Source organism: Saccostrea cucullata, unplaced genomic scaffold (assembly GCF_032062105.1).
Source record: "Saccostrea cucullata isolate Sc308-1 unplaced genomic scaffold, CSIRO_AGI_Scuc_v1 ctg2792, whole genome shotgun sequence".
Classification (NCBI taxonomy): domain Eukaryota; kingdom Metazoa; phylum Mollusca; class Bivalvia; order Ostreida; family Ostreidae; genus Saccostrea; species Saccostrea cuccullata.
Window position 1 is genome coordinate 1 of NW_026935186.1, and position 63,528 is coordinate 63,528.

The window sequence follows — 63,528 nt, forward strand, 5'->3', positions numbered from 1 at the left end:
TGTCTTTTACAGATTATGGTAAAATTAATAAAGAATGAAAATCGCAATCAAAATCTTATCTCATCCTCATCAAGAAATTGGACGGAAGACCTACTCGTTGCTCGCAACGAGATCTCATCTAGTTATTATTGTTTTTTTTTCTTACCGATTTTGTGCACGCGATTTCTCGGAAACGGCTGGCTTGATTTTCATGAAACTTTCAGGACTGATAGAACATCAAACAAACCTGATATGTAATTTTTTGTTTTGATGACGTCACTTCCGGTTTTGAGATTTTCGCGATTTAGTGATTTTCAGAGGGTCAGTTTGTCCGCGAGTTTTCTCAAAAACGGCTTAGGATAGAAACTTGAGTTTTTCAGCAAAGATAAAGCAGTATATGTAGATGTGACATACGTATTTCATTTTCACCGGAAGTGCTGCACGCCGACGCTCGCTATGGTCCGAAAAAGGGCATGTCGAGAATTTTAAAATTTCTAACACTTTTTCTTCGATATCTTTTCACATACAAATATTTCGTTAAGATATATAGAACAAAAGAAGTGTAGAATGATTTGATCTTTCTATCAATATTTTTGAAAAAGGGCTGGCCCCTATAATTAAGGGCCAGAGGGGCCAAAGTTTTTTCTTTATATATCAAAAAGTATGAAGAATTTGTAATACGTCAAAGAAGCAAAGTTGTTCAAAATCACTTGATCTTTCATACGATATTTTCGAAAAAGGGCTGGCCCCTATAATTAAGGGCCAGAGGGGCCAAAAGTTTTTCCTTTATATCTCAAAAATTATTAAGAATTTGTAATACGTCAAAGAAGCAAAGTTGTTCAAAATGATAAGTTTAATCTATCTGGGTCGTCAAAATACATCCGGCGACGTAACTTCCGGTCAAACCGGAAGTAGTACGAAAATGCATTTTTTTTGCTGTTCTTGACATATTTTTGGGTAACACATGTCACTGGAAGCATAAAAACTTAATTTTCCGTCCGTCGACACCACTTCCGGTCAAACCGGAAGTACCCAAAAAATAGCTTATTTTTTTAGTTTTTGACGCAAAATTGAAATTATAAAGTCAACGGAGACAACTTAGCTCATTGCTTTTTTTTGTTGACGTCACTTCTGGTCAAAACAGGACGGAAGACCTACTCGTTGCTTTGCAACGAGCTTTGCTCTAGTTGATTTAATAGATATTTGTTACAATATTACAACAATGTTAAATTTCGCAAAAAAAAAAAAACAACAACATATATTGGCAATATTTATTATAAAATCAAATTTCACATTTCAAATACGTATTTTATCTCCCAACAAAATGATGTTAAGGCTATAGACTTTTTGCTTTTATGGAATATAATCCACTGTATTTATATTTTGCAGGACCCTTCTCTTACCCTCCATTGGATCATTTTATATTATCCCCTTTAGGGTTAGGGCCTAAGTCTGAATCCAGTCAACTTAGGATTATTCACTGACTTATCTTATCCTCGAGACAATTCAATAAATTTGAATATTCCAAAAGAAAATTCAGTTTGTACAATATGACTCCATTGACTGGGTTATACATCTTGTCCAACAAACGGAAGCTACACTGGGTGAAAAAAAGTGGTTTCCCATTGATGGGAAACTTTATGGAAACCACATGGAAACCTCAAGTTTACATCATGTTTCCCAGTGGTTTCCGTAGCGGATGCTAGGTTATTCCTCGCTGAAGTTTCCGTGACACGGAAACCCCCTACGCTCCGATTCCGATAGTATTTGAACCACGGAAACCTCTGTAAACCTGAAGTTTCCACAATATCTCATGTAGTTTCCGAATGGAAACCTGAAGATTCCACTGGTTTCCAGAATCAGGAAACTTGATGGAATCGGAGCGTAGGGGGTTTCCGTGGAACTGAAACTTGGTGGAATCTTTAGGTTTCCTTTTACGGGAAACTACATGGAAGCTCGGGGAAACCTCACAAATCCTAAAGTTTCCTTGACTCAGGAAACCATATGGAATCGGAGCGTAGTGGTTTCTGTGGAATGGAAACTTGATGGAATCTTAAGGTTTCCTTATACAGGAAACTACATGGAAGCTCGGGAAACCTCATGATTCCTAAAGTTTCCTCAACTCAGGAAACCATATGGAATATAAGCGTAGTGGTTTCCGTGGAATGGAAACTTGATGGAATCTTAAGGTTTTCTTTTATGGGAAACTACATAGAAGCTCGTGAAACCTTATGATTCCTGAAGTTTCCTTGACTCAGGAAACTATAAGGAACTTGTGTAGCACTTTCTGTGTGGCGGAAACTTGGTGGAATTATCTGGAATCCCATTCCTGGTGGAAATTACTGGGAAACTTCAAGATTCCCTAACTTTTCTAAAGGAAACAATGTGAAATAATGCGTATTCTTTTAAAAATCTATCAAAAAAATGTATTACATGTAAAAGAAAAAAGCATTACCATTTCATATGTTTAATAATTCATTTGATGTACAAAAACTATAACTGAATTTTTCAATGATATCAAAATATGAAATAAATTCATATATCTTAGATAAACAATGGAACAGTCTTTCACATTTAAGTCCATTCATAAGGGTCATTAAGTACTTCTTTCAACATCAGTTTCCTGGTTTTCTTCACATCACCTATGATCTGCAATATTCATACAAAATTATTATATGATGTCAGAATTATAATGCTTGAATATAACTTAGAAATCTGAAAGATCAGTCAATGTCCTTTAATAAAGCAATATCAATAATTACTTTCCATGACCATGATACATATGATTTCAGCATTTCATGTATCTCTTTAATATTTAATGCTTTATGATAAGTGAAAAAAAAATAACATAATATAAATAAAGTTTTCAGCCTTATTATGTCATTGAGAATATATTACTACATGTATCTCATACTAAGAACCCTGCTTTAAGTTTGATTAGTTTGAGAGAAAACATACTCCTTATAATAACAAAAATATTAGGGAGAGATTTTTTTTTTTTAATTTTGATATTCGACCTAGAAATTGGTTGAAGATCATTGCAGACCCTCCACCCCATTGCACAAAAGCTAGATTACACCAGGGGAGAAATATACTCTAGCTGGACTACAATTTTAGATAAAGATATACAGTAGATTTTGATACTGACCTTTGACCTAGAAAATTAGTCCAAGGTCACTCTTCATCCTCTATCCACAGGCTCTCTAAGTTTGAGAGAGAGAAACAAGCTCAGAACAAGTGATATCAGATGGCGTGATGGGTAGACACTGTCTTAGGGCATCCACAGAACAGGACCTAAAAATAATGCAATATATATATGTATTACAGTATAGATACACATGTACTTGTATGTTAATGATTTATCATATGCTGCATTGGACACATGTGATTTTATCATGGTTTAAATATACATGTATCTTATGAGTAATTTTATACCGGTATTGCATGTACGCTCAGTTTATTTAAGAAATAAATAACAAGTTTATAAACTGCAATGGGAGACTCAGAGATACCATAAATGTACAGGGTGTCCCAAAACATATGTTACACTTTTGAACCATTATAAAAATTTTATTTCATCATGTTCATGAATTGGCTGATCAAAATTCAGTCAGTTTTAGATCTATATGATATACCATAAGGGAATTTCACATTTACAAAAGTTATTCCCCTTCGCAGGGTCGATCTGGGGTCAACCGGCTTAAGATGCTGTTTTCCCTCTTTAACCGTATCAACTTTGAGGGACAATATCTTAGAAATAAAATCTGTATGAACATATGGCCGAACATATTCATTATGATTTTCATGTTGCCCCCATACTCTGGCAATACAGATACAGAGAGACAGTAATTGTCCAATATTTTTGAAGATTGAAAATATTAACAACTTAAAAACATAAAAAGGACAAAGTGGGAAAAATGAGCGATACGCCGACAATTGAAGAAAACTCTTAGGAATGTGAAATTTGTGTATTGGTGATGAAATTCCTGTTTTAATGTCACTGAAAAATTAAGAGACATTAAAAATTTAAGCCCTATTGTCATACACGCATGCTGTTTTTCATTCATATAACCTTTTAGTATCATAAAATTTACCAAAATTTAATACTTCAAATAATTTCATTGAATATCTATGAAATAAAGGAAAGCTTCCTTTAAGTAATCAAAATACTGACCAGCAAGAAATCAGTAAATAAGCATTTCCTTTTTTTCATTCAAATTTTGGGAGAGATCTCAGAGTTTCTTCCTGTTCAATTCAGGTTCGAGACGACAAAGTTTTATTGAAGTGTATGTATTAGAGAACTGATTGTATGTGACGTCAATCATAGCAATACACACATAACATGGAGGGGCAAATTGTTTCAGCCCTAGTTTTTACATAAAACTTCTTGCAGCTCACAGCTGATATACCACAGTTCAGTATTTAAATAAAATTTAGAATCTTTTTCTTTTTCAGGCAATTGTCATATACATACGAATCATGAATGAATTACCACTTACCAAATGACCACATCCTGAATCATCATACATTTTCTATGATTTTATCTCACTGGTTTTCTTTTAAAGTCACACAGTTTTCTTCTCTCTGAAATGATAAATTATGTCCAGGTACTATTGCATTCTAATTTAAACTAATTATGTAATAGCATTAGCAATAGTGATGGGTCTAAATAATCGGCTGGGCATAATCAATTAATAATCGATTATAATCGAAATTTTGAACTTCAATGAAATTAATAAAGAAAAGTTAAAACTTATTCAGATTTCTGTCAGACAAAAAAATCATTTACTTACATAAAAAATTCAAAAATTGAATTTTCTTTTTTAAAAAGTGGAAAATAATATTTTATTTTCTTTAAACAGTATACATGGTAAATGGTATAGGACTATTAAAACAGAATTGGAATTTATTTTTCATAAAGTCCATGCAATGGGTATTTTACTGATATTAGTCCCACCTTTCATTTAATACATGTATTTATTTCTTAAAATTAGTTTTAATTAGTTTAAATTGCAAGTTTTAATAGTAGTTATCCAGACGTAAGACTTGTATTTCTGATTATAAATTACATTTAAAGATTGACTCTATTATGTTTTCCTTTGTATAGTAAAACCTTACAATTTCAACGTTTCCTGGTTTTAGTTTGACCCCATATTTAATCATGGCGGTAAAGGTATCAACAAGACACGGAATCCTTCCATGTTTTCAACATTCATTACTACTTTTATGCTCTTTCCACTTGGATTTGGTAATAAAATTAAAGTATGACAATTTATTTTTTGTTAGCGATTTCGGCGACATTTATTTTATAATCGATTAATAGCATCGACGAGCTTCTAACGACTGACAATCGATTGTCGGCGACAATCGTTCCATCACTAATTAGCAACAACCGGGATGGAAGAAAAAAATAACCAGAAGTCTCTGTTGAGACTGTAGCTCTACTGGTTTGTACTTATCAAAAACTGATGCACAGAATTATGTATCTTAGTATAGTCTACTTGTGTGCCGTTATATTGAAATCAGACTAAAATTTAAGTAGGAGTAGTGTTTGCAGACAAATGGACAGACAGGCAGATGGACGGACGCCGGATGCATTACTATCGCATAAGCTATTCTGGTCTCTGACCAGTAGAGCTAAAAACAAGATGCGCTTGTGAAACACAGCAACAAAGTTCGAAAAAGCAATTTTTTTAGCATACAGGTCACAGTCAAGATCACATAATCATTGTTCTAAAGACCTTGTTGCCATTTGAAAGCACTTCATTAGTGGAATATGCATACTAAATATGAAGCAACTATCTCGTATAGTTCTTAAGTTATGGTGAAGGTTTAAGTTGACAACAGACACTCAGACAGACACACAGATATACAGTTATGGCAAAAGTTTGAACATTATAACTTGGTATACACACAGCCACTTCGAGGTATCAAGGGTAAAATTCACAGCACAAAGGGACTGCATTTTGACCTCGAGGGATCAAGGGTTTCGAGAGATCAGGAGTTCAAGAAATCAAGAGCAAATCTGCTTAGTTATATAGTGGAAAAAATGGGGACTGGAGACTCACTTCAAGCGATCAAGAACTTCCGAGAAATCGAAGTTCAAGCCATCAAGAGTTACCTGTATATACAGATATAAGAAGCATGTTATTATTTGCAATTTTGACCTAATGACAGCTAAATCTGTTTAGTAAGACAATACCGTGTACATGTATGTAAGTAGTTTTATTGTGCATGATTATTTACTTATTTTCTTGATCTTCTCAGCTTGAAGTGTTCTATATTTTATTACGAAGTTTGTAATAAACATAATGAAACATACCCTTTTCCACGTCACATCCTGTATCAGACCTTCGACCAATATCAGCCCTAGGGCCTGTGTCCCTCTGGCTAATATTGGTGTCTCGGGCTAGGATGTGATATGGAAAAGAGTATGTATTATTCGCTATACATTGACCTCCTCAGGTCAATAATTGTGAAAAAACTGATAATTCATTTGCATTTCTTGACATACTATCAATATTAATTCACTATTAGGCTTTTCTTTTTTTTTTCATCTTCATTTCAACAGGTTAGACATTACAAAAAAAATCTTTTGAGCAGTAAACTACTTCAATAAACAATAAAACAAACCTAATCTCTTCAGAAAAGTGGACAGGCTTTCACCTACATTCACTTTTTTTATGTACGAGTATTTTCCCTCCATATCATCGTCATGCATATGATTAAGGGTTATGCTATTCGCTACAATCTATTCCGACTGTTCTGATGAGGATATCCTTCATGAATAATCGGATATGCTGAGATTGAAGACACTTTTTGTAAATATCGATGCTTTATCAAAGTTTTGAACCAAAACTATTTAATTTATACCTGTCCATAAGTCGTAAGTTCCAAAAAAACAAGAGTTGGCTATCCGAAAAGTCAGAAAACACTGTATTCAAACCGGATGTTCTACAGTCTGAATTTAACTACGAAACCATGCTCGGTGTAACTATTATCATCCGGATTATTTGAGCGGGGTTAAAATATTTTTTTTTTTAATTCCGAAAAGTATTCATTTATATATAGAGAGAGAACATACATATGGAGCATACATTTTAATAAACATGATAAAAGGCGAAAAGTTGCCATTTTACAACATACAGCATGCACATGCACGGTGCCTTTGGGGCCTCCATAATCTAAGTTATGCTATATCACTGTCTCAAATTTCTCTCTCTCTCTCTCTCTCTCTTTCTCTCTGCAATATATACACTTAACAATTTAAAACTTAGGTATCCAACTTTTGAAAATGGCGTCAGAACAAAAGTTGCCTCCGATAGTGAAGAATTGTTGTTGCCAAATATTACAACTATTTACCGTAAAAAATTAACAAAAATATACGTACACTAATCCTTCATCGTTGGCCATTGCATTTATCACAGTCTTAAAGACACTGGGTGGTGAAACCATCTTAACTTTTCACATTTACCAGCTGCTTACACCTTCTTCTTCGTCCTTCTCGATCCTCCAAAAATGGGACATACTAAAACAAGTCCCACGGGGAAAATAAGTCCCACATGAGTCCCACAGAAAAATAATGAGTCCCACAAGTAAATATGATATTTTATTAACATTTAACAACATATCTTTATAAATTATCATTGTTTAGATATATTTTGAATAAAATTTTGTCATAAAAAATGTTTTAGAAGCCGGTTACAACGATTAGTTGCAAAACTCCTATATCCACATATAACTCTATAGTGTTTCCTAATCCCAACAACAACGATAACATTTCAGTATCTTTTGAAAACAAAAATTAAAAGATATAATAATTTTATTATTGAATTAATTATATTTTAAAAATGCAAGAAGTTCTAGGATGTTTTCTAATGATCGTGTATAAACAAAGAGCAATAACTCTTACATCTGCCTCAAGTATTGAAGTAACAAGCCATCCAAATTTTAATTCTAAAGATTTTATGAAACTTTAACAATGTTCCTTGGTTTTTATGCCTTCTGTAGCAGTTCTAATGACTAAAAAAACTACTACCAAAAACAGACATTTACAATCAATTTTTATATAAATTTAACAATTTTACAACATCAAACCTTGGGAAATTCAATGATTTTTTTCAATGCTAGTCTTGTATTTATCAAGCATATGAGAAAGAGATTTTTAGTTAATATGTGCAATGCACTAGCTCAATAATCTATAGCCATTCTTTCTTTTGAAAATTACGACTATATATACAGTCCTAGGAAATTATATAGACTGACAAGTATTGTTTTAATGATATAGAAAGTGAACTAGTTTACTAATTCATAACATGGTATGAAATTGGAAGTAATTTATATCTGACAACAGTGATAAACTAGTATTTTAATGATATCGTAATTTTTTTTTTAATTACAATACATTAAACTTTTATAATACTTTGTATTTTATAACAATTAAGTGAAATATGAGGAATAAAGCTGCAAAAATCAGAATTCCAGCTAAGACAGCGACTTTTGTTGTGAAAAACTTTTAGTTAATTAGAGAATTAGTACTCAGATGCATGGGCTTGTATTCAGGTATCCTGGAAATATATTTGATGAATATGATAAACTTGTGGAAAATGTTTTTATTATTAAGTTATAACATGTTTTAATTCTGTTAAAGTCCTTCTGTCGAAGATGAAAAGCACGTCTTATAATTATAGGATAATTTTTTTTATTTGTTTATGCAAATTACAATTCTTATAATGCACAATAAATAGTTACTTCACTTCACTGACATTCAATAACGCAATTGCAGGATTTCAGAACCTAAGTTATGGACTATTAAAGTTTGGCTACTGAAGTCCATATATAAAATAAAAATAAAATTCATTCATTAAAAAAAAATTCTTTGAGATCAAAATTAAATTCAACATCTAATTTCGTTGACTTTTTTTGGTGTACATATAATTCATGGTGTAAATCAAATCAATATAAAATTCCAAGTTTATTTTTAAAAATACTCTTTTTTGACAAGTTCCATATCCAGGAGTAAACTGGCTTTAACATTTGTATAGTAATCTAAATTTTTATCTTTATTTACATGATGAATAATAAACACATTTTTAAATAGAGAAAATGGACAGATAACAGTTACTTCTCTGCATGGTATTTGTTCTACAAATTAATACAAAACTTCAATGGTTGTGCCTTTAATACTATTATTTGGAATCTTTTCATACAAGTCAAGAATTTACAATAGTGAATACAGTTTATGCTGACTTAGTCTATTCTAAATCAGAATTCTTTATTAATTTAATTTTCAAGGAATGTTTTTATTTATGAAATCAAATACGAAAATTTTTGATTAATGACCTTATTTGTCATACATAATAGTAGCTGAAATTTCAATAATTCTACATTTAATTTACTATTTTATTTGAATTCCAAATGGTGTAACCTAGCCCAAGCCTTGTTCAAACGTTATTGTAATATAGGTGTACAAACAACAGGGAGATTGAAAGGTGTGAATAACATCCCCCAGGTGTTGTATACAGGTATACCAGGGACATATCTCTTCTCAATGTACAGTCTGTGTCTGTGTATATACACAATAAACATTGGGTGTCAGGAAAACTTACCAAGTTGTTGTTAAATTACATAAAACCACAGTAAAACTATTTTAGTTTGTAAGAAACAAAGTAATAATATAAAATCATTATAATAAAATAAAACTTACTTTGAGTTGTATTTGATATAATTGGAAGAATATTTTCAAACGAAACTTAAAAATTCAAGTAAAACAGAAGAACAAATTAAATTCAGAAATAGCACCATATTAAATTAACTTACTTATTAAAATATATTTTTACAAATATCTATTTTTTTTTTTTTAGAAAAAAAAGTTAGCTATCAGCAGTACTTAAACATTGTCAATATAGTTCTTGGCTATTGTTTACATTTGAACAGAGTTATCGCTCTTGACTGTGGTCTGAATTTACAATCGTCTATTTAACACACTTAAAACATTTTATCAAAACTTTTTTTGATATATGATCATATAAATGTAATATTCTTTCAAAATGACCCTTTATTATATGTATTTATTGGCTCTTTTGCTGTGGGACTCACGTAGGACTCATGTGGGACTTATTTTCTCCGTGGGACTTGTTTTAGTATCAGCGCCAAAAATGGCGCCTCGGGAAATTGACCAATGAAATAAAGCGCCTACAGAGCGATGCAGGATGGGAAATATAAACTGTTTACATTCACTATTATGATTAAGTGTGATTAAGAGATCTTATATTAGAATTTAATTAAGTTTTCCCCTTTTCCCCTTTATGGTTGTTGGTAGTGGCCGTCCTTGCTGAAAGTACCCCCCCCTCTCCCCGCTTCTTTTAACTGTTACATGTATGATTATGAATTTATAATGTCACACCAAAAGATGTTAAATTTTTAAAAGCACATTTTTTTATTGTGAACTTTCCACAGGAATCCTAAAAGGCATGAAAATGAGCTACAATTATAATATGATTATCAAGAACAGTTTTTTTTATTTCAATAGTGATGATTGAAAAGTTCGGTGTTTAATAATTCATTGCTAATAAATTGTTGTGTTTTTTTTGGGGGGGGGGGGATTAAATTACTAATTGAACTCCCTCCTTTTCGGGGTTTAATTAGATTTTGAGCCTGCTATCAATATTACTGGTGGACCTGCTAGACTTTTCTCTAATTGCTACATGTACATTGTACTTTAAACTCCTTGGCCTTTAGCTAAAAAAATTTCCCACATCATTTTAACACGTAAAATTGTTAAATGAATCAGAATGTTGAAAACCTTTTTCTTAGGAGAGTTATATCTAGGAAAGTTATATCTCTAGGTGGAACAAAACTAACATCTAATCAAAGGCAGGAAAATATAACAGTATTTTGATATAGTATTTTAGTCGTGATTGGTATAAGTGAAGTCATGGGAAAGATTTGTCGAAAGTCATCTATACTCGTTGATGTGCAGGGCTGTACTTATGCATACAGCTTTAGCTGGTCCTGCCCTGTATTTCTTTCAATGTTTTTTTTTTTTTCGTTAAGAAATCTGGTAAGGTATGCTAGTAAAATTAAAATCCCGTTTAGTTTATTACTCTAACTGAAATTACTTAGTTTCCTATACAGGCCTGAAGATCGAGTCTATTAGTCACGCAAGTTTTTTTTTTTTAAAGAGTAGCATGTCGGCGAATAAAAATAAAGTAGTGTACAACATAGATAAAGAAATGTTTGTTGAAGTATTGACAAACTTCATACCTTTATAGAATGAAATCAACAAAAACTGCACAAAAATACTATCGTGACAATTGTACAATGAATTAATTATACAATTAATTCTTTTAATAGATTGCCTTTGCATGCACTATTTTAAAAGCCATTGTTCTTAAGGAAAAAAATCATGCAAAATATTATAGACTTTTCTTTATCTAGAGCAATGGCCTTTGGAGAAAAAAAAATGCCTGAAAATTTTAAAGTTTGTTAAATATAATGCATGTGCATTTAGGACCCTACATTATAATTTCATGCGAAAAGTGCAGGCGTTTACTACACGGGGATCTGCGTACATATTTAAACAAAAAATGGAGGAAAAAAAACGTTTTATGTGATGAATTATATTATAAACATTTATCTAATAAAATTAATGTCTTTGTAGTGCGTTAGATTACAAATTTCACACAAAAACCCATCAACAATATTAAATACAGTTTGATTTCACATTGATCTATTAACGTCATTCTGATTTAATATAATTATACACGACGAGAATTAAGATCTATTCAATACCTATAGAAAATTATTTAATTTCTAAAGAGGATAGTTTTATTTTAAATCAGTAATGAAAATTGAAATAAAAATTCTAAATAGTTTGTTCTTGCATTGAACTTCTTAAATGAAGGTTATTTTATAAATATGTTCTCTTGTATAACTTTTTTTTGTGAAATATACAATTTTTTAAATGATAAAAAAAACACGAATCATCATCTTAATTTAAAAGAATTTTCGGTCTGAGACAGTGTGTGTACATGCTCGACAACAGCCCATTGTTCCCTTTAGGTACAAAACCGTCTCAATTCACATAGAATATACAAAAAATACACAGTGACAGGTGTCTTCGCGGCACGTGTCTCCACCTGAAATGGCACGTGAGGACAGGTGTCCCTAATTACACAGGCCGACCATAGTGACTTTTTCAAAAGCGTTTTTTTTTTTTGGGGGGGGGGGGGGGGGCTTTTCAAGGAAAAAATGAATGCAACCCACCTATCCCCAATAATAAAAATAATAATTTAATGAATTAAAAAAAAAACAATATTCACTATTAATAGTAAAAAACTAGTATGATAATACTCAGCCCCCAGCCAATTCGATGAATGATTCTTATCTGACCAGTTTATATTAAAATATTAATTAATAATATTAAAACAAAATCTTTTTCACTTTCTAAACTTGTATTTAAAAACTTGAAACACTAAAAATGTAATTTTGACAAACCAACTGAAGTAATTTTTTTCCTGACGAATTACCGGTATATAAGAAATGCCAACCTCTGGTATCTATGGTATCTAACACAAATGCCTGGTAAGGTACCTTGATGTCTTGTGAATACATGTAATTATGTAAAATAATTCTTTAATGTCAGTTGCAAAATATTGGAAAAAAAAATTAATTATTTTATTGAGGAACGTCTCACCTGTCCTTAATCAGTAATCGTAACTTGACACATTTCTTTATTTACTTTTTAATCGATCTTTTTAGTAAACCTTTTCTGTAAATAATTTCATTAAATGTACCCTTCCTTAGCTCTTCGAATTCCATTTTTTCAAAGGAACATTCATCATAGACAGCTTCAAGAAAGTGGGATCGGAAATGATTGATTTCTACATAACTGCATGCACTTACTTTTTTCTATTCCACCTCACGCATTCTATACGAATTTACCAAAACTTATGTGATAAATCAAATTCAAAATTAAATTAAATTAAATAAAATTCAGTTAAATAAAATTAGATTAAAATTGAATTGCGTTCACGGTGCTGAAATATTAAATTAATCACACAGAAATACACATTCATCTAGTTATTTTAACTGTTTGAAGTTAATTACAGCATGTAAACACTATTGAAATATTTCTATAATTGGTAAAAATATGGTAACATAATTGAATATTTAACTTTTTGTAAAATAAAAGGTAGGTGGGTTAGTATTAAGATATACTTTCAAAGTTTCCCTGCTTGGGAAACATAGGGAAAACTACACATTGGTGGCTTCCATGTCGGGAATCTGTATGGAAACCACTGAGGCATGTTTACATGGTTTCCTATCTTGGGAAACTTACGGGAAACCACAGGTTGGTTGTTTCCATATCGGGAATCTACATGGAAACCACCGGGGCATGTTTCCATGGTTTCCTATCTTGGGAAACTTACGGGAAACCATAGGTTGATTGTTTCCATGTCGGGAATCTATGAGGAAACCACCGGGGTATGTTTCCATGGTTTCCTATCTTGGGAAACTTGCGGGAAACCACAGGTTGATTGTTTCCATGTCGGGAATCTATGTGGAAACCACTATGTGGTTTCCATAAAATGGAAACTATATGGAAACTACTGATGTCACGATTCCCATATGTTTCCATCGGGTTTCCAAATTTGGGAAACCTGGCTTTTCATCCTGTGCTATTGTCTGATGGTAAAAACCGAAAAAGGCTCCATGAATCTTGATAAATATACTTGGCCTTGATACCATCTTCATGAAGGGGCTGTGCAGGTTGACGATATGATGTCAACAAATTTTAGAAGTAAGGAAATCCACCCTGCGTATGTCTGATGATACTGACAGAAGATGCCAAACAAAAAATACTGGTATCCTAGTGTACTTCTTAGATCTTGGCATCAATTATATGTTGGATTTTAGACAATAATGAAAACAAAAATTGCGTATTATTTGGATTTTTTATTTAAAAAAATTCAAAATACATCGTTTTCATTCAGTTAATTAGGTATAAAATATGTCGATATTGAATTTAAGAAAGTAGACAAAGCATATCAAAGTGGTTTATAAATACAGACAGGAAAGAAAATGAAGTTAAAATGAAAATTTAAGGATTTCAAATACTGTAAACCAACTATTGTTCGCGTGCGAGAGTCTCGACTTTGAGAACATTTCTCGCCGCCAACCAACCCTAAAAGTCTCTTTTTTTTATCAATGACAGATACAAAAGGCTTGATCGTAAAAATGAAATAAATTCGTCGTGAATAATGGTTTACAGTAAACCAAAGCACATGTAGTGTAAATGTACATTCAAGTAAATCATGATCCTCCATCAGTTAAGAAAAAATCATCTGTATTTTCAGTATGTATCTAGGTCAGCAAATTTAAGAATACTGCACCGTATATTATCAATGACAAAAAATTTTAATACAAAAATAAATTCTAGCAGTGCATAGGTCTTTTAGTTATAAAAGCGATTAATTCGGTGTTTCAATAGTGTAAACATATAAATATGGTTTTAAAATTAACAGCAATCTGTTTGTAGATAATGAAAATAGGTAGAAAATTAATGTATTACTGAAGATTTACTTTAAAGTTATTCTCGTGTAAATATTTTACTCAAACGCATGATTTGTACCTTGATAAGATAAAACACAAAATCAGTATATAAAGTCACAATGAAGCTACACGCGACTTGTTGATTTAAATAAGCATACGTCTAATTAAATTTTAAATATCTGATTTCAGCCTGGATAGATATCCTTCACATTCATCGCATCTGGGTTTTTGTCACTTGCACCGGTGTGGAAAAAACCCCGTGTTTGTGAAAGTTCTTTAACGTTACCTTTATTTTTTTATTTATCTACACTTTACCTGCACTAGTGTTTGTATTCTGTAATGACTTTTGCAACTCTTGTAAATTATTTGGGTAAATATTTTTTCCTTCTTTCCACACAATGTGTAAAGTTATTTTGGTCGCTATCGAGTGTTTAACAAAAAGTTATGCACCATTTGTTTATTTACACAGGTAGGATCTGATTTCACAGAAAAGTGAACACCTTGTACAGAAGCGGTCAAATATAACAGATATAAAAAAATATATGGCAGACAAATTCCTCTTGATTATTCACTTAAATACACACTCCGGTTATGAAAGTTTCTTTTTCTGGACGTATCTTATTCTATAGTATGCTTGCCGAAAAACTCTTCAATGACGATTTGAAATCACGATTTGAAGTATAGAGAATCCTATGATGAAAAGTCCAATAACAACGGAAACGCCGACAAGCATTCGTACGCGTCTCGACTGCGCTTGTGCTTCTACTACATCTCCGTTAGCTGCTGCAGTCTTTGCCTGCATAAAAAGCATAGAGAAGACAATTATATAAAAATATATGACGTTATCATACAATGATTTTGTTAAGTTTACAAACGTCTATATATGGAAATATATGACATTTTATACAATTATATAACTTAATAGTGCGACATTTAACTCCGGACACGACATAGTCCGGACTTTTTACTACCATTTCTAATTGTCATGTCTATAAAAATTTTATAGCACATGGTGGGATTTCTTAGCAGTATCACATATTCTCATGTTGAACTCATAGACATCTCTACTTTAAAAGATATGAAGTCCTAAATATCAGAATCCCATGGGATTTTCAGTCCCACCAACTATCCCACCATTCTCCCATGGGAGAAAAAATGTCAGATGGGAGAAAAAATCTCAAATGGGATTTTTTCTCCCATTAGGATTTTTTCTCCCACAGAATTGTTCAAATGGGATAAATCCTACGGATACCTACAAATGGGATTTTTTCTCCCATGAATGGTCAAATATGGGATAAATCCCATAGAACATGATATGTGGGACATTTACTCCCATAAACATTCAGATGTGGGATAAATCCCATAAGGCATAACCAAAACCAAGTTAGCATTCTAAATGTTATCAAATTATAGATGAATGTATGAAGAATTAGAGACCCAAGGGTCTTGAATCACCTGATAAGCCATAAAATTTCAAAAGTAGGCCATGTTGACCTTCTATTCAGTTGACATTCTCTGAGGACCCAAGTTTCAACAAATTACAATGATTGATGATTCTACACTTATTAATACCTAAAATATTTAATTGTATTACCATATAATTTTGTAGCTCACAGTGACCTACTTTTCAATTGACATACTTTGAGGTCCAAGATGCATCAACTGACAGAATTAAATGATTTTAATCCAAATAGCTTATAGAACCTGAGAAAATACTTAATCAGGTCACAGTGATCTACTTTTCTTTCCACATACTTAAAGAACCCAAGATGCATCAACCAAGAATGTTTGATGCCTAGGCAAATTAGTAACTGAAATTATTTAAACACAGCTATAACATTCCAAAGACAGGTCAGAGTCACCTGCATTTAAGTCGACATACTCCGAGGTCCAAAGATGCATCAACTGACATTAAAGATTATGATGCTAAGCCAATTAGTCATGTTAGTACATGAAAAATTTATGAATTATCTATTAGGCCTATCAATGGCTATCATGTTTATATTTATGATGATTTAGTACTTCTAACTGTAACAAGAGTAATTAATGAATCAAGATATTCACTTTTTAATTTTGGCCATGTTTAACTTAATTCTTTTATTAAATTAACTATTAAATTACAGGTGAATAGGATAGTTACCAAAATGTATAAGCATACTTGCCTATTATAATTCATATTATTTTAAATACACTCATCTAGCCTACTTATCATTTTGTTTATTGTGGTAATGTCCGATGTGTAGGCCTATTTGTCAAAGCATCGCATGATATAAAGCATTCCTAACATTCGTTTTTGCACAACACAAGATGATTAATTTACACTTGTTATACTATTTCTACCTCTGTTCCCGTTGATAAATAGGCCTAACTAAACAGTAAACAGTTACTCATGCACTTCCGAGTTCGATTTGCATTGAGGTGAAAATGGACTAATTCAAGCATATTAAACCAATATCTCAATAAAATAGAACGAGGCTAAATTGATTTAAATGTACGTGAATTAATCCTTTCAGCAAAGATCTTAGATCAACATCTCCTTTCCGAGTTCTTGCATCTCTGTTTTTTCGGTGTCCAGTCAACTCGTACACAAACCGACTCGTACACAAAAAGTCCACTCGTACACTAACCAGAAGTCCACTCATACACAACGTTTTATTTACAATTGTTAGGAATTATTTTATATGAAAAATGTATAATCTAGGAAAAAATAAAATAATGACAAAGAGAAGTGTTTTTTTTTTATTTTTTTTTTTTTTTTTTTATAAATTATACTCTAGTGGGCTTAGCATTTTAAATCAACCGTGCTTCTCTTATTAGGAATTTAAACAATGTACTGTTCAATCAACACAATCAAGGCAGTTTCTTTAATCTGCGACACACGCTAAATATGAAATGCTCCTAATTTGGTCCAATTAAATTTTTTTTCATACATATTGTATGAATTTATTATTAAACTTCACCATGGTGGGGGAGTAGTATTTATCCTGCTTTAAAAATCTCCCACCATGGTGAAGTTTAATAATAAATTCATACAAAATGTATGCAGGTACATTGTACCTGACTGATTAAAACCTAATATTTATCAAATATTAATAATAAATGTTTGTATTTATATGGCAGCTAAAACTCCTCCTTTTCTTCTATAATTTATTTAAATTTTTAAACCTTGCCTTGTGTATTAGAAAAAAGTCTCCTATTTCCTTAAATGTTAAAAAAAAATTAACACAAATTCATTTATTATGTTAGATTTACTAAGTGCATGCTATTACAAGAAAGTCTATATTCAAAACTGGTTAATTTCATTGAAAAGTAATATAAAGCAAGTATGATTAATGGAGTAATATATGACATGATGATGGATTCTCCCTTTGAGAATTTCAGTCCTCTTACAATTTATCATTTTACAGTAAAGAAGTACATGCTACTGTGAGCAAAATAATATCAAGTTGGCAAAATTTCATTGAGAAATAAAAAAGTTATGGTCATTCAAGAGAACACACTAGTACGGTTAATGGAGTAATATGACATGATGATGGATTCTCCCTTTGAGAATTTCAGTCCTCTTACAATTTATCATTTTATATTTAAAAAGTACATGCTATTGTGAGCAAAATAATATCAAATTTGCAAAATTTCATTGAGAAGTAAAAAGTTATAATCATTCAAGAGAACACACTAGTACAGTTAATGGAATAATATGACATGATGATGGATTCTCCCTATGACAATTTCAGTCCTCTTACAATTTATCATTTTACAGTAAAGAAGTACATGCTATTGTGAGCAAAATAATATCAAATTGGCAAAAATTCATTGAGAAATGAAAAAGTTATGGTCATTCAAGAGAACACACTAGTACGGTTAATGGAGTAATATGACATGATGATGGATTCTCCCTATGAAAATTTCAGTCCTCTTACAATTTATCATTTTTTATTTAAAAAGTACATGCTATTGTGAGCAAAATAATATTAAATTGCCAAATTTTTATGGAGAAATAAAAAAAGTTATGGTCAATCAAGGGAACACACTAGTACGGTTAATGGAGTAATATGACATGATGATGGATTCTCCCTATGATAATTTCAGTCCTCTTACAATTTATCATTTAATTTACATTTAAAAAGTATATGCTATTGTAAGCAAAATAATATCAAATTGGCAAAATTTCATTAAGAAATAAAAAAGTTATGGTCATTCAAGAGAACACACTAGTATGGTTAATGGAGTAATATGACATGATGATGGATTCTCCCTATGAAAATTTCAGTCCTCTTACAATTTATTATTTTTTATTTAAAAAGTACATGCTATTGTGAGCAAAATAATATCAAATTGGCAAAATTTCATTGAGAGATAAAAAAGTTATAATCATTCAAGGGAACCCACTAGTACGGTTAATGGAGTAATAATATGACATGATGATGGATTTTCTGTATGATAATTTCAGTCCTCTTACAATTCATCATTTTTTATTTAAAAAGTACATGCTATTGTGAGCAAAATAATATCAAATTGGCAAAATTTCATTGAGAAATAAAAAAGTTATGACCATTCAAGAGAACACACTAGTACGATTGACAGAGTATAACATGATGATGGATTCTCCCTATGAATAGTTTTTTTACAGTCATTTTACAATTTTAATATCATTAAAATTTTAGATTTAGAAAGTCCATCCTTTTACAAGATAAAATACACCAAATATGCCAAACAAAAAAAGTAAAAAAAGTTATGGTCGTTTACGAGAACACACCAGTACGAGAGACTGTGTATAACATGATGATGGATTTTGGAAAGTTTATGCTTTTACAAGAAAAACAAAACCATAGTTGCCAAATTCTATTGAAAAGTTATGGCCATTTAAGAGAACACACATTCAAGTACATGCATATACATGTACGACTGGATGTGTTTAACATGGAAGCCCATGAAAATGAAGACTAGTCTTTTTACAATATTAGAATTTCTACTTTTTTTCTTTATCAGTAATACTGAAGATATTTGGTCATTCTGGATTAAATTGTTATTTCATATGATTGTGCACATATCTAAATAATAAAAGTTTTTTAAGGAATGTAACAAAGGGCTCAGATGCATTATACTATTAAGATGCAATATCGATGACACAGCTGGATATTCCTCATTTGATTTTATATGTGTTCTTATAATCATTATATTTCACAAACAATATCAGTTCTCAGTTTGAAAAAGTACCATTTCTAGTGAATGGAGTTAAAACTAAAATTGAGTGGCTGAAAGTACACTGTAATTGAAAATGTCATAATACATGTACGAGTATGTAAAGCATATATAAATTTGTTAAATTAAGATGAAATGTTAGACAAGTATTCCATGAAGACACACATTTTTAATCTGTGATATATAATGAATTTTAGGATGTTAAATAAATGATGGTTCTTAATTATAAAAATAAGTGGCAATAGATCTTTGAATGAGGAAACCATGATGCTTAACATTCAAATAATTTGAAATTTTCATTTAATTATCAAATGTAAACAAATATCAATGACTTTTTTCATTGGTAATATCTCAATAATTAGCCCATTTTGTGACTTAGCTCTTAATTAATTTCTAATTACCTAGGTTAAGTTATAAATTGGTAATTAAATTTAGCTTATCATCTATTTTTTATGCAGTAAAACTACATTTTTGTATATTTATTAATCAACACTTTGAAATGTGCTTTTTACTGGGAAAACTTTAAAATAATTTTTAGAGTAGTTACTCTGAAACCAGCTCTACACAAGTGGATAATAAACAGGAAATGGCTGTGTGGTGATTAGTCTATGTGGATACAATTCTTGAATATATGTGTATATCATCGTTTAGCGGAATTTCTGAGAGGTGTGAGAAAATTCCTTCTGGCTAAATGTTCCAATATACTGTATTTACAAAGGTGTGAAATCGGAATCCATTCAGTCATTTCAATCAAAACAAATTTCAGAATCAATAAATTTCTTTAGATCTATTGAAAATTCACCTGCAAATTATCACTTTCATGACAACACTAATAGAGGACGTTTTTAATTCAGACTGTTTTTAAAAGTTATAACACTCCTGCAATTAAAATAATTTATTAATCAGGTACAGATCTTGTAAGCATTGATCAGGCTATCATTTAAATAATGTATGGCTTGCCCTCACCCGACTTGGGGTAAAATTATCGTTGAGCAATCAATCATTCAATCATTTATTTGAATCTCTTAACAATTTTTACAACAGTTTAGAGATTACAAAACATATAGGCGATTTTATGCATAACAATAGATGTATGATGATCGAGGCATGCGTGAATAAAAAAACTAAACCAAAAAAAAAAAAAAATTACCTTGCTATAAATGTGAATTATGGGAATTAAGGCCGATAAAGCAGTAAGGTTTGAAAATCTTTTTTTCTCCAGAAAATTTTAATTTAGTAATTGACGGGTGACGGGATAAGAGGAGTTAAATATTAAATATCGCCCTCGGGAAGTTAAAAAAGTTAGTCGGTCAGGAGAGAGCAACCAAATTTTTTTTTAATTAAGAAGGCCTGATTATTTTCTTTAATCGTGCGAGAATGATTACATAAATGTTTTGTAAAATTATGTTAGTTGTATATCAACAAGGGTGAGGGGGGGGCTTGTAATGAATTAATTTTCCTTTGAGATCGGGGTGGGGGTACATGTAAGGAGGTGGGTTCAGCTGATGACAACTGATGAAAGTTTTATACAAACACATTAATTTCATAATTTTGTTTCATGATATTCGTATTGTCAAAAAGACGTCTACATGTGGAGGCAGCGGTTTTGTTTCTTTTTTTTTTGGGGGGGGGGGGGGGGGTTATAGAATGTCGATAAAATGTATAGAAATATTTTTTAGCTTTCCGTTCTTACTCCATATATGGTCTTCGTGTACATAGCCAAGTTTGTCAATTCGAAAGATATCAATATATGAAAAAAATGACACTTTGAAAGAGATTTGGATCATAAACATGTTTGACTAGTAGCATCATTGACAGATATTAGCTGCAATATATCCTCGATCGCAATTCCTCGTGCAGAGACATACATTATGTGTAATCTGTACTACCAAGTTGCAGGGTACTTGGTAGCGTTGTATACACATGAAATTGATTCAACTTACAGATTCAATCAACATTTCTATCTTATCGTATTTTCAGAAATTTTCTATACATTTCACAACACTTTTAGAAAGGATTTTTTCTTCAGTCCACTTAAAACAAAGTTGCTTTCATACATTTAGTAAGTCTTATTACCTTCTTTATATACCAACAGTTCTCCGGAGACAGCTTTGATTACTCATGTTAATTTAAATCAAGGATCTATAAATTTTCCTTTTTCTCTATTAAATTTTTATAGAAATCGTTCTCGCCCAATCTATTTTAAAATAAAAAATTACATTGGATATTATTGTTTATATGAAAAAATAGTTTAAAGTAACGAAAAGATCATACATATTTTAAATCTTTATATTAGATGCTAGAAAGGGACAGAACTCTGTAAAGAGAATCGTGTGATGAATATAGTGTCCTCAATAGTAACAAGATTAGATCGGTTATGAAACATTTGAAAGCAAGAATAAGAGCTATTTTTGAATTATATATTTATTTTTTATATAAATTACAACTTTTAATAGGATTTTTATTGTAAGCGTGACACAAGACCTTACTCCGAGATATTGACTATGTTGACCTCTAAACTCTTTAGATTTGGACGATACCATTATTAGGGCGGGTGTCTTATGTTAAGCTCAACGTTAATTTATCGGGTTATTTCATCTGAGTTTGATTTCACAGAAAATATTATAATATCAAACCTTCTTCGTTTTATCTGTTTTCATAATCTTGCATTTTGTTTAAATAACAATTAAGCAACTAAAGGTTGGTGTTAAACCTATCCCCCCTTTTTCCTAACTTCCGAGAAACCAATATATCTACACGTCCCAGATCTAGATATTCCAGTTTGAAAGTGGGGGGCCAGCCAGAGAGATTTTTTTTTTACGTACCTGAAAAAGTTGACAAGCCAAAAAAAAATAATAATAAAAGGAACATTTAATTCCTTCTAAATCTGAAATGTAAATCCTTAAGAACAACAGTATGGAATTAAAAAAAAAATAGAGACCTACAAATTCAATTGTTGATAATTTTAACGAAAAAAAAAAAACACCCATGGAACTTATTGTATTATAATTCCTGGGTTCAGGTAGAAATGTCGAACCGTATATATTTTTTAAAACCTGAAATTATTTTTTTTACATGTATAGCCTGCACTAGTTGTAAAACTGTAGCGTTATATGGTCATTTAAACTGCACGTACAAGGAACTACATGACATTGTATACACCATTATTAATATGTAATATAAACAGGAAATGACAGGTGTCCGTACATAGCCGAATCCTTGAATAAACATGGTGTCTTCTACCTATTCCCACTTTGTAAAAATCTCACTTCAACCTACTTCCACTTGCTAATAACAATGGATGTTTAGATAGTTAATTTGTTTGTTTAAGAAAGTTAATAATGCTGTATTTTGTTAACATTTAAAGTCAGATATTTGTGAGAAATCAGTGGTGTAGCATCGTTTTTGAAAGTGGGGGGGGGGGGGCAGCCAGAGAAATTTTTTTTTTTACTTACCTGAAAAAGTTGACAAGCAAAAAAAAAAAAAAAAAAAAAAAACTTGCCCAAAGTCGAAAATCCTATTTCGTGGGGGGGGGGGGGGGGGGTATGTTTAATTTTTATGTCAACTACTTTCAGTACCAATTCTAATACACCAATTCTAATACTTCATTTTCAGTACATCACTAAAAGTCTAAAAAGGAGGGACCAACCAGGCTTTCAATTAACATTTCCTATAATATAAGTAAAATTGGGAAAAAGGTGGGGGCAGCCCCCCCCCCCCCCTGTTGCTACGCCCGTGGAAATATCATTTCCTTCAAAAATATGGATTTGAGAAAGTAAGAAAAAAGATCTTACAAGAAAATGCATTTTAATATCTTGATTTTAGAACATATAATAGATTTTTGAAGGAAAGGCATTTAAAAAGGAGGATTCTAGAATAAATAAATTTATGGGGAAAATCTTATTTGATTCCCTTAAAAATCCATTTTTTATTTCAAATATCGGTAAAAATTCTGATTTATCATTTTAAAAAAGCAAATATACCAGTCCTGGCCTACATTGGTGTTCATTAATTATTGTTTATATACACTAAGTGTATGTTAATATATAGTTAATTATTTGTTTACACAAAAATTCCACCTATTCTCAATTGAAATCTTGACTTTTCCTACCTGATTTTCAAAAAGTGGGAATAGGTATAGTATGAACCAATATACACATGTACGTGTATGTCTAGGTTACCATGTACCCCTCGGAATATATAGCCCCGAGGGTGAATCTTACAATAGATTGTGTATTAGTGTGGATCGACCATGTCGACACTGGAGTCTAAATAAACAATGGTAGAAGACAGGTGTCTCCTATCATGATTTCCATTGCAATATGGGATTTATAAGTTTATAAAGAATAAAACGATAAAATCTATTGAAAAGCCACGCAGCACGTAATCATCATGGTTATACCTTCCCACAACACAAAACATTTATTGAGAGTGACTGAAATCCTTTTCAAAAATCATGAAAATTAAAAATACATCAACGTATGTTTTATAAAATTATGTTTATGAATAAGTTAAGCATATTAAGTTTCACAGTTAAATTTTCTCAATAAATATAAACTGATAAATGAGTGTAATGTAAAATGAAAATCATGGTATGATATAGTTCATAAATCGATTTATAAGATAAACGGGGGATGGGTAAGAAATTTAACTTTTGTTTAATGGTTTATACTTTGATATTCCTATCATTTACATCCTATCATTATCAAAAACATGTAAGTTTGAAGACTGACTGGCATATCTACTTTCCTTGTCTAAAAATATACAATTTAAAAATTAACCACTACATGCTAACAGACCGATCGGAAGGGGGGGGGGGGGTTATTTGAGATCTTGTTTACCATTTTTACTGCGAAATAAATTGATAAACGGATGTCAACAAAAATACCACGATATGTATTTACGTTACGTGTAACTGTAGCAAGATTGCTGATATGAAAATGTAATTTTTATATACCGGTCCTTATACCCTCTATGCAGACACACACAAATATTAATCATTTATTATTTTAATTTTAGACAAGAATTGGGCAGTTAATATGAAAAGATTAGAAAAGTTCACATAAAGAAAATTGAACAGTTGGATATGCACTCTGCAGATGAATTATCAATCTGCATGATATGTGCGGGTTTTAGTGTGCACTTCGAGTCGAAGTCAGAGAAACGCTTTATAAATATAGACCACCTGCCGAAGACGAAAGTAAGAAGTTAACTTTATTCTAACAAGGGTTAATTCACGCAAGTTTAAAATCATTCGATTGATTTAGCGTGTGTGAATTACTCCACTAACATCACAAAATGTCCATTTGAATTCTGCAGTCAGTGTCTTGTTTACGAGTGTAAGTTGTAACTGCGTTTACATGTGCATGCACAGATATATCAGCACAAAACTGATGAGTGATGTAAGTAAAAAGTATTTACATGTTATGAATTTGATTGAGGGTAATTTCTGGTGGCCTTTATGTTGTAGATGTCAATATTGTCCCCTGTTTTTGCGAAAGCGTGGGAATTATGGAATTTCATTCATCTGTCAGTCCAACATGATAACCTTGCATGTACTCATAACTTTTGAATTAGAAGGGATAGCCTATAGGGATTTCACATGTACAATAGTGATTACCTGTGATAAGACATTTTTCAAGTATACTATAAATTTTGACCCAATGACCTTGAAATTTGACCTACTTTTAATATTAAAATTACTTTAAATTAATGATGAATTTTGCAAGAGAAATTAGATAGGGCTTCCATATTACATATGTCTATTACTTGTGACAAAACTTTCCTAAATATATTATGCTTTTTGAGCGTATGACCTTGGCCGTAACATTTGACCTAATTTTTCAAAAATGTTATCCTAAGTAATTAGCCTATTAGAAGTAAGATGTTTCTGATCATCCTATGGCTTTTAACACCTTGACCTCCATGTTTGACCTAAATTTCAAGAATTTTTACTTTCCACGTGATCACTTTGACATAAATTATGATTGGTTTTTCATATTTCAAACATTATATTATAAAAAATGACATCCCAGTCACTAAGACACAGAGAGCAGGGAACCAGTGCATTATTCTTTGAATTGCTTTAAATTTTTTCTTTCCATTGCATTTTTTTCATCATTTGTTTTCCCACTTTGTTGACTCTGCTGCAATTTTTGAAATTCAGATTGAAATGATATCTCCAAACTTAACCAGTTTGCAAATCCAAAAGAAATCTAAAGAAAAAAAATAAATGTGGTTTTAAAAATTAGCTAGCAGAAACTTTTCTTATTTATAACATTATAGTTCCAAGGGTTCCTGGGTTTCGGGTGGGTTCCGTTGGGGGATCAACATAGGAATATATAATTAGTAAAAAAATCATTTTCTCAAGAACAACAAAGTTTTATTTAGCTATTAATTATGGATTCAGAAAGCATCCTCAGGATGTGTTAGATTTAAGTTTCTTCATTGATAAATCTTAATTGACTCTCGGGGATAAGAAAGGGTCACAATGGGGGAAAAATTTTTACAAATGAAGATGTAGAGATTTTTTTTTAATTTTCTGCTCAAGAGCACCAATTTAGCATTTTCTTATACATGTGTATTCATATGGAAGCATCCTCAGGTAATCCCCTATAAACATGATAAACTTTTCAAGCTTTATGCTGAACTGATTTTCTTAGCTTAAGTTAGTGATGTGGTTCATGTGTTTCTTGTTAGCTCTCCTGAGCCATTAAAGGCTCAAAGAGCTACCAGTAATGCTATGATCATTTTTGCGGTGTGCTGTGTGGGTAAATGATTTAGAATATGGGCCATAACTCAAGAACCCCTTGGCTAATCATTGTCAATCATTATACAAAAACTTATGAGTTGTCATCCTTAAAGAATTGGAGATGATCAGATAGTAAATGAACCAAAAGTACCAGGTTGCTAAAAAACCTGTGACCTACTTTTTAAATTTTGCAGACATTTCATTTGTTTTAATGTTGTTTAAAGGGCATATATATATAATTTTTTTTATACTTTTAGACCTATGATCATGAAACTTTGTCAGTTGATGCATCTTGGGTGTTCGGAAATCGTCCACCAAAAAGTAGGTCACAGTGACCTATTTTTCACAATTTATGGCTCTATTTAAGAATCTTGGGTACTTATTGGCTTAGAGTCCTCAAACATTGTCAGTTGATGCATCTAGGGTTTTCGGAGAATGTCGACCAAAAAGTAGGTCATGGTGACCTACTTTTCACTATATTAGGTATTTATTAACTTACAATCATCAAACTTTTTCAGTTGATGCAACTTAGGTTTTCCAAGAATGTCGACCAAAAACTAGGTCACAGTGACCTACTTTTGAATATCTCAGGTACTTATTGGCTTAGAATCATCAAAACTTTGTCAGTTGATGCATCTTGTGTTTTCGAAGAATGTCATTCAAAAACTAGGTCATTGTGACCTACTTCTGACATTTTATGGTTATAATTAAGTATCTTGGTTACTTAATTGTCTAGAATTGTTAAACTTTGTCAGTTAATGCATTTTTGGTTTTTGAAGAATGTTGACCTAAAAGTAGGTCACAGTGACCTACTTTTTACTATATTAGGTACTTATTGACTTAGAATCATCAAAACTTTGTCAGTTGATGCATCTTGGGTTTTCACAGAATGTCGGCCAAAAACTAGGTCAGAGTGACCTATTTATGATATTTTATGGCAATATCTAAGTATCTCGTATACTTTTTGGCTTAGAATCTTGAAACTTTGTCAGTTGATGCATCTTGGGTTTTCAGAGAATGCCGCTCAAAAACTAGGTCGTAGTGACCTACTTGTGACATTTAATGGCTATATTTAAGTATCTCAAGTACTTTTTTTGCTTAGAATCTTCAAACTTTGTCAGTTGATGCATCTTGGGTTTTCACAGAATGTCGACCAAAAACTAGGTCACAGTGACCTACTTTTGAATATCTAGGGTACTTATTGTCTTAGAATTATCAAACTTTGTCAGTTGATGCATCTTTGGTTTTCAAAGAATGTCGTTCAAAAACTAGGTCATGGTGACCTACTTCTGACATTTTATGGCTACAATTAAGTATCTTTGGTACTTATTTGTTTGGAATCGTTAAACTTTATCAGTTGATCATGCAATTTGGTTTTTCGAAGATTGTTGACCTAAAAGTAGGTCACAGTGACCTACTTTTTACTATATCAGGTACTTATTGGCTTAGAATCATCTAAACTTTGTCAGTTGATGCATCATGAGTTTTCAGAGAATGACATTCAAAAACTAGGTCATAGTGACCTACTTGCGACTTTTTATGTCTATATTTAAGTATCCCAGGTACTTTTTTGCTTAGAATCTCCAAACTTTGTCAGTTGACGCATCTTGGGTTTTCAGAGAATGCCTTTTAAAAACTAGGTCATAGTGACCTACTTGTGACATTTTATGGCTATATTTAAGTATCTTGGGTACTCTTTGGTTTAGAATCTTCAAACTCTGTCAGTTGATGCATCTTGGGTTTTGGGATAATGTCGACCAAAAAGTAGGTCATGATGACTTACTTTTGAATATCTAAGGTACTTATTGGCTTAGAATTATCAAACTTTGGCCATGGTGACCTACTTTTAACATTTTATGTCTATATTTAAGTATCTCGGGTACTTTTTGGCTAAGAATCTTCAAACTCTGTCAGTTGATGCATCTTGGGTCATAGGATACTTAGAGTTAGAGGCTTCAAATAGAAGTGATAGATTGTACAATCTATCAGAAGCAATTCAAGGCCCTTGGGTCTCTTGTTACAGTATTTTTTTTTAAACTAATAAGCAATGTTTTGATGAGATGATTGTTAATGAATTTCAAAAAAAGTATTTACTTCAGATAATATGCATATGAATATTGATTACTTAAAAATATTTGGATGCAACATTGTAGTGTTGTCAAATCGGTTGAAAATCAAAATCGATTAATTGGTAGCATCGGTTGACCCTAACCAACTGATCATCGGCCAATAATTGAATCGGTTACCCTTTGCATAAATAGGCATTAGATTTTATATAACTTAGAATTTTATTGTTAAATAATGTAAGTTAAGGTGCATTGTACAGATCGAAATTCTAAAAACAGTATATATGCAGTTTGATAAACAATTTCAGCAATACAGATTTTTGCATGATTAGGAGTTACTTGACCTGGGGAAAGTAAGCATTGACAGATCAGGCTTTAAATTACATGATCATCTAAAATGTATATGGAATTAATTTTTTAACTGTTATAAGACATTTAATATTGCAAATCCTCATGATTCCAAATAAAATGACAATTAGTGAATTCCCCCAAATACTGAAAACTAATATATTTCATTTATACAAGTACAGATGTACTTTAGTTTCTTCACTTTAGAAATACAAATATCATTATCTTTTGATTTATTTAAACAAATTTTAAGTAAAAAAGACGTGCTGAAATATACCGATTAATCGATTGTTCAAATCTCCAATCGATTGTCTAAAATCGACAGCCTTTCCGACCGATCATCGATTATAAATCGATCATCGTGACAACACTACAACATTGATCAGTTACATATAGGATTTATCCCATTTTTGAATATCTATGGGAGTAAATGTCCCACATATCATGTTCTATGGGATTTATCCCATATTTGACAATTCATGGGAGAAAATATCCCATTTGTTAGAGTCCATGGGATTTATCCCATTTGAACAAGTTTGTGGGAGAAAAAGTCCTAATGGGAGAAAAAATCCCATCTGAGAATTTTTCTCCCATCTGACATTTTTTCTCCCATGGGAGAATGGTGGGATAGTTGGTGGGACTGAAAATCCCACCATTCTCCCATGGGATTCTGATATTTAGGACTTCATATCTTTTAAAGCAGAGATGTCTATGAGTTCAACATGAGAATATGTGATACTGCTAAGAAATCCCACCAGGTACTGTAAATTTTTTTTGGACATGACAATTAGAAATGGTAGTAAAAAGTCCGGACTATGTCGTGTCCGGAGTTAAATGTCGCACTGTTACTTATGTTACTTTTACAAACGTCTAACTGTCCTTATCCAGTGTTACATAAATCCCATTTCTCACCTTACAAGTGAATTACGTTTTTTTATGTACAGTTGTACTAAGGAAGCATAAAGAGCATTCTACATTGATTACATCGGTTATGTAATATGAATTCATAGTAGGCGATGTGTCGTCAATTTTAGAATACGTTTTCGTAATTTTGGTTTTAGAGATGTAATTTATCTCTAGAAAATGAATAGAAACGTGTAAACATTAATAAAAATGATATGTTCTTTTATTTTGTTAATTTGTACGTATCAGATCTTTCATTTTAATTTAAATCTACCACCGATGACGTCATATGTGTACATTAGGTATCTTGGGAATTGATCATGTTGTGTAAAGAGAATTTGGCTAAGACGGCATGTATAAAGATGCGTATTATGGAGTTTAAATGCAAATATCGTGAATATTTTGTGAAATTCATATGAATTTCAGTTAATAAAACAGGTCTGCTAATTTATTTTCATTAATTATATTCTCTTTAAAGACAGTCAGATATATATGTATCCCGGTCGACCTTTCCTCTGTCATTCGTGACAAAAATAATGCAACAGAACAGCAATAAGCTGTATATTGCAAAACATAAGTTTTTTACAGAAGGAGAGATTGCCTTCTGACAAACTTGGAAAGTGCTGCTAGAATCCCGAGTTAAGCCGTGTTTTACGAAAAATCTCGGTTCATAATTAAAACATAAAAAAAAACACGGGTAAGGTTTCGTGCAAATGTGTCGGAAAATTATTTTTATCTTGCAACTTTCCCTTGCATTGCCCTTATAAAGGTAACCTAATAAACCAAAGCTTTATTTGGACACTGCCTCGTGCATGTATTCCGACGTTCTAAAAGCATTGTGGCGTCATATGTATTGCTATGATTACGCCATAGCGTCATAGTTTCAACTGCAGAGATGTGCCTAAATCCGTTGAAAATAGCTTGTTTTGGACGGTCAGATGTAAATATCATTTGCTGGATAAACAAAATGCATTGTTACTCTCTTGAAATATAAGCAATATTTGGGCTCGAGTGAAAATGTAAGAGGGGTTGGCAAGCCTCGCCCTTTATCACGTTTTCTTACCCTTGCCCAAATATCGCTTTTATTTCAAGACAGTAACCATGTACGAGGGTTGTCCTAAAAAGTCGTAGGTAATGCTAATGAAATGCAACTAATACTAACCAAATTTTGCATGGACATAATATATTTAACGTTCATTAAAATTGTAAATTCTTAAGTATATATCTTTCATATTTATAATATTAAGACGATTTATATATAGGCCGATGAAGCCTGTCGTCGCACGAACACAATTTGGAATAATTAACACATATCACTATAACAATTGCTTTTATTTCTTTAGTACAATGTAAAACATTGAACTTAAATTTAAATCAGTGAAATCAGAATCAAAAGTTTAATAATCAAAATTTAATCTAAATAGCATTAAATACAGACGATTGATGTCATGATTTCTAAAGTGGAGTCGGAATTGAAAATGACGTCGTCAAACGCGTAAACGACCCACGGAGATGTAATGAATTGTTTTGGATATGATTAATATACATCAAAGATAGGGAAAATTGGTACAGAAGTGGCATTGCATACTAATTTTTTAAAAGAAGTAATTGTTTAAAGGCATGAAATACATAATACAATCGAGAGTTTTTCCTCTATACCGGTAGTAGAAACAATGTGTAAAGAGAGCAGTCTCTTATGCCGACAATGTAGGACGATTTCAACTGCCTTTAAAAAAATGATAGTCGTGAATTTGAATAAGTTCCTCAGTCAAGAGTGGCCTTTCACTTTGAAGATAATTATTGAATATGTTAACAGACGTGTGTGAAGCAGAAAAAGAGATCACGACGTTATAAGAGACGTTAATTACAGTACGCTTCCTTTCGTGCGCCGATGTACAAAAACATGCATTATTTATTAGTATCCTACCGATGAAACCGGAGGGAACTATAGGTTTCCTCTGCGTCTGTTCGTCAGTCAGTCTGTCTGTCTAGCTGTCTTTTTGTCTAGGCGTCCGTCCGTCCATCTAGCTGTCCCTGTCTGTCTGTCAGTCTGTCCCACTTTGTTTTCCGCATTTTTTTTTCTAAACGCTTGCAGATATTTAGCTGAATTTTAGTATTTGACTGTATCCTGTTGAGATAAAGATCACGTTTGGTGTGAAAATTTTCAATGTTACACTCAAATACATGCAATATGAATACAACAAAAAGCCCATAGGCCTTATACATGTAAGTTATCTGAGCATTACGTAATAATATTCCAGTGTTTGAATTTTTTTTCATGTTTTAAGCCAGATGCTATGGCATTCACAATTTTGAAAGAGGCAACATTGATCATCATTAAATACACTTAGCAGTTGCTTAGTTTAGTTACTTAATACCCACAGGCAGGGTAGGGGAACTCGAAATGCATTTCAACTAGTAATATTCAGAAGTAATCAGTAGTGCCCCTACCACATATGAATCCCTGACCCTTAGGCCTAGATCCACAATTTTTGAAAAGGCGTCCTTGCTTTTCAAAATATTTGATTATTACCAAGAAGCAGATTTAAAACAATTTATTATTTACCAGTACATATGTACAGCCCCCCTCTCTATGGTACCCCTGACCCTTATGCCTTGAAATTCACAATTCTGGAAGACAAGGGTCCTTGCTCATCATAACTACATAGGTAGTTTATCTGCTTAAGGGGGGACCTATGTCCGAAAAGTTTTTGTGTGAAATTTTCAAAACTTTGACATCCCGTTCCAGACCACTTGTTTTTAATTTTTAGGTATGAAAAACAATACCTTTATATGCTTATTCTTACACAGGAGCACGTGCAAAAACAGTGTAAAATGCTAAAAATAGATTATTTTCAGACATTATTGTTCTACTCCAAATATGCGCTAAAAAGAACCAAAAATGTCAAATCACATTCGAAATCAACTTGTATTTAATTTATATGACTTGTATCTTTAAATGAAGGCAAATTCATTGTAATTCATCTCGCATGAAAAATTATAAAGGAGCACAATGTAAGTATCACCCCGTTTTTCCTGTCGTATTTTTTTACAATTCCTACATGCATAACAGGTAATATCTTAAAAAGTCTTTGTGTGAAAATGTTGTTATTCATATTTTTTTTAAATAAATGACCCCTCTTTTTAATTTAACAAAGAAAAAAGTATACCTTTATGATAAAATAAACGAGAAATATGACGTTTTCTTTTATTTGTGTACTCTTCTGTCATAAATATTGACCTTTCTGCACTAAAACAAAGGTAAGTTAGCAGTGACAAACATCTGAATATAAAACTATTTTGCAAAAAACGAGTTTTTTGTTTTGATATGAAATAATTTAAACATAGAACTCTTTTCTTCTTCATTCTAATCATTATGCCCCCCTTTCCCCATCAACAACCAACACCTAATAGAACCTAGGAATGACTTTATACAATACAATCTACATACACAAATAGTAAATATAGGTACAAGTACATTTTTTATCCAGAAATTAAATACAATTAATGGTATTCATAAAATTAAACATATTTCCCGGATGCCGCTGTCTTTGCTGAATTTTATCTTATATTTTTTTGCATTTTTATATCAGCACATCACGAACGTATTTCTTCACAACTAAAATTGCTATAAATTATCAACCAAAGGAAGAAAATTCTAATGTTAACAAACTCCATAAATCAAATAAAACTGTTATAATTGCATGAAAAAATTTTCTTTTTGTAAACTATGTAGTTCGTTATTCTTTAATAAGTCAGCGGGGAAAAAACAAACGTCGCTATTGTGACGTCACATAACGCTGCTTTGATATAGAACGACATAGGTCCCCATTTAATACCAAGGAGCAGAGAAGAAGATTTTCAAAGATTTAATGTATTTCACTATATAATCAATAGAACCCCGACCTAACACTAGAACCCCTTACCTGGGGACATAAAATTCACAAATTTGAAAGAGACACTCTTGCTCATCATAACTATGCACGTACTTAGTTTATGTAATACACAGGAGCAGAGAAGAAGATTTTCAAAGATTTCATGCATTTTCACTGTATAATCAATAGAGGCTCCGTCCTAACACCAGAACCCTGACCCCGGGGATATGAAATTCACAATTTTGGTAGAGGCACCCTTGCTAATCATAACTATGTACTTAGTTGGTTTATTAAATACCAAGGGGCAGAGAAGAAGATTTTCAAAGAAATTATGCATTTTCACAATATACTTATTTAGCCACGCCCTAGCACTGAAACCCTGACCCCAGGGCCATGAATTTCACAATTTTGGTAGAAGACTCAATGCTGATTATAATCATGCAAATAGTTTTACTGCTTGATGTCCAGGAGTAAAGAAGATTTTTAAAGATTGCATTAATTTTAATGGTTTTGGCCCCATCCCTCAGGCCCCAGGGAGGCAGGGATCATGAAATTCATAATTTTTGTTCCCCTTCACACTTAGATGCTTTGTGCAAATTTTGGTTAAAATTGGTTCAGTGGCTGCAGAGGAGAAGCTAAAAATGTTCAAATGTTAACGCACGACACAAGACGACGGACGAAAACGGATTGCAATAGGTCACCTGAGTTTACTCAGGTGACATAATAACACATACAGCTGCTTCTACTTTATTCATGACTGAGAAATTTCCACTCGTCTTAATTTTTTCCCCCTATAAATGCAAACATTACTGAAAAAACGCTTATGTCCTTTTCTTTAAATTACCTTGCGAGCTGCCAAAATGGCAAAAATTCCAAGTGGAAAAAAACAGACACAAGAAAGAATGGCCGGTATCATGTAACCCTCTCTGGCGAGCGGTGTAATCATCATGAAAGCAGTAACAGGCTGAGTGACCTAAAAGGAAATCGAAGATATATGACTTTTTGTATGGTTATCTATTTAACTTTTTGACTACATCCAGATATCTAACTCACCTAATATGTAGAAATGTAGAAAGTTAAGCAAGGTTTCATGCTAAAGGATTTAAGCAGCATTTTGCATGACCGAGTAATGTTTTTTTTTACCAAAAAAAGAATTAATTTTACCCATGGTATTGTTTGAACACTTCAATTATTCATACAAACAATTATACATTTCAAAAATAAAACACCAGTTGATGACGTCGTAGTGGAGATTTGTTTATTATACAGCTCAATTAAATTTATGGCTCAATTAAGTATATGAAAAGGATGCAAGAAGTCAATAAAACGTTTATTCTATGGCTTTTTAAAAAAACTTATCTATCATGTACTTTTTTTAAAATAAAAATCTAACTTTAGCTAAAGACAGATCTGTGTCTACATGTATAATGTTTTCTCTTATTTCCTCAGATTACGTCTTACCGCTGCATTGTGAGTCAATCCTTGTGGAACACCCATGACTTGTTGATCAGGATAAGGACCAGGGGAACTATCCTGGGGAGGATATTGGTAACCCAGATACTGTCCTGTAGCGCCAGCTGGCGGCTGATACTGGTTGTACTGGTTCCCATGTGAAAAGGAAGGTAGGGAACTAGGATTGGTAACATTGTCGTAAGAAGGAGGAACTAATGATGAAAATAAAATGATCAGTGTTTTTATTACAACAGATGGCCTCTAGATTAAAACAGATGCTCCCTTTGAATAACAGAAGAAGATTGATTGATTGTTTATGTTGTTTAACGTCCCTCTCGAGAATTTTTCACGCATATGGAGATGCCACAACTTGCCGCTGGAAGGCTGCAAATTTTGTCCTATACTCGGCACTCAAGGCCATTGAGTGGGCGGAATATTTTTCGTGCCAGCAACTTCTACGACACGGGACATCGGTTTATGCGGTCTCATCCGAAGGATCGGTCTCCACGCTCAAAATTGGGATTTAAACCCGCGACGTAAGAATCAACTACTTACTTTGCGCCTCTAGAGCAGACGTTCTTACCACTTTGCCATGCGGTCGGCTTACAGAAGAAGAAAAAATATGTAGATACATTAATTTCTCAGGATAAGGTGTTTCATGACCTAATGAAAGACAGAAAGGTTCTCTTACATGTACACAATCATTTGAATTGTGGTTCATATTTGAATCATACTGATATAAAATGTATGCTCTGCCTCTGAATTTTGAAATGAAGCAAATGACAATTCTTTAAGCGACTCCAACCCTCAGCCAGGAAGGACAACTCTTTAATTTAGAATTAATTCAAAAAATCTTTAAATTTAGCTTGAAAATTAAATATTTTCATGCAACAATTTTCATCATATGCCTCTCAATGTGCTTCAAGGTTCTTTGCAGAGCACCATAAATCGCTTCTAATTTAATATCATGTTAATAAACATGTTAATAAAAATTTTGTTTCGGGATTAACATTTCTACTTTTAATTAGACATTTCTGAAAAGTTCAAAGAACCTTGGAGCACATTGAGAGGCATATAATGAAAATTGTTGCATGAAAAGATTTAATTTTCAAGCTTCATTATATTCATTATATTTTCAGTTATCTTGCAGGAAGACAATGAAAACATTCATGCGTTTAATTTGTAAACATGTATCATAACATGTTTTGTAAAGTGTTTAAAATCTAAACATGTAAGTGTTTAGCCTCTGAACACTTTCCGTTACACGTGATGAAATTCAACGTGTTTAGAATTTCAATGCATTAAAAAAGTGTGACAAGAATGTGCTTAGGAAAGTGTCTATAATCTAAAAACATTTTTTAATCTTACTTCACAGAGCTTCTATACCAAATCTTCTAATGTGTTCTATGGCATAGAATGTAATCTGTGTGGACTTGTTTATGTCGATGAAACCAAGAAATTACTTAACAAAAGAATATCAGGTCATCGATTTCAAATAAATCATGGTGGTCAGCAGCTTTTATACAAACATTTTAATTTACCTGATCAATCTATTTTATCAAAGAAAGTTAGAATTCTCGAAAAGATTTATCACCACACAAAATTAAATAGTCCGTCACTGAGTACACCTTTCCGTAAACAATGAGAAGAATTTTGATTAGAAAACTAGGGACGGCCTTTCCCTCCGGATGTAATGACAATGTTGATAAACACTGAAAACATTTGTACAGACAGAAGATTATGTACAGAAACATATAAATATAAAGCAAGTACAATATATATATTAATTAATATTTACACATGGTTTATCAAAGATGCGTCTAAAGGAAAATCAGAAGTATAATCTAATTGTTTTGCATTTTAGTTTGTAGACTGGAAGTAATTTCTTATATATGCTGATTTAAAACTTTGCAATGATGGACAATTCTTTAAAAATTCTGGCAATTCATTCCATGGCTGGGAACCGTAAATTGCACAAGATCTATAATATTTTGTTTTAGCCCTCGGAATACATAATGAATTGCTTTGACTTAGTCTCGTAGATCTATTGCTTATTTCATGTACAAATTTAGAAAAATGTAAAAGTTTATCCGTTTAGAACTTTAAAAACAATGATGACATTTCTATACATAAGTTAATAATTAATTGGCAATCATCTCAGTTGTAGAAACATTTCCGATGTAGGTGTTTAAAAAGTTGTGTTTAAAATCATTCTAGCAGCTCGCTTTTGGAGTTTACATGGTTTGTTAAGACCTTCTTTGTTTTCATATTGCCCCATACAGTACAACAATAATGAAAATTGGGAAAAACAATTGTATTAAAAAAATTTAACAATAACCTAGATGACGATCTTAATCTAGACAAAACATCTATTTTGAAAGCAAGTTGTTTTGTTAAATTTCAACGTGATCAGACCATGTAAGGCACCTGTCGATGTAAACACCAAGTAGTTTCGCACAACACTTTCAATCACAATACTATCCACTTTAATACATAAATTCCTACAGTTTCTCAAACTTTGTTCCGTACCAATTAACATGCACTGATTTTTTTTTTTTGATGATTGATTATTAACTTGTTTTTCTCCATCCAATCTAGCGTATTGATAAGAATGCTATGCAATTTTTTTTAATAACATTGATACACTTATCTGAGACATCCTGAGTTGTATCATCAGCATACATGTGAGCTGCTGAGTGTTTTAATTAGACTGGGTAGTCATTGAAATAAAGGATGAAAAACAATGACCCAAGTATTGATCCTTGAGGAACGCCTATAGTTGATATATCTATTTCTCTGACTGAGAACCATTCCATCTAACACACTGTGTTCTATTTAGGTCTTTCCACCTTTCCGTGGAAAGACCTATTGAAATTGTTCTGTTTATTAGGTCTTTCCACCTTTCTGTGGAAAGACCTCTTGAAATGCTTCTGTTTTTTATTATTCTATTTCTCACCTTATGTTTTGACACCTTAAGACTTATCGAAAAACTTTATAGTTCATGATACTGGATATTTAAAATTATTCCGAAAAATGACCCCCCATGTTTTAACTTCGACCCCTTATGCAGTTATTGCCCCTTTCACTGTAAAGCTTGTTATCGCTACTCCTCAGAAACCGTAAACCGTAGAGATATAAAACCTTCACCATTGTCTTCAACTAATTTAGGAGACTTTTCAATCTATTCATTGCGAAAGTTTTCTTTGACCCCTTCAATGAGTAACTGCCCCTGAAAGTTTATAAATTTTACAGAAAATTAAAAATTTTCAAAACGAAAAGTCGTAGAGACATGAAACAACTGCATAACATTCAATGACCTTTTGCCTTCAAATTCATTTCAAGGTCAAAGGTCAAGGTCATTCCAAATATGAGAAATAAATTTCTCTTAATAGCTCTTATGTCCTTAAATATATACGATTTATCTTATGTCTTTAATATGTACTTTTGAAACTCTTTAGAAGATATAAATCTTGGCCCCTAAGATTGACCCTTTTAAAAGTTGTTGCCCCTTGTGCTAAAAACCCTTGTTATCGCTACTCCTTTGAAACCGTAAACCGTAAAGGTATGAAACCTTCACAAATGGCTTTGCCTAATTATGGGGACTCTTCAATCTATTCATTGCAAAAGCATTTGGTGACACCTTCAATGAGTTATTGCCCCTGAAACTTTTTGAATATTACAAATAATTAAAAATTTTGAAAACAACAAGTCGTAGAGACATGGGACCAACTGCATAAGATTCATTGACCTTTGACCTTAAAATTCATGTAAAGGTCAAAGGTCAAGGTCATTCCAAAAATGGAAAATTTATTTCTTTTTATATCTCTTTTGTCTTTTAACATATACTTAATATCTATGCATCATTAATATGTACTCTTAAAACTGTTTCAAAGATATCACTCTTGTCCCCTAATATTAACCCTTTTAAAAGTTATTGCCCCTTGTGCGAAAAACCTTGTTATCGCTACTCCTCCGAAACCGTAGACTGTTAAGACACCAAACCTTCACTTATATCTTAAGGGTCTTTAGGCCTTACTTCACTGTATAAAAGCAAAAGGATCTGATGACCCCTTATATGAGTTATTGCCCTTTAATTTTTTTGTACTTACTATTAAACCTTATAACTTGAAAACTATAAGTCATAGAAACATGGGGGCAACTGCATTGTGACCCTTGACCTTTGACCTTGAATATTTTTTCAAAGTCAAAGGCCAAGGTAATTGATTTTCTGTTTTTAATTTTCATTTTTTCTATGCTTTAAGAGAGTTCTGGTTTCTTTTCATGGAATTTAATTTTTAGGAGTCAGGTATAAAACAAATTTAAAATTCAAAGAAGGTGGAAAGACCTCTTATTGTTCTGTGAACAATAAGTCTCCTAGTTATTATTATTTTTATTATTTTTCCGCCGAATGGTTTTTTGTTTCACAAGTTATTGAAGAGGTTTATAGTTCATAAGAATGTACTCCTTAAATGATTTTTTCGTTTGACCCTGCGTATATGAACTTCGACCCCTTTTGGAGTTCCCGCCCCTTTCGCAAAAATATTTGTTATTGCTACTCCTCCGAAACCGTAAATCGTAGAGGAATGAAACCTTCACCAATGTCTTAGACTAATTAAGAAAACCTTAAATCCTTCATTGCAAAAGTATTCATGACCCCTTCAATGAGTTATTGCCCCTGAAACTTTTTATATTTTACAAATAATTAAACATTTTCAAAACGAGAAGTCGTAGAGACATGGGACCAACTGCATAAGATTCATTGACCTTTGACCTTAAAATTCATGTCAAGGTCAAAGGTCAAGGTCATTCCAAAAATGAGAAATTTAGCTCTTTTTGTTTCTCTTTTGTCTTTCAACATATACTTAATGTATATGCATCATTACTATGTACTTTTAAAACTATTTCAAAGATATCATTCTTGTCCCCTAACATTAACCCTTTTAAAAGTTATTGCCCCTTTTGTGAAAAGCCTATTTTCGCTACTCCTCCGAAGCTATAGACTGAAGAGTCACCAAATCTTCACAAATGTCTTAAGGGTCTTTACGCCTAACTTCACTGTATAAGTGCGAAAGGATCACATGACCCTTATATGAGTTATTGCCCTTTAACTTCTTTGTACTTATTATTAAACCTTATAACTTGAAAACTATAAGTCATAGAAGCATGGAGTCAATTGCATTATGACCCTTGACCTTGAATATTTTTCAAGGTCAAAGGTCAAGGTCATTCAAATTTTTTTTAATTTTATTTTTTTCTATGCTTTAAGACAATTCTGGTGTCTTTTTCATGGAATATAATTTTAAGGAGTCAGATATAAAACAAATTTGAAATTCAAAGAAGGTGGAAAGACCTCTTATTGTTCTGTGAACAATAAGTCTCCTAGTTGACAAGTACGATTTGAACCAATTATATTCCAAAAGAAAGTAATTTGTTGAGAAGTACATTATGATTCACCGTATCAAATGCTTTGCTAAGATCAGCTAATAAAATATTTTATATAAAATATTTGATGTAAATATGTTGTTTATTTTCTTTTATTGTTTTGTTTCTAATTGTATACACTAAATGATGGTCACAAATGCCGGAAGGAATTATTCGAGAATCTTAGTAGAGGAATTTGTCGCTAACATACATGTGATCGTTGAGGGTTTCGGAGTGTGCTGTAACTCGCGTTAGTGTGTTAGCCGTTTATTTCCATCTGAGATTTGAAGTTGGTGTTTTAAAGTTCATCGACGTAAAAATAACCAAGAATTACCACCTCACTACTGTCTGTCATTATTTCGTCAACTTCGTTTTCGTTAGTAAAAACACATTCAGCTTTTGCGTCCGGTGGTCTATAAACGACAGCAATCGTGGTTTTCGGTGAGTTATATTGCTTAATATCCAAAGAAAGCATTTCCATGTAATCGCGTATGTGCACATTAGATATGGTCCATTTTTCTCTCGCTTAAACAAGGACAACCCCTCCATGCCGATTTCTTTCTCGCCGAACTAAATTATATCCCTTTATCTGAATTTCAGCGTCGATTATATTTCTATCTAATTGCTTTCAGTGAGAACAAATATGACAAATTTACTATTTCGTAATAATATTTTTATTTGATCTAATTTTTTTTCGGAGTCCAAAGACGTTTAGATGACTGAATGATTCGACATTAGTGAAAATTTCTTGAGAGGGATATTAAACAACAATCAATCAATCATTTTTAATTTTCTTTCCATTGAAATATATGGCCCTTTCTTATAAACATGTAAATAAATTCTAGTATCATGATTATCTAAATATTGTCGTTGTCAAAAAATTCCAAAGGTATAATGATATAAGGTTTTTAATCTAACCATAAAATGTTAAAGAAAACAATACGAATTCATGTATCTGGTCATTTAAAAGAGGCAAAAATTAAATTCAACGAACAGATTTGTTTGTTTGCTTTTTTATCTACCCCTTTGGGAACTTTTTATTTAAAATACAATGTTCGAATTCTGAAGTGAGATTTGAACCCGCGAATTTAGTATCTCTATACTCTGCGACTCATGAACAAATGATCTAACTAATGCGCCACGCAGGCGCCTCAATAAAAAGACCCAATGAAATATTAGAATCTTGATTTGATATCATAGAGGGGAAATCATTAAAATATAGTGAGTAATGAAAAACTTTCTCGTTCGATAAAAAATAAATCTAATATCAACCTAGTACTTTTTTGAGATGTTTCCGACAATCAGTGCATTTACAAGTTACAACCTTGACTGTGTTACGAAGGTATCACTGACACACACCACGTTTCCTACACTCGACAAAATGTATTGAGACTTATCTGTAGAGTCCGGAAAAGAAATCATCATCATCACCATCATCATCATCATCATCATCATCATCTCTCTCTCTCTCTCTCTCTCTCTCTCTCTCTCTCTCTCTCTCTCTCTCTCTCTCTCTCTCTTATTCTTTCATAACCAAATTATGCCAATCTATCAACCAATAATTAAAAGAAAGGAAATAATAATTCTAATATTTTTTTTTAAATTTCTATGGATGAAGTAAAAATAAATCGATGTTCTGTTCAGTACGTGCTTCTGCAGTAAACAGTAAAAAAATGTATTTACAGAAAAGGGATACGTTCTTCGTGTATAAAGGGTACTTCTTGATACAATTTAGTGTGTGGTTCAATAATTTACACTATGGAAATTTTTATAATAACAAATTAATCCTAAAAAAAGTAAGAAATTAAATTTCATGTAATGAATAATTAGAATTAAAAATGTGATGCATTGTTACAACGCGAAATGTAATAACAACGCGAAATGTAATAAACCTGGATTATTACATTTTGCGTTATTACATTTTGCGTTGAAATCAACGCAGAATTTAATAACGAAAAATGTAACAACACATTTTGGAGAATTATTACATTTCGCGTTATTACATTTTGCGTCGAGATCAACGCAAAATGTAATAACACGATTTTTGGATTATAACATTTTGCGTTGTTACATTTTGCGTCAAGATTAAGCAAAAGGCAGAAACGCAAAATGTAATACATGTGTAAATTGAGTACAATTTTCAATAGTGTAGCCGCCGATAAAAAGAAAATAAAACAATAGAAAAAATAGATCAATTTCTTACAGTTAACATTTTTTAATATATTGATTTAATTAGTTACATGTATTCTAAATCAGCTTAATAAATGCATTCATATAAAATGTGTTGTAAATTAGAAGCGTGCATCTGTGGGCAAGGTTGTTTGGGGTATTGACCTGTGTGTTTTTGCTTTTTTATAGACAATTGCAATGAATTTAAAAAGAAATATTTATTTGTACTAGCAGGTGTAAATGTATAGCGGGGAGTGGTTTATTGACAATAATGATACCAAACTGTTCCATGCAAATCTCAAGCATTGCAGACAAGCAAAATCAAAATCCTCTCTCTCTCTCTCTCTCTCTCTCTCTCTCTCTCTTCCTTTCCATCCTATAATAAAACGGTTTGTTTCTGCATGTCCACAGTAAACAATAGTAAACATACAAAGTAAACACCACGCCCTGTCCCTGCCCCTCCGATCATCGCTTGACACACACACACACTTCTATTCATTTGTTAACCAATGTATACGTGCCAAAAATGCATATCAAGAGCTTTTAATGAACCTATGGTCACTCTTTGTTAATTAAATATGTTTTATTGGTTAGAAATTTGATAAGACTATCAAAATATGCCAATCAAAGTCAATTCATTCTTTTTGATTAAGTACAGTATATTCAATATAACTAAAATCAGAGTCAGAAAAACGATACATTTTGATGTATTTATGTCCGGAAAAAGCCGTAACGTTTATCTCATTGTCTTAGTTCAAAATATTTTTACAGCGCGTTTCCCATGTTGATTAAATATATATATTTGAATCAATTCTATGATATTTTTTGTTCAACGTAATCAAAAATATCAATTATATTTTGTTTCATTACGTATTGTTTTATTACATTTTACGTTGTCTTCAGTGCAAAAATAAAATAACGCAAAATGTAACAACGAAAAAGCACTTGATTACATTTTGCCTTGATCTCGACGCAAAATGTAATAACGCAAAATGTAAAAATCTAAACATTGTATTATTAAATTTTGCGTTATTACATTTTGCGTCGAGATCAACGCAAAATGTAATAACGCAAAATGTAATAATTCAGGTTTAATATATTTCGCGTTGTTAGTACATTTCGCGTTGTAACAATGCATTTTATTGTTTTGTAGCACCATGACAATATAAATAAAATGTTGATTTAAAGCTTTCTGATTATCACATTTAGTTATTTCATTTGTCTTTTTTTTTGTTTGGTAAATATAAATAAGTTAATTATGCATTTAAATTAAATTATAGAAGTATCTATCATTTTTGTTGTCAATATTTGTACTCAAGATTAAAAGAAAAATATTTTAGCTGGTTTTATTTTTTATTAATGCCCCGAACTTCCGAGAATAATGTTTAACTTTTCGATATAAAAGAGAACATTTTAAACGTCTGGTTGGCCTTGATCGATTATACTTGCTTTTATTTCTTAAGTACTAAGTAAAACATTAAACTTAAATTTAAACCAGTGAAATCAGAATCAAAATCTTAATAATGTGTCAAAATTTACACAGTACAGTTAATGTTACAGTGAAGAAACGGGACCTAATTTGTACGGGAAATATGACGTCACACATAGTAAAGGGACTTCAAAATACCACAAAATGAAATTATTTGCAATTTCAAACGGCTGGATAGCTGTATACTACATACAAACTTACTTTTACATTCAGTTTTGTCGTTTGTTAAATCCCACACAATAGTATATAAACGATGCATCGATCACAATATTAATGCAATTTTCAATGTGACATCATCTTGCAAAAATGACGCAGTTTGTACACAGTGAGAGTCAGATCAAGTCACATTTTGAACAATAAAAATGTCTTTTGTTCTCAAATAAAATATTATTTGCTGTTAAGTAAAACGCCGATAACTTGGATACGATGTCTATTTTAATATTTTATTGATCAACTGTCCGTGCATTCTCCAGACAAGTGATACTGTCGTGTGTTTGTATGCTGATTCATTGAAAAAGTAGGCGAGTCTCATGAAATCTTGCAAATAAATTAATTATACTATATTTATTGCAGTTGACCAGCAACATATTCAACCTGTCGCCCAGCAAAAAAATTTTGCAATTAAAAAAGGAATATACATAGGTTAGCGGCACTTTTCACAAACTACAAATAGTGTTGAAAAGAATAATTATAGATTAAACTAAGCTTTTTAACTTCGTTATGCCCTTGCATTATTATACATTTATTGACTAAGTTTGCGGGCAACATGCGTTTTGTCGTACCCAAGAACCAAACTGTCTGCCTGAGGCCGTTAGGCCGAAGGAAGACAGTTTGGTTCGAGGATCCAACAAAACGCATTTTGCCCGAGAACTATGTCAATAAATGTTTTGTTATACCTTTCATTTCATTTCATTTTTTTACATACGATTTATTTTGTACTGTATTCTGTGATGTAACATCAGGTCTGTCAATGCTCAACACCAACGAATGAAAATGAAATTAAGCTTCACCCATTCTGTGACGTAAGCGGTCCAACATTTCTTCGAGCGGTCCAACATCCCACTTAGAGGTCCAACATCGTTTTTTTTTATACCCGCTCATCAAAACATTAAAAATGTTAGACTTTTTTGGTATACATTTGTAAAGGAACATTTTTTTTATAGGCATAACAATGGAATTCATAGATGACTATTAAACCGCAGGCGTAATTGCTAAAATCATGTGACGTCGACATCACGTGACAAGTCCAATTAAAAAATCTAAATGTCCCCAACATGTAGACCACATTACATTTTTTTTATATTAATAAAGTCCTAAAAAGAATCGCCCATCCTAGTATGTACTTTTCGTTTTTAAAAAATCGCCGATATTCCCATTTGTAACCTTAACTGTGCTGCATAATGTAAATAGCATTAACTCTTTACAACTTACTGTACTGTTATGCAACATACACTAAATGTTCACGTTATTTAAATAGAAATTAACCGTTTCCCCGCAAGCTCCTTTAAGCGTGGTACACGTTTCTCTAAAGTTAAGCGTAAATAATATTATGAGATTATATTTCAATACAAAAATTACTTTTCTTATTTGATGAAATTTTTGCAAGTATAAAAGAAAAGGAAATAGGCATTAAAGTAAAGATTAAATGAATTTTTTAAAGTGTGTGAAAATGCGTGATTGCGGGGAAAAGGTATATGCTTGATTTTGCGTTGGAAATAGGAAATGGTATATGCGTTAAAATGCGTGACTGCGGGGAAGGGGGTTAAATACAGACGATTGAATTGGTGTCATGATTTCTAAAGTGTTGTCCGAATTGAGTTTGATGAAAATGACGTCGTCAAATGCGTAACCGGCGCACGGAGATGTGATAAATTGTTTTGGATATGGTTTATATACATCAAAGACAGGAAAATGGGTTCAGATTACAGAAGTGGCATTGCACACTAAATTTTTATAAAGTTATTGTTTAATAGCATTAGATACAATGAGAGTTTTTCCTCTATACCGGAAGTAGTTACAGCATGTAAGAAGTGAAGTACTTTTTCTTAACCGCAGACGATGGAGAACAATCTGGGTCACGAACGACGTCAAACAATGTGTATAGCGAGCAGTCTTTACTGTCTACAAAGTAGGACGATTTCGACTGAAATTTGAATCTGCTTTTTAAAAACTGACTGTGATTTAAATAAGTTCCCCAGTCAAGAGTGGCCTTTTACTTCGAAGAAAATTATTGAATATGTTAACAGGCGCGTGTAAAGCAGAAAAAGAGATCATGACGTTATAAGAGACGTCAATAACGGTTGTTTTCGTGCGCCGATGTACACTTACAAGCATTCTTTATTTTTCATAATTTTCATATTAAATGTGATATCATCATGAAACTTGAAATGCATGATCCTAAAATGTCACTTTTTGCTATGACAAGGGAAAAAAAATATAATACAGCAAAGAGAAACTAAACTGTTTTCCCTGTCTACGACTTTTTTGGACAACCTTCGTACAGTTGAGTTGCAAAATTCATTCACTTGAAAGTTTGTGTTTTAAGTACAAGGCTCTTAATAAACCATGCAGAAAAATGATATAACTGATAACACAAACAGATTTAAAATACAACAATACGTTTGTGCAATACTGAAAATTAAATATGCAGACAGTAATACTCACGTGCTCTTTTATCCTCGGATGACATACTGGAACTGTTCAATGCGCAATAACATCCACGCACGGAAGTACATGTACTGACAGATCAACCAAAACTGCGCACGCAATGATGAATTTCCACTAAAGGAGATGCAATCGAATAAAGGCAGAATTCTTAGATCTGCACCGTGCACACTGGTGGATTGTGATTGAAGATATGAAGACCAAAATGTCGTCTGAATAAAGTTATAAAAAGATATTTCATTTCATGTTCTTCTTTCGTGGTAGCTGCAATCGCAACTTCTCGGGCTTTTCCGACTAGTGGAAAAACGACCTCGAATGTACTAGGAAAACGCCATTACAAATCCCCCTTTTCACAATCTTTGAAATAAATGCATGGAGAACTTTCATCTGTGGAATATGGAGTTCAACTTTATTCAATGTAATGATATTACCTAAAATATACCACAGAAGGAATTTCTATATCCGTCTACATTATATTTAAGTAAACAGGAAGATGTATATAGAGAATAATACATACCCTTTTCCATATCACATCCTGTATCAGCCCGAGACACCAATATCAGCCAGAGGGCCGAAGGCCCGAGGGCTGATATTGGTCGAGGGCTGATACAGGATGTGATGTGGAAAAGGGTATGTTTTATTATATTTATTACATACTTAGTAATAAAATACAGAACACATTCAGTTGAGAAGAAAATAAGTAAATAATCATGCATGGACTTCTTACATACATGTACATAGTCTAATGTCTCATACGATTTGGGTTTGTTTCTACTTCTATTTCAATGCACTTGATCCGTAATTTGAAAATATTCTATAGTATTACATGTATTTGTAAATTAAGATTAACCTTATTTTCAAAAAGTTAAAATTAAGAGAATACGAACCCACCAAAAATTTTGTATGATCACAAGTACTGTTATTGTGGTTTAATTTACTAAGGGTGTGATATTGACGTCACAATAGCCGTATCAGCCCTGCAGGGCTGATATGGATTTGAAGGGCTGATACGGATATCAGCCCCGCAAATCCATATCAGCCCTGCAGGGTTGATACGGCTACTGTGACGTCAGCCATATCGCATATGCAAAAAACCTGTATTTATTACTAAGTGTGTAATAAAAATTTTTAACATCCGGTGATGTTAATACATTCAAGGTTGTTTTTCCGACCTCTGACGGAAAGACTCGAGATGATGCGATTGGTGGTAGCTGTACACCACCGTTACGCTTTTATGGATTGTTATGATCAGTTGTGGTGTTTCCTTTTTTATATTACATTTTTAATCTAATATTCAAGGGAAGCACAGATAAAAGAATAGCTGCAATATATCATGTTATTTCATATTCTCACATGCATATTGATGTTGTACAAAATCAAATATTACATATATATGAAATTGTTTAGTGCAAATATATTTTTATTCAATATTTAGATGTTTCACCATGCTCTCTCTCTCTCTCTCTCTCTCTCTCTCTCTCTCTCTCTCTCTCTGTGTGTGTGTGTGTGTGAGGGTGTGTGTGTGTGTTAGGGTGTGCGTGTGACAGTTTTACAATAAAAAATCATAACTGTCCAAATTATACGGCAAAAAATATTTATTAAATTAAATTAAAAAGTGTATAAAAATTAAAAAAAAATCATTTAGGTAATATCTAATTTACAAAAATTAAGTACTTTACCAAAAGAGAGATTTACTAATACTTTTCATACTGTAGCTCTCATAATTATTTTACTGACTTGAATTAGTATTTGCACATCCTTAATGGTCATAAGAGAATTTAACTTATTATCACTGTTCAAGTTGCGAAAATTTTTACAGGAATTGTTAATGAATTCATGCAAGACTTTTCTTCCATCCTTGATATGATCACGTGAAAGGAGAAAATGTTTCTCGTCATCAATCGTTTTGTTATTGCATCTTTTGCAGTATCTTTCTAGGAATGCATATATATCGACCCCTTTCAATATTAAATCTGTGAGGTGATATGCGAAAACGAAAGCTTCTCCTTTGCTCAAAATTCTTCAGTAAATTAAGATACTTTTCTTGGCCACAATTTTGTTTAAAAGTGCTATAGCAACTTAGCTTTTTATCTGAGTGCGATTTAAATTAGGAATTCCATTCTTGTATACATATAATACATGTATCTTAATAAGCAATCTTTAAGTTCACGTTTTAATTGATGCATTTTGATTGAAGTTTAATCACAAATACCACTAAAGCTGACGAGTGACATATCCTGAGGACTTTTTTCCTCTCATTATATGCTAGAAAAATAAAACATTCTTTTAAGTGATATTTCTATCAAAAAAAAAAAACAATTTACATATTCAATCAAAAGATCATGTCCGCACGTAGCCTGCAAACTTACATTTTCAAAGGTTATGAAAATCGTGTTATTTGGTTATCATGAGTCTTAAAATCAGAGACTTTAACTTTTAAACTACGTGCAATGTAAAACATAAGGCCGACCAGGAAGGAGTATTCCAAATCAAATTTAGTATAACAATTGGAATGAAAAAAGTAAGTCAAATTATGGTCCAATTATATGTTACATTTTCTAACAAAATCATTTAAAATTCATGCATAACACTGAATGAAAAGTTCATTTTCCGCAAAACTGAAACTGTATGGAAACCGTGCTGAAACTTGACGTTAAAGTTTTAAGTATGGTTTCTGCAATACGAAAACAATATTTAACTGACTTTTTTTAAATAGTCGGTCGTAATTGGAGTGTGTTCATGGCAATTGAAAACACTGAGAGATATAAACACCATACGCAGGTAATATCGGGATATATTCACAAAACCTGGAAAAGTTCACGATAGATAAATTGACATCTAGACTTGCTGAAGTCTGTTCTTTTTAATTTATTTAATTCTGCGTTCATTTTGAATTGCTGGCTTCCGCTCTCTGTCGCAGTTAAATGTTATAAAAAATAGAGACTTATAAAATCTGCACAAGGCAAATGAGTCTCACTAATAAATCTGTAATCATACGTAGCTCTACGACACATTTTTATGATCTTTCCCAGATTTAAATGGTTAACTTTATGCTCAGCAAGCAATTACACTCCTGTTATCAGCGCGAATTCAAAATCGTATTGCTGTTTAAGTTTTTTTTTAGTTTTATGAGGTCACCTGACAATTGGTATCCGTTTTCGTTCGTCGTGCGCTGTGCGTTAACATTTGAGCATTTTGTCTTTAAAAATCTTCTTCTTTCCTTCCCCTAGACATCGAGCAGTCAAACTGTTAACATGATTGTAATCAGCATTGAGTCCTCACCAAAAATGTAGAAATTCATGTCCCCAGCGCCAGGGGTTTTAGTGCTAGGGTGGGGCTTCATGTACTCTGTTAATAGATTATGTATCAAAAATTCATTATTTCTTTGAAATTCTTCTTTTCTGCTGCTGGGCATTAAATACCTAGGCAAGTGCATAGTTAAGTTGAAAAGACTGTCTCTTTCAAAATTGTGAATTTCGTGGCCCACGGATACAAATTCCAGTTTCCACATAATATATGGAAACCTTCCTGAAACTTGACAGAAATTTCAAGTATGGTTTCCACAATGCAAAAACAATTAAGCGATAAATCATTAATGTTTGAGTGATATAGTTTCATAACTGCAACAGTGTGAATTGAAAATTGAATAACGCGCGTTATAAAACTATATCACTCAAATAACGCGCGTTATTCAATTTGTTTGCACACACCGTTGCAGTTATGAAACTAAAACTATTATCACTCAATGCTTCATTGCTTTTATTTACATTTTCAAACTGTCTACCTTAACTGCAGATGTGATTTCTATTTAAAAACCTATGTATTATCCTTCATGAAAGCTACATTTAATGGATCAGCCAACGTAACAGCTTCTGGTCAATTTGAACGTGATTTTTTTTTCGCTTGTGACGTTGCACTTCCTCGATTATGACGTCAAACTTAAACGCATGTTTTAACCTCTTGGCACCCTGTCTGTGTTATGGTGTTTTGAATGCAATAGATATCAATTCATAGTTACAATGTAAATGTTATAAAATATAAGCAGGTGTGTTAAGGTTACATCCAACTACGGTATTCTACTTGTACATATGATATGATGTCATAGTAAGCTATATGACGTGAACTTTAGAGATAGACAATTTCTTGAAATCGATATCTAAGATTGATTTGAGGTTGTTAACTGTTAAAAACCAATCGTGTAGAATCGTCTGTGTATCGTAACGTGCGAGATCGTGCGTGCATCAGACCCAACCGTTTGCCGTTTTAATTGTGCGTGATCGTGCGTTTAGAAATGTCGTTTGTAAGTTTTTAACGGAACGTTATTTGTTAAACAAGCATTCTTCATTACTGGTATTTGTGGTCAGGATATTTTTAAAATTTTGAAATTCATCCAAAATAGATATTTTTACAAATAAAAAAACGTGTCTCAATACACTGTATTTACATAAATACACGTAATACTATTTAGTCGACGAATGTAAATGCACACGACATGATTTTTCAGGATTTTGTTTATCAGTGTTTATCTCTGTGGCTTACTTCTTAAATTCTAAAATTTCTGCAAATAAAAAAATGAATTAGTAATTGGCAAGTTCATTTATAGAGATTCGGGAACACTTAATCGATGGAAACATTTAAGAAATAGGCAGCGTTATTCAGTGAATATAGCGTTGTGAATAGCTCTGCTGGCATATTCAATGATGCGCGCTAGCGAATCATGGTAACTATGCCAGCAGAGGTTTTGCTATTCATAATGCCATGTTCACGGAATAATCGTTGTTTATTACTTATATTTGCATTCTTTGATGTTGTTAAGAATATCAGAGAAAATCCTGGCTTACATAAGGTTGCAGTTTGTTGTTTTCGGTAAATAAAAACTCACAGCTATCAAATCAGTATACATGTACCTGATCATTGTACCTTTTCTCTAATAAATCACAAACAATTTATAAAGAATTTGCCTTTTAAACACAGTTTTCTGGATACAAGCTGCGCCGTCGTCACATTCTATTAATTTTTGTTTTGATGCAGTTGTTACGCCATCGATCAACGTTGTTGAAACCCTATGGCAAAAATAAATAATTTAACACTATGATGAAAAAAGACAAAGCTTTAATAAAGATTATAACTCCAGAATGCTTTATATGATTTTTTTTTTTAAGTTCTTATATTTATTTTTAGAGCCAAAATCCTTCTTAAAATAGATACATGTGTGTATATTATTAAAGAAATGTTGCTTTTTCAAATGTAAAAAAGCCCAAGCGTGAAGAGTTATCGTTCTTTGAAGAAATTTGCGAAAATATGATAAGAACAAAAAAATAAATATATGGCAGTTCTCTTCAATTTTTAAAAAGTTTTCTTATAAAATTAAAACACATTGACCAAAATAAAATTTTTAAAGATGAAAATCGGCAATTTTAAATTATTTGGATTTTCTTTTTTTTCCGATGACTATTCATATGGAGAAATGGCGTTCAGTTTATTTATAAGACTGCTCTCACGTGATTTTCAACTTATTAATATTAATAAGATCTTGCAAAAACTAAGAATATACCATATCAACTTTCAAATCTGGTTTGTTGTTTATTTCTGTAAGGCCCGTCATAATTATATTTGTACTCTTTTGTGTGATTGATTGTTTACAATTCGTGATACCGTTCTTTTGAATAATAAGTAGGTCAGACCGGTGCAAAAAATTGCCGTTTTTAAATTAAAAAGGCGGTCGTATCTCTTCATGAAATGTTGAATCATCTATATTTTGTAAAAATAGACATTCGTCTGCACTTATTAATCGGCGGAAGAACTCTGTCATGTTGCAATAAATACTTACATTTTAACACCAAAAATAATAATAAAAAAAATAAAAACTAATCATGTGCTCTTTCCTTCAATAAAACAATGTACTCTCGCTTCGAATTTTCAAATCAACAAGTAACAGCTTTTCAAAAAGCTTGCCTGACTAATGTCATCAATATCCATAGAACGTATAAGCTTGATAAGTTATAAACCTTTACATGTGGAGAAGGGGGGGGGGTAAATTATGAAGATGTTGCACAAAACATTCATTTTAAGTTTTACATGTATGTTATTTATCAGATTAATAGAAAAAGAAGATATTTTATATAAAGCATATATATTGTTTGTATCTCAAAAAAAAATGGAATGTACATGTCCCGCTGGTATTCGAACCCGCGACGTAAAGATGTACTCCTCACTCCGCAAGTCTAAAACGGTTTTAGAGGTTGACGTAAATAATGTAATTGATTTATGTTGGAAATTAGATTCACCTGCATATAGCATAGGCTATGAGGAAGACAACTGAAAATATTATTACTACAAGAAATTGGGAATCGTAACGGTCATGACTGACATGCAGAATATGTTTGATAGTTTCTTGGGCATGCCAGAGCAACAACGACTGTAGGAAACGTGGGATAAATAACACCCGTTATGCATAAATGACCCATTGAACAAACTAACGGTGATATATGAATGGCGATAGTCGCGGATACAGGAAGTATTTCCCAGGGATGAGGGGTCCATATAAAAAAAATATTTGAATAAGCAAAAAAAGTAATGTATACTTCTTCAATCCTGAAATATGACGGGACACTTTCCTAAGTCGCCATATCCTAATCTATTTTCTATTTTTGTTGGAAAAAAAACCCTGGAGAGGAGGGGGGGGGCGATCAGATGTTTATTCGGCCAGTACATCCTATTTTATTTTAGAAGTTTTTGTTCGTTTCGTTTTGTTAATTTAAATGATGTAACTTCTTTATGACTCACTACACAATATCAGCGTTATGGTTTTCTTTCAAATCTCGATCAAGATTCCGAGAAAAAAAGAACAGACTTTATATAATTCATGCAGTTTTCATTTCCATTCAAAAGAATTGTCCAGGAAAAGGGCGCAAAAACTTACACGTGACATTTTTGCGCGAAATGATTGTGGCACCCCTTACCTAGAAGACAAATGGACTAATCCAGTAGTATAGAAATGAAAAAAGGTCAAACGGACATGTCCGTATAGAAACTCGCATGAAATAAATAGCTGCATGCACAAAACTAAAGGAAATAAATACATCAATATATTGTATCAGTAATATGGTTATTTTTCTGCTAACTGTTGTTTTTTGAATCGCAGGTAACAAAATGCAATGATAATCAGCATGCACAAAATTTTGTTGGCTAACTGTGACCTCTTCGCTTCGCACCTAGGAAATATTGATACTTAGTACTGCCTGACGCCGTGACGTCAGGCAAAAAGGCGGTTGCAACTTTCACTTTAGCATCAGCATTATTGTTATTTCCGGTAGACGATATAAAGAAAAACCAAAACATCGGCGGAAGAACTTTATCCGAAATACTTAGTATATAAAATTTTGCAATTTTTATTCGTTCTCTATATAAACTCTTATGGAATCCGTCGCCATTATAGCTCCAATATGGCCGATATGTAAATGAGCAGAATGAACACCATTTCTCCATATGTATTAAAAACTTATATTTATTTCTTTTGAAAAACGTTATATATATATATACTTCTCAACACTCTATATAAGTGTAGAAGAGCTTGTGATACGAGAGTGTGAAATAGCAATTGCATTCATAGCAGAAGCAGTTGCGTCTACAGTTCTATAAACGCAATTGAGGCATGTTCATAGAGGGAGAAAGCAGTGGATATGCAAATATATGAATATAAGTTGTAATTTAAGTCATTCCGAAGAAGACCCGTCGTCGATCAATTCTGTGTATAAATGATGTACTACCAATTAGTATAAAAATCATCGATCAGTCAGAACTTGACTCAATGATAATTTGTGTTTGCTGACATTGTATCGACCATGATTTTCGGGAATTTGTATATCAGTGTTTATCTCTGGGGCTTACTTTTCATTTTTAAAATTTCCGCAAATAAAAAAAAATGAATAAATAATATTGGCAAGTTCATTTTTAGATATTCAGAAACATTTAATCGACGGAAACATATAAATGAAGGACCACTACGGGACGTGGAGACCGGTTCTTCGGATGAGACCGTTTAAACCGAGGCCCCGTGTCGCAGTAGGTGCTGGCACGAAAAAGATCCCTCACTGCTCAAAGGCCCTAAGTGCCGAGAATAGGCATAGCCCTCCACCGGCAAGTGATGGCATCTCCATATGAGTGAAAAATTCTCGAGAGGGACGTTAAACAATATACAATCAATCAATCATATAAATGAAGGGTATGGAGATAACGAACAGTATTCAGTATCAAAGTCCATAAAACAAAACAAAATAAAAGCAGAGCAAACACGGACCCTCAAAACATCAGAGTTGGGATCAGGTGCCATGGAGGAGTGAACATCCCCTTCAGAGAGGTCACACCCGCCGTGTGCTCCTTGTCATGATCAGGAAATAACGGAAAAATCCGTCGTCAATTCAGTGTATAAATAATGGACTAACAATTGGTATGAAAAACGCCAGTCAGCATTTGACTCAATGATAAATTGTTTTTGCTGACAAGGTCATTGTATCGACCATAGAACTTACGAAATGATGACTTTAAACGAGACTGCTAATATTGTTGTTTCATCGACTTGCTTGTCAATAATCTACCTCGTTTTAGAAATTGTTCATACGTAGAGCATGCTCCAGACTTGCGTATCGAATCAACTGAGATATATAAATATACTCCGTATACAGGTGATGAAGGTATATTGCTCCATAAGTAAGGGATGTTGACAATAGAAAAGTTAAAGACATAACATTTATCATAAAGCTTGGTTGTTAGATTACCATTAGTGTCTTTTTTCAATTAAAATATCCAAGTATGAGACAGAAGTGTCAGTTTTATCTCAACCTCACCAGGATATATCGTATCGACATAGGAATGGAAATTACCATTATTAATTGACAATACGTCGTCGATATATCTGAATGTCGAGTTGAAGGCCACAGCAAGTGTATTCTGCGTTTCACACATAAAATTTTGCACAAATTCTGCTTTATATGAATATAAAAATTAGTCTGCTAATAATGGAGCGCAATTTATACCACATGGGAATTCCAATAGATTGTTTGAATACCTGGTCTCCAAAAACCACATAGATATTGTCAATCAGAAACTCTTGAAAACATCTTCTTGATGTCAACTTCAGAGTACTTATGCGTGCAATCAGAAACTGTTTTAACAAAATAATTTTGCAAATGTGGACCAATGACGAGGAAAGTAAATGTACGAGCTCCATTAAAGAACTATATGCGGTATATTGTATATATTTGCCCCCACAAAGTGAAATTTTGAAAACTTCCTGAAATGTGCTGAATTCAATAAATTGTATGAGAAACATAAATTAACAGAAAATATTGTAGTGTCAAAGCAGTGTATTCACAATTTTTGTTTTTATGATGTCACAAACTAGTCCGATTTTATATCCTTTTTCAGAAAGAGGACAAAATGGACAAAATTTCAACAATTTTAGCTTTAAAATTTATAGAGCGCAAGTTTGTTCAGGAACAATATTGACATATTTCATTGATATTATCATTCTACACATCATATCAAAATATTGATCCTGAACACACATGCGCTCGGTGACTTTTACTCAAAATATCGACGAAAAATGTACATTTTTCTGTAAAATTCATAAAAAACGGAAATTTATGTCATGTTTGTGACGTCATTACGTACATATGGCGTCATTTCTTATGAAAATATTCAGTGCTTTGAAGTCAGCATATACTCCCCTGTTTAAGAACTTAATATAGGATTAAACGTTCTTTTTTCAGAATTTATCGATGTGTAAACTCTGCATTTTTACTCACAAACTGAATAAAAGTGCGAAGCACTTTTATGTTAAGTTTGTGAGTAAAAAGGCAGAGTTTACACATCGATAAATTCTGAAAAAAGAACGTTTAATTCTTATAATTCCAATTACGAATTTTTTAAATTATTAAAATTATTTCCCTTTGAGGCCGCCATACAATCCGTTATTTTGTACGGCGTAGGAATACTTTATGCCGCAAAGAAACGTATACAAGATGAATATCGATAAAATCCAACTTCAATTGTCAAAACAATCGATAAATAAACTTATAAAAACTCACTGAATGTTGTTAAGTCAACAAATATGATCGTAAATACGCGTATTCTCCAGAATAATTCGTCCTTCGTCCTTGACCATGGCCATGTTGACATAAACAACAACGTCATAACGAAAGAAGCAGACCGACGACGTCCTCGATTTGCTTTGGTTCGTTTAAAGATTTAGGGAGAATATGGGATCTGTAGGATATAAACATATGAATTTGATGCTAAAAATGCCAGAGTCTGAGGTACGTTTCTTTTCCTTATCACAACGATACCAACTGAACTGATATGGAACGTCGAGAAAATGACAGCATGAGCAGCGATTTTTTAAAATTCACATTCGTGATCCGACAGTGACATAAACATGATATTCCCGTCTGTCAGTCCTGTTTATCACCTTTTCGTTCATTCATTCGATCATTCATTCATTCATTCATTCATTCATTTTTTATTTCAAGTTTTTTGTAATCATAATTTAGCTAAAACATTTGTTTTCATTATTTTTACAACAGTCAAGAAAGTAGTTCACTTCTGATTGAAGAATTCATCGATGTGTAAACTTTTTCTTGAATTTGTTTTCGTCCAATCAAAACACAGGGAATCAATAAATAAAATCAAGATTGGAATTATTTAAATATATCTCCATCAAAGTTTGATTTGGGGGGCAAATATTGGTTATTACCGAATAAAGTTCTTTGTCGTAGGGAATTGTTGAGTATAAAGTTGAAAAGTCGTATAATTTGTAATTTAAGTCATCCCCCCCCCCCCCAAAAAAAAACCATCGTCGATCAATTCTGTGTATAAATGATGTACCACCAATTAGTATGAAAAACGTCGATCAGTCAGCATAAAGAGACTCAATGATAATGAGTTTTCTACCGGTGAAACCTTAGGGGGCTATACGTTTTCTTTGCGTCTGTCTGTCCGTCCGTCTGTCTGTCAGTCTGTCATACTTAGTTCTCCGCACTTTTTTTAACGCTTGCAGATATTGAGCTGAATTTTGGTATGTGATGGTATCTGAATGAGTTACATTTTATTTAAGTTAAATTTTTCTTAATGATTTTAGATCGGATCGGGCTGCGCTGAATTTCACTTCGAAAAAATGAGATGAACTTTCATCTTCAAGCAAAATCAAGCAGTTTTACCTCAGTCAGAATTTCTGCAAATTATGAAATTACATCCTGAGGAAAAAGGGGACACGTATTGCTTATACAATACTCTCAGAGCGCTTGTTTGTATTTGCTGACAAGGCCATTGTATCGACCATAGAACGTACGAAAGGAGGACTGCTGATATTCATGTTTCATCAATTTACCTCGTTTTAGAAATTGTTAGAGCATGTGCTCTTGCGTATCGAATCAACCTCTATGCATACACTCAGGTATATTGCTGCTTAAGTAAAGGATGTTGACGATAGAAAAGTTAAAGTCATCAGGTTTATCATAGATAATCATTAGGCCACACCAATAAAAAAAATTGTTCGTCGGACCCGCGCGCTCCAATTTAAACATATTTATACAAATAATTTTAATATGATATCCCCGCACCATGGGAATTCTGTGCCGTTTTCTGTTCCATTTCCGCTCTATTTATCGTACTTTTAATCTACTGACTCTGCAAATCAGAAAAAAATTCAATTGTTCGCTCAAATTTTTTCAGGCGCCGCCTAGAAATCTTGCCTACAAAAAAGTAATAATATTAGAGCGCTCGTACTTTTTTCATCTAAATGTCCGACGAACAAGAAATTAAATTGGTGTGGCCTTAACGTCTTTTTCAAGTAAAATATCTAAATATGAAACAGATGTGTCAGACTCAGTCTTTATTTTCTTTTATTTCAAGCTCACCGGGATATATCCCGTCGACATAAGAATGGAAATTACAATTGTTAATTACCTATACGTCATCGATATATCTAAAAGTCGAGATAAAGGCCACAGCAAGTGGTCTTTTTCTTTTCACGCATAAGATTTTGCACACAGTGTGCTTCATATATAAATACAAAAAATAGGTCTGCTAATAACGGGGTAAAAATATTTTTCTAACTTATAGACCAAGACCTTTAATTAAAACTTCAGTAATTTTCTTAGATATAATTTGCAAATAATGAACAGTTTAATTTTTTTCATTAACATAGCTGAGCTATTGCTGTTCTAAGTACGCAAATAAGAATTCCTTTGTCTCTTTATTTTTATCATTGTTTAAAAGACATCATATTTAAAGAGAATACTTAGTTAGAGTTATTTCTCTTTTTATACAGTAAAATATTTAAGATTCGCCAACACTTTTCATTGAGATTTTGCAGTGTTTTTATTTTTATATATACTGTTCATATCCACATGCTTTTGTTTGTTTTATTTAATTCTAGTACATGTATACCGCTTCCACATAAATATGATGTTGACATCTTGATACAGGCACGTAGCATCGTTTTTGAAAGGGGGGGGGGGGCAACCTGAGAAAATATTTTTTTACTTACCTAAGCAAAAAAAAAAAAAAAACGAAAAATAAGAAATTGTCCGAACTCCAAAATCCTATTTCGTGTTTGTGTGTGTGTGTGTGTGGGGGGGGGGGGGGGTGTTGTGTTACGGGCCAACTTTTGTCAGGGCCAACTTCCTTTAACTTCCATTTTTTCTTATATTTTCTTGCTATGAATATACTGTGGTAAAAAGTGGGGGGGGGGGGGGTCAACCATCTTTTCAATGGACATTTTCTATAGTAAAGGTAATGTTGGGGGAAAAAGTGGGGGTGGGAAGGCCCCCCTCCCCTGTTGCTACGTGCCTGTAATATATTTGACACTTTGGAGGATGCTTCAAGTATGATCAATTTTCAAATTGCATGGACAGTATATATATGTGATAGAAAAAAAAAAAATTCCACAACCTCTTTTAATGTCGGTATTTTGTTCATTAAACGATTATTATATTGACCTTACAAGCTTATAAAACCAATCATCAGGTCCTTTCAAGAGTGACATCTTACTATCAATTGATAGAACTTTGTTTTACACTGAATAGACTACATAACGTTCTATCTTCCTGGTCAATAGAAAGCGCTCACAGCGGACGTGAACAGTCAAAAGAAAATACTGACTTCTACATGAGTTTCTGGCATCCAAGTGCCGTATTCAATATCTTATCTTTTTTTATTTATATGCAATAATTAAAAGATGTTTGAAACTATTTATCCTTAACCTCTCAAGCCAGTTTGGTAATAATTTAAACTATATATAATCACCATGCTTTAATGTCTGTAGGCAAATTCAAATATTTTAAATGTTACAAATTATACAGTAAGTTTACTAGTGATGAGTGTGTGTTTTAATGGCGATATATCAATATCAAAGAATTAAATGTAGGCATGTTTACTGAAATTTAAGTGGTAGGACAATTGACAAGTTCTGAAAAGGGGGTTTCCCCTAACTTCACCCTTTAATTGCGTTCTTTCCTGTAGTATCGAGGTCTTTCATGATTTGCCCAATCTGCTTTTAACAATAAACACATGACCATCCCACCTTTAGGTTCATTGTACCCCGTGTCAAAATATTACTTCCTGGTCTGCACTGTTTGAATTTAATTCAACAATTCCTTATTCTTTATTCTCATGGGGGAATATATTTCCACATTAAAAACGTAATTTTAATTTCAATTCGATAAATTAATCAAAACTTGAGAACCGTACCTTTTACAGTGTATTTTTTTCGGTACATATTAATTATTAATATAAAAATGATAAATATCAAAAATGTTTTTCAATGTGCGTATTTTTTTTTTTTTATATTTTTAAAGCAGGACATATCAAGTCTTTCATAACAACAGCCAATACATTTACTTTGTCAGTTTAGAGTGGTCCTTTGTCAATATTAGAGTGCATTATTAAGTAGTTAAACATTATACAGTGTGGTAGGTGCACTATAATTTTTTTAATTTCCAGAAAGTGATTTTTAATTTTTAAAAAAATCATAATTAAAGCTACTGTTATTTCGATTCAGATCTAAGATTAAAAAAAAAATCATGCATTTTAAGCTTGAACCAAAATATTTTTAATATATATGTATAGTGTATTTCGGTGTTCTAGACTATCATTTTTTTTTTCTACCGATTCACCGCCCCTGGATCGCTTTTCATTTTCACTTAATTCAAATAGAATATTAATAATATTGTTTTTATTTCCAGCACGTTAATGGAAGGTTTGTTTTATCTGACTTTTAATTATTAACTTGTTAGATGTAAATCAGCCTCAATATAATCCTTTATAAAAAAAAAATTACATTGTAAAATGATTGAAGTGCGGATATTGAACATTTTCAGTAAAGAAATACTGTTGAAGTACTTTTTTCCTCTTGGTATTTATTTATGCTATGTACGCAGTTACAAATTTAACGCGGAAATATGCCCAAGCGTACTTAATATAAATGTAAGACATATTCAGTGGCAGTCTAAGAAAACCGCGTAATTTTCTACCCGCGGATTAAACAGAAATTGAGATAATGACCCCGTGGAAAATCAAAGTACTGAAAGTACTGAAAAGTGGTTAGCATGCTTTCATCGAATATGTACAGTGTACAATAACAAAAAATGCATTGAATGATGACATTAAAGTAAGCATGCATATCTTTTTCCAATGTCATCAGCGAAGAAGCAGACACACTGAATTTTGTAGTACTTAACTAAATGGAAAAACCAATAACATCCCAGAATGATGTCACACATGTTTGTGTCAAAATATCAACCTGAGATTTTCAGTTTGAAAGACAGGAAGTTCATTTTCAAAAAATTCTCCCTAATTGTCTCAATTGGTGGCGTCCAAAAGTGCTCAGAACGAAAAAAAAAATTATGTTGATGTTGCAAATTTAATTGGCTTTCATGGTCTATTGATTCTGAAATTAGGTTTACTAACTGTAAAGGCTACTATAGCAAACAACTCAAAAAGAAAATAAAATGATAATTCAAATTCTTTGGATTAATTGGTTTGGAGTACTGTACATAGATCTTTAGCTGGCTAGTCTGAGGAAAACGGATGAACGAGCAGAGAATTAATTAATTTCAGAGAGCTTCAGTTTCGTAGACTCACTGCGGGTCAGCAGGTGTGACCTGTCATTGGGGATGCTTACTTCTCCTAGGCACCGGAACTTTCAAGGATCCGTTTTTCTTTTGAGACCGATCACTGTTCATTCTGTATTTTGATACAGATACTGAGTACATCTGTTTATTAATATTATAAACTATTTCTCTCACAGGAAGAAAGACAAGTACACAAGATAATAAAGTTTTACGAAATGTACATTATTGACTTTTCATACAATTAAATGTTCGAATAAGAAAATGGTATATGACAATTATTTAAAAAAAGAGTCTTGCACGATATGTATAAACGAACATATACTGAGTATTTGGTAAATATTTTTCATGAAATATTGTATAAAAAAAACGTGTGAAAAGGAAAGTTGTTGTTTAATCCATCAATACTAGTATTTTAAAAAATTCAAAGGTTCACTAAAAGTCAGTGTATAAAAAACAATTTAATTGTCCATTGCAAGAATTACCTAGGTATCATTGTCACTTTCTTCAATATGTCGCATAAGCAATTATAAATTGTTTTTTTTTTTTTTGGTTTTTTTTTTTTTACTAAAAACAAGTATGCGAATTTCTATCAATATGCCTGTAAGCATCTGTATTTTAATTTTTATTACTTCTCAAAGGCTCAAAATGATAATTAACAAATTGGACAAATTCAAATTTAAAAAGTATTTTTACAACTTATACCTTGCATAGGAATTTAGCAAACTTTCAAAAATATTATTCATTAGATATAATTTTCAATTTGTGCCAATTGTCAAGATTTTTCATGCCTCTTTTTTCTGTGCATATTGGGTTCAAATATGATATTTCTCGCTATACATTTCTTTCTAAAGTTTAAATCTAACGCGTTGATAATGTTATCAGCTAAACTTCATGCCGACTTCGAATTTCGTCACAGGGCCCGATCGCCATCAGCTGATGTCACGGAAATTTAATCTCGACACCAAATGCTCCTATACATAAACTTTTTAAATACAACAATTATAAATTTATTTCATTGACAAACAAAATCAGAAAAAAATTAAAAACCGAAAGATTATGTTGTTTTGATAGTCTTGATTTTATTTAACATATGTTATATGTGTTAGAAACAAATCATAGCTAGGTACTAGGTAGAGGCTTTGTTGAAGTTTCCGTTGTCGATAGGTAGCGCCTTATGGAAGTTTCCGGTGTCGATAAAAATCGGACACATGCCATAAAGCGGCTAGCGAAGCTAACCGCTTAAAAAGTATGTCTACAGTAAGTATTGCCGACAGATACTGGTGATAAATAAATATATAAACTAATCTTTATTCAAAAAAAATACAAAAAAAAAATTCAACAAAAAAATTTATTTGTTACAATTAAGTTTCAGTAAATGAGTCACAGAAAAATATTAGTAAAAATTGGCTGTAAAAAAAATCACAACTTTCTCGACTCAGAATTCAATATACTGAGTTCAATAACATTTACAATAAAAAAAAATCTAAGGTACGTGTTTACTTAGTCTCAATTTAATCTCAAT

The 63,528-nt window shown here is 32.2% G+C and overlaps 1 protein-coding gene and 1 long non-coding RNA gene across 3 annotated transcripts; both read right to left on the bottom strand.

The window, feature by feature from the left end:
* Nucleotides 1-2,515: 2,515 nt before the first annotated feature.
* Nucleotides 2,516-7,497, bottom strand: LOC134242102 (uncharacterized). Of its 2 annotated transcripts, XR_009986804.1 has the most exons (4): nt 7,370-7,497; nt 4,479-4,563; nt 3,128-3,273; nt 2,516-2,628 (listed from the first exon to the last, which is right to left on the bottom strand). It is a non-coding gene; the product is annotated as an uncharacterized LOC134242102 (long non-coding RNA). The 2 variants fall into 2 exon arrangements; XR_009986803.1 differs by lacking the exon at nt 7,370-7,497 and having other exon boundaries at nt 4,479-4,623.
* A 6,441-nt stretch (nt 7,498-13,938) lies between these two features.
* LOC134242101 (uncharacterized) lies at nt 13,939-47,181 on the bottom strand. Its single transcript, XM_062724120.1, has 4 exons — nt 46,876-47,181; nt 35,142-35,344; nt 34,525-34,653; nt 13,939-15,331 (listed from the first exon to the last, which is right to left on the bottom strand). Exons 1-4 carry the CDS (start codon nt 46,898-46,900, stop codon nt 15,185-15,187), a joined length of 504 nt encoding a protein of 167 aa, XP_062580104.1. The 5' UTR covers nt 46,901-47,181; the 3' UTR covers nt 13,939-15,184.
* Nucleotides 47,182-63,528: the final 16,347 nt, after the last annotated feature.

What these genes read in the sequence shown, in the direction of transcription:
- LOC134242101 (XM_062724120.1), bottom strand. Translation starts at nt 46,900, where the DNA reads ATGTCATCCGAGGATAAAAGAGCAC. An exon ending in GATTGACTCACAATGCAGCG is followed by an intron (nt 34,654 to 35,141) that starts GTAAGACGTAAT and finishes ATTTCCTTTTAG; the next exon opens with GTCACTCAGCCTGTTACTGC. An exon ending in CCATTTTGGCAGCTCGCAAG is followed by an intron (nt 15,332 to 34,524) that starts GTAATTTAAAGA and finishes CTTTTTATGCAG; the next exon opens with GCAAAGACTGCAGCAGCTAA.